General features: G+C 35.3%; 4 protein-coding genes and 1 pseudogene across 5 annotated transcripts; 2 read left to right on the forward strand and 3 right to left on the reverse strand.

The window, feature by feature from the left end:
- Positions 1–21,220: 21,220 nt before the first annotated feature.
- LOC113868416 (stromal processing peptidase, chloroplastic) lies at positions 21,221–38,354 on the reverse strand. Its single transcript, XM_027503976.1, has 25 exons — positions 38,016–38,354; positions 37,695–37,914; positions 37,265–37,500; positions 36,661–36,859; positions 35,792–35,839; positions 35,438–35,545; positions 35,136–35,324; positions 34,746–35,042; positions 34,132–34,233; positions 33,626–33,760; positions 33,143–33,367; positions 32,117–32,320; positions 27,929–28,099; positions 25,935–26,084; positions 24,962–25,099; positions 24,580–24,807; positions 24,349–24,501; positions 24,100–24,226; positions 23,878–23,995; positions 23,530–23,650; positions 23,361–23,441; positions 22,949–23,050; positions 22,615–22,765; positions 21,931–22,066; positions 21,221–21,723 (listed from the first exon to the last, which is right to left on the reverse strand). The coding sequence occupies exons 1-24, from the start codon at positions 38,177–38,179 to the stop codon at positions 21,975–21,977; spliced, it is 3,759 nt and encodes a 1,252-aa protein (XP_027359777.1). The 5' UTR covers positions 38,180–38,354; the 3' UTR covers positions 21,221–21,723; positions 21,931–21,974.
- A 907-nt stretch (positions 38,355–39,261) lies between these two features.
- LOC113869226 (histone acetyltransferase MCC1) lies at positions 39,262–42,792 on the reverse strand. Of its 2 annotated transcripts, XM_027505450.1 has the most exons (6): positions 42,659–42,792; positions 41,319–41,542; positions 41,094–41,238; positions 40,423–40,522; positions 40,117–40,345; positions 39,280–39,653 (listed from the first exon to the last, which is right to left on the reverse strand). In XM_027505450.1, exons 2-6 carry the CDS (start codon positions 41,438–41,440, stop codon positions 39,467–39,469), a joined length of 783 nt encoding a protein of 260 aa, XP_027361251.1. In that variant the 5' UTR covers positions 41,441–41,542; positions 42,659–42,792; the 3' UTR covers positions 39,280–39,466. The 2 variants fall into 2 exon arrangements, with proteins under 2 accessions (XP_027361253.1, XP_027361251.1); XM_027505452.1 differs by lacking the exon at positions 42,659–42,792 and having other exon boundaries at positions 39,262–39,653; positions 41,094–41,215; positions 41,319–41,477.
- Positions 42,793–43,858: 1,066 nt separating this feature from the next.
- Positions 43,859–47,949, reverse strand: LOC113869160. Its single transcript, XM_027505341.1, has 12 exons — positions 47,636–47,949; positions 47,449–47,547; positions 47,327–47,384; positions 47,168–47,248; positions 46,990–47,061; positions 46,651–46,898; positions 46,484–46,555; positions 45,975–46,088; positions 45,807–45,888; positions 45,644–45,690; positions 44,481–44,562; positions 43,859–44,194 (listed from the first exon to the last, which is right to left on the reverse strand). Exons 1-12 carry the CDS (start codon positions 47,851–47,853, stop codon positions 44,111–44,113), a joined length of 1,257 nt encoding a protein of 418 aa, XP_027361142.1. The 5' UTR covers positions 47,854–47,949; the 3' UTR covers positions 43,859–44,110.
- Positions 47,950–63,244: 15,295 nt separating this feature from the next.
- On the forward strand, positions 63,245–67,013 carry LOC113868462 (heat stress transcription factor A-1e). Its single transcript, XM_027504063.1, has 3 exons — positions 63,245–63,603; positions 64,936–66,224; positions 66,754–67,013. The coding sequence occupies exons 1-2, from the start codon at positions 63,388–63,390 to the stop codon at positions 66,193–66,195; spliced, it is 1,476 nt and encodes a 491-aa protein (XP_027359864.1). The 5' UTR covers positions 63,245–63,387; the 3' UTR covers positions 66,196–66,224; positions 66,754–67,013.
- Positions 67,014–68,536: 1,523 nt separating this feature from the next.
- The window catches only part of LOC113869741, an 11,511-nt pseudogene continuing 7,958 nt past the window's right edge, over positions 68,537–72,089 (forward strand).

The raw sequence follows: 72,089 nt of genomic DNA on the forward strand, positions 1-72,089 counted from the left end.
TCTCCCTTATAATTCATTCAAATCAACCTTGATTCCTCTTGTGATTGTAGATCCCAATTCCATCCTCTAGATTCATCAAACTTCACATATGCACTTATAGCAACTTTGTTTGTTTTTGGATCAAATAACTTGTATGCACCAGTGTGATGGTAGCGAATCATCACCATAGGTTCACTTTTATTATCCAACTTTGGCCTTCTCTGGTCTGGAGTATGTTTGTAGCACAAACAACCAAAACTTCTGAGATGTGCTACTATTGGCTTCATTCCTTACCAAACTTCTTCAGGTGTTACTCCATGCAACTTCTTAGATGGGATTCTATTCATGAGATAGGCAGCTGTTGTTACTGCATTTCCCCAGAACTGTTTGGGAACCTTGTAACAGTTCAACATACTTCTAGCGATGTTCATCAGTGATCTATTGAGTCTCTTAGCCGTGCCATTATTTTCGGGGGTGTAGGGTGGAGTTACCTTATGAACAACACCCTCATTCAAACAGTAGGACTCAAATTCTTGGGAAATGAATTCACCACCACCATCGGTCTTGGGAGTTTGAATACACAATCCTGACTATTTTTCTACAACACTTTTAAATCTTTTGAAAACATCAAACACTTCTAGTTTTCTCTTTAACATGTAAATCCATACTTTTCTAGTAAATTCATCAGTAAAAGATACGAAATATCTATTACCTCCAAGTGTCTCAATCTCCATTGGCCCACAGACATCTGAATGGATCATCTGTAGAGCTACTATTGCTCTACATGAAATTTGATTTGTGTAAGACTTCCTAGCTTGCTTTGACACACAACAACTCTCACACTTCTTTTCTAGTGCATTCAAGTGAGGCAAGCCTATCACCAATCCTTCATATTGCAACTTCTTCAGACTTCTGAAGTTCAAATGCCCATGTCTCTTGTGCCATAACCAGCTCACACTATCTTTAGTTGATGATAAGCAATTTACTTCCTGATTTACCAAGATTACAACCTTGAAAGTCCTATTTTTTAATAAAGGAGCTTTCATGATGAATCTATTCTTTTTGTCAAACACCTTCAGGGCATTGTCTTCCAACCTTTCTATACCTTTTTTGCAACAATTGACCAAGGCCAAGTAGGTTGCTCCTCATGGTTGACACATAGAGAACTTTAGAAATGCAAGAAGTTCCTCTATATTTATTTTGACTTAACGTAGTTCCTATTCCTTCAGCTCTGATGGTACTATCATCTGCAAATCTCACTTTACTTTTGATGATAGGATCTAGATCAGCCAACAAGCCCTTTCTTCCAGTCATATTGTTACTGCAACCAGTATCAAGATATCATGTACTTTCTTCACTGCTACCTTCTTATAATGCAGTGGTGACCATCAACATCACATGATCATTTTCTGAATCCTCTTCTTTGACCAATTTGGCCTTATCATCTCGAACTCTAGGCCTCTTAGTATTCTTACACTCTTTTGCAAAGTGACCCCAGCCTTGACAATTGTAGCACTACACATTCTTTTTCCTTCATGGCTTCTTAGCACCTTTCTCTGTTAAGCCTTTTTTTATCTATTGATTCTCCACAATTCTGATCACAATTATCTTGATCAAAATTTCCTTTGCTCCTCTTGCCCTTATTGCTTCACTTGCCTTTGTTCTTCTTGACATTTCCATCTGTAACATTCTTCTTGTTACTGTGAGCAAACAATTCTTGTACTGCCTTCTTTTCTACAGTTCTTTCATTTAGCCTCTGTTCATGTGCTTCAAGGGAGTATTGCAATTTTTCTAGAGTCAAGTCTTCTAAGTCCTTTGACTTTTCTATAGCCACAACTATATGATCAAACGGGAAATGTAAGGTTCTGAGTACCTTTTCCACCATAGCTTACTCCTTCAAAGCATCTCCACAGGTACTCATCTGGTTTATGAAGATTTTCATAACTAAGATATTCAGAAACACCCTCTTTCTCATTCATCTTCAACATCTTATACTGCCTTCTTAAATTTTGTAATCTGATTTTCTTCAACTTCTCAAATCCAGCATAAAACTTAGAAGGAATTTCCTATGCTTGCCTTGAAGATGCAATCTTCTCAAAATTAACATCTACACATTGATGGATGAGGAAAAGTGCCTTACAATCACATTTCTTGGCCTCCTTGAACAATTTCTCTTGAGCATCCAAAGCAGACTTCTGTGGGTCTTAAATCCCTGTTTGGACAAAATCAAGAACATCTTGCATTCCAAAAGTCACTCGCATTTTAATGCACCATTTGTCGTAGTTCTTCCCATCTAAAATTGGCATGTGCGCTCATTACTACAAAACCTACATATATAGACAGATTTACAAACAAAATTTTAAACTATTACAAACAATTTTTAAAATTACAAACGGATTTACAGACGAAAAAAAAATTGTCTGTAATATCCTCATAGGTAAAAAGTTACAGGCGAATTATGAAATCCATCTATAATTTATTGACAGAATAATCTGTCTATAACTTACAAATAGAAAAATCCTTCTATAAATTACAGACAAAAAAATTTGTCTGTAAATTACAGATTGAAACATCCTTCTATAAATTGTCAGATGAAAAGTCAGTAAAAAATGACAATATTTACAGATAGATTTTCCCGTCTGTAACTCCCGCTCCAAATATCCCCCCATTTCCAAATTATAGACAAAAAAATTCATCTGTAATTTCTGTCTAAAATACTTCGTGCCATATGACGGGCTATTTACAGACAGCCATTATAGACAGATAAAAATTTGTCTGTAATATAGATAGATTTTTTAGAAAATTTTAAAAATAAAAATTTAAAAATCTATCTGTAAAATCATCTGTATTATAGGCAGAATTTTATCCGTATGTAATGGCCGTTTCTAAAAAGCACTTTTCGAGTAGTGGCTAGAAAGCCCACGTTCCCATTCATTGATGCCATTGTTACAACGGAAACACGTTCCAAGATCCACGAACCTAATGCTCTGATACCACTATTCGATTTTGATCCCTTGGAACTTCAATGACGTAGCTCACAAGGAACAGGAAAGAGAAAGAGTGAATGAGAGATCAGGGAAGAGAGACGATAACTTGTGTTTAAAATGGAATGCTAGAAATCTGTACACTCAATACAGGTATTAACCCTTTTATACATGTACAAGACTTGGTTACTGATGTAACATATTTTATGTTTACATTTAATGATTTATTTTGATTAATAAACACTTTTCATATGCTTTATTTTTATAGTATTTACCATTTTCTACTTATTTGAATAAATTGGGCCTATTACAAAGTAATGCTTTAATTTCGTATTTTTGGTTATTCTAACCTCTGACTACTCTTTTGGCCATAATTTTTTCTACAGATATTATTTTTGACTGATTCTAGTTGCATTGGATTGTACATAACCAAGGCTTCAAAATGCATATATGGATCGCTGGATTTGAAGTTGTTTTCGATTTTTTATGATTTTTTGAAGTTGAGACAAATTTGCTGAATATTGTTGCAGGAATGCATTTGGATCCTTGTTATTTAAAAATTGTATTTGGGCTTTTAGATATTATTGAGACTCGCATTTTGGCCACTTAATTTACCCTAATCATAACCTATAAATAGACTAATAAGGTTATGAATTAGGGGAGGTGATTAGACACTTTGAGCTTTTGAGACTTGGCCGAAATAAGAATCCTTGTTTTTACTTTATCTCGAACTCTCTCGTTCTTTTCTCATTTTTGCGTGGGTTAAGTGTTTCGATGGAAGGCTAAACCTCTTGTTCAATTTGCGAAATCCAAACGTTGGAGTTCCAACTTGACTTATGCGCTAATTGCTCCGAGTTTGTTCTCTTTTTCACTCTAATATCAGAATTATTTATTGCGATTGACTTTTCTGTTGTTAGATTTCAAATTATGACTCAATTGATGCTCTAATTTGATAATTAATGCGAATTAGGTTAAATGATTATTTGATTTAATTCGTAACTCTATTCAATTAGGTTATTCGATTGAATTATTAATTGAATTGGTGATTATTCAAACTTGGATTTAAATCTTTAGATATTGTGATAGTCAAAGTTACATGCAATTGGTATTCTGTGGATAGATGTTTCTTAATTCATTTTTTACTCACTTTAATTCTATTTGTAATTTAATTTGATTAATTACAATTTTCAAAACTCCAAAAACCTTATTTGCATTTTTTAAAAGAAAACCTAAAATTGAATTTGACTGAGAATGTGTCTCTGTGAATCGACCTAGGTTTGACTTTATAATACAAAATCTTTAGAAAACTTAGTTGTTTTGATACTAACTCGGCAATCATCTATCATTTACTTAGATAAGTAACCAGTTAACAAACTTTTAAGGCTTTTTTTACTCCAAAACAATTACAGTTAACACATGTTTTATTGATCTAAATTATACTTAACAGAAAAAACACTAGAAAAAGTCTAGGAAAAACCATTTGAATCTTTTGGTTTCAATATACTTCTAGAAATAGTTGCAGAGTATTGTAAATATTATAATATTAAACCAACCAAACATAATGGTGATAGAGGATGCCTATAAATAGGCATGTTATCTTATTGTAAAAGTCATGAAGAAGTAATTAAGCTATTAATTATCTATCTCTTGAGTGTCTTACCAAAACTTCTTCAACTATCTTTTTAACTATTTCAACTAGCATATCTCAATTATCTTACGCATCTCATCTACACCGAAAACTATTAGTGGCTTTAGAGCTACATCTGGTTCTCTATTGGGCGTAGAAATATTACTATACTATTCCAAAATTAAAATAAATTACTTCCAAAATTTTTCTAACCTATGATTAGCACTACTCAATCATCTTCTCTTCCTGTCCCCATTTTCAACTATGAAAATTATGATTTTTGGGATGTTTTGAAAAATGAATTCACTACTCCAACAAACATATCATCCCTTCTTGCAAGTCAAAGAAAAAAATTGAAGAAAAACAAACCAAAGGATTTGAAGGCCTTGTTTACTTTATAACAAGTTGTGACTGACATAATTTTTTCAAGAATAATAGGTGCTACAACAGCCAAAGAAGCATAGAGTACGCTATAGGAGGAGTTTGAAGGAAGCAAAAAAGTACGTGCTATAAAACTCCAAACTCTATAGCAAGAGTTTGAATTACTAAAAATGATAGAGTCTGAGGGCGTAAAAGACTACTATTTCAAAATAAAAGAAATAGTTAACCAAATGAGAGTTTATGCGAAAATATTCTTAAAAAGAAGTTGAACAATTATTAATCATAATTCTCTGTAAATATGATCCAATTGTGACTACTATTTACCAAACAAAGAATTTATCTACTCTATCAGTGACCGAGTTGGTAGGTGATGTTCCATCAATTTATTGAGATTTTCAGAGTATAAAGACATCCAAAACCCTTTGAAAAGTTATTTTGAGTAGTCTTTTTCTTTGTCTTCATTAGTTGTTTATGTTATTGCATTTTCTAAATGTTTTGCTAGAATTATGAGCGCTCAGGCGCTAATCTCCACTGCCCAGGCGGAATTTACTGATTTTATTTTGCTCTCAGGTAACCTGCAGCCTAGGCGCCCAAATTGCAACGCCTAAGCGCCCATGGCGTGCTGTGCTCTCTGGTGACCTGCAGCCCAAGCGTCCAAATCGCAACGCCTAGGCGCCCACGGATGCTGTCAAGTAAATTTTCATATAAATAGAAGGAAAGAAAAGGATTAGGAGGAGGGAAGCAAGGGCGAACTCAAGAGAAAACGGAGGAAAAGAGCTGGGAGCTACGAGACAACTTGGGAACAAGAGGAAGAGGAGAGATTGAAGAGTCATCTTTCCAATTCTTGGTTCTTTATGGAATTTTCTACAATTTTCTTCTTTGTTCTTCATAGAATAAGTTGCTAAACTCCATAGCTAGGGGAAAGGATTAGGTCTGAGATGGGTGTATTGCGATTGGATTTCTAAGGTTTTGATATTGGATTTCTTGGATTAATTGTTCGTCTTTCGATTATATATGCAAAAATCATGAGTTTTTGTTCATGAATGGATTAGGGTTCTTATATGATTTGGAAAAATTGTGTATGAATTAGCTCAAAAGATGAACTACATGAATTTCAAGGTTTAGGAATATTTCTTAAATTTTGTGTGATATGTGGATTGATTTAGTGCTTCAACTATATTTGTGTTGAGATATAGTCAAGGAATTGTCATATTTTTTTCATAAGTAAAGAATCGATTCACCAAGGAATTGGGGTTCATTCACTTGAAATCCTTTCATTAATCTAAGATTTTCAATTCAAGTGTTTAGAAATTCAACACAGATTAAGAAAAACTCAGACCATCCTAACCTCTAGTGTTTTAAATCTTGAGATCACTCTTTACTTGTTGAAGGCAATATTTATTCTATTATAAATCTTTATTTTGTTTTAATTTCAATTGTAGAGCTTTCTTCGATCCAAATAGTTGATATTGTCTAACTAGAAATTTGATTAGTGAAGTATTGTTTGATAAGTCAATCCTTGTGGGACGATACCCACTTACCGTGGTATTTACTTAAAACGATTCGGTGCACTTGCCGAGTAGTTATCAGTAGGGTCCTTTGAAGCTTATGACCAAAGGTTGAAAAGGCATGATGAGGACTCAATTAAAAATACCTTTCAATTAAAGCTCAAATTACAATCTCAGAATAAAGGGAATGAAGAAAGAACAAATAATGAAGAAACTTCTAAAAATAAAGAGAATTCTAGAAATTGCTCTAGAAATTATCAAGATAAATTACCTCCATGTGGCATGACATTTGTAAGAGGACAAATCATACTGAAGAAGAATGTCGGTATCCTAGAAAACTACAATGTCGACACTGCAAGATATTTGGACTTATGGAAAAGAATTATAGCAAGAAAAACAAGTATCAAGCAAATTTTGCTAAAAAGTATGATCGAGAACCACATCTTTTCTATGCTACCCAAGATTACTACAGCATTGAAACAAGTGGAAATTGGTATTTGGATAGCAGTTGTAGCAATCACATGGCTAAATATATAAACATCTTCAATGATATCGATTAATCCATCAAAGTGAAAGTTTGAATGAAAAACAGTACTATCGCTGAGTCAAAAGGCAAAGACACTATTATGGTGAAGACAAAGAAAAGTACAAAACTTATTTCTGATGTCTTGCTAGTCCCCAATCTTAAGGAAAATCTCTTAAGTATTAGACAAATGATCGAGAAAGGTTATTCTCTCCACTTCAAAGGGACACGTGTAAGATATATGACAGTAAAAAGCAAGAAATTGGCCAAGTAAAGATGGAGAAAAGAAACATAAATTTTCCAATAAGCTTTCAATAAGGCGCTAACATTGCTATGAAAGCAAAAATTGATACTTCACAACTTTGGCATCAAAGAGTTAGCACTTCAATACTCATGCCTTTAAACTATTATATTAAAAGAATATGATGAAGGATCTCCCATATCTTAAAGAAAATAATGATGCTTGTGAAAGATGTCTCCTTAACAAGCAACATCAACTGCTGTTTTCTACTGGGAAAGCTTGGAGAGTAAAAGACTTATGAGAGCTTGTTTATATAGATGTTTGCGGACCAATGTGAACACCATCACTTCATATTAACATGTATTTTATCCTTTTCATCGATGATTTTTCTAGAATGACTTGGGTCTACTTTATCAAAACAAAATAAGAAGTCTTTGGAATATTCAAGAAGTTTAAGGCCTTTGTTAAGAAACAAAGTGGTAAAGAAATAAAAGTATTAAGAAGCGATCGTGGCAAAGAATATACCTCTCAAGAGTTTGATAAATTCTGTGAGGATGAAGGCATTTGGCGATAACTTACCGTCACATATACTCAATAACAAAATAGAGTAACTAAGAGGGCTGAAGCAGTCTATATTGTTGTCTACATACTTCATAGATGTCCAACTAAAGCTGTTCAAGATAAAAACTCCAATTGCAGCTTAGAGCGGGCAAAAACCATTAGCAAAACACCTTAAGATTTTTGAATTGATTTGTTACATACACATTCTAAAAGAGAAGAGACACAAACTAGAAGATAAAACTGTATGAGCTACTTCTTAGGGTATAGCACAAAGTCAAAAGAATAATGAGTTTACAACTTGCAAACCAAAAAACTCACTATTAGTCGAGATGTTAAAGTTGATGAAAATGATGCTTGGAATTGGAAAGATGAAAAGGGTCAGAAAAATATTTCTATACCAATGCATCAACTCAAGAAATTGAAGAAGTGTTAGGTGAGAGTTTTTCACCTCCACAACAACAAATTTCCTCACCAAAGTCTACTCCAAGAAGAATTAGATCTTTAGTGGATATATACGAGACTTGTAACTTAGCCATAACTGGACCTGATAGCTTTGAAGCAGCATAAAAACAAGAAGTATGAGTCAAGGTAATGGAAGAAGAGATAAAAATGAGATGAATTAGATCTTTGGTGGATATATACGAGACCTGTAACCTGGCCATAACTAAACCGGATAGCTTTAAAGCAGCATCAAAACAAGAAGTATGGGTCAAGGCAATGGAAGAAGAGATAAAAATGATTGAGAAAAATAACATATGGGAGCTAGTAAATTGCCCTACAGATAAAGATATCATTGGGGTAAAATAGGTCTATAAGATCAAGCTTAATCCTAATTGCACCATACAAAAGTATAAGGTAAGGTTGTTAACTAAACTCATAATAACTTGAAGTTGATTACAAGAAGATATTTTCTCTACTTGCCTGCCTGTATACTATAAGAACTCTAATTGCTCTTGCCACACAAAAAGGATGGAACAGTTATCAACTAGATGTAAAATTTGTCTTTCTCAATGGCATTCTTTAAGAAGAGATTTTTGTAGAGCAACCACAAGACTTTATCAGCAAAGGTAATGAAGGCAAAGTACTAAGACTAAAAAAGATTATATGGATTAAATCAAGCTCCATGAGCATGGTACAACAAAATTAATCAATACTTTACAAATCAATGATTCAAGAGGAGCAAAAGTGAGGTAACTTTATACACCAAGATCCAAGGTCAGTATGACATACTCAGTTTCCTTGTATGTAGATGATCTTATATATACAGGAAACAATGTGGAGATGATAGCTAAGTTCAAAGAAAATGAAGGCCTTTGAGATGATTGACCTTGGCATGATGAACTACTTACTTGGAATAGAGATAAAACAAAAGAAAGAAGGAATATTTATCTCACAAAAGAAATATGTAAAGCCTTACTCAAGAAATTTAAGATGAATGAATGTAAGACTATTAGCACTCCATTGGTGACAAATGAGAAATTGAAGAAAAATTATGGAGCACCAGAAGTTAATGTATCACAGTACAGAACTATCTCTAATAGGCATGCTATCTCATTATAAAAGCCCTGAAAAAGTAATCAAGTTATCAATTAATTTTCTATCTTCTATGCTAGATGTTGAGGAAACAGCTGGGATCTAAGACACCTTCAGTTTGTCAAGGAAATAAAAGAATAAAGTAATATCCATTTAGTAATGGAATTTAATTATGCAACTACTTTAGATCTTATGTTGTCTTGTATCATTAGTTAATTAAGGCAATAGAAATATTATCAGTATTGGTACCTAATGCAATAAGTGCTTTTTCACTTTTCAGGGTGATGTTACATAGTATTATCACTCTTTCTCAGAAGCAAACACAAATTTAATGCAAATCCTTCCATTATTATAGGTTAACACAAAATGGGTAAATTTTTATACAAATCTAATTTACATTCATATTTTATTGTTGATTTTTTTTTACATTTATCTATATTTAAAGTATTAAATTCATAACTAATAAGTAGTTGATCGAAGTGATAATTAAGCGACTTTACCTTTGGAATTCTAGGATTGATTTTTTTAACGAGAAAAATATACTCTCTATGACCTTTATTATAAGAAACAAGTATTGGTCCAAAATATAAGAAACATGCATCAATTTTGACACATATTAAATGCTAATTTCTAATTTGCATTTTTCTCACTTGTGCAACATTGCATATGATAAACCCTAATAAATGCACCACTTCACCAATAAGAGCGAGTAAAAAAAATTTTTTTAGAAAAATCATGATAAAACAATTAATACAGATTGATTAAGTGGTGTATTTATTAGAGTTTATCATGTGCAAGATTACAATTAGAAAGGGTATCTTTATAAATTTATATGAATATTAAATGCAATTAGCTTATTTCAATGTGTAACATCCTTATTTTATTCAAAACAATAAAAAAATAATTTTGTAGTCAAAAAGGGATAATTAATTTAAATTCATTTGTCAGTCGCATATAAGACGTGAAATTATAAAATATTTCATTTATTTTGCTCGAACTTATAAAAAGTTAGAGAACGAATCTATGAAAATTAAACAAATTAAAAAGGAAACATGTAACAACCTTAATAGATATATGGTTCTGAAGAGTTTACGGTGGGTTAACCTTATCAAATATACATCAAAATACATTAGAACTCTTTTTACAACATTTACAAAATACAAAACATAATAAATCCTAATGAGCAACCTATCCACTAAAAGACCAAAGAGACACTAGTCATACTCGTGTCATCCCTCTATTTCTGCAATATCGTCGGAATCTATAAAAATTAAACAAATTAAAAAGGAAACGTTTAGCAACCTTAATAAATATATGGTTCTGAAGAGTTTACAGTGGGTTATCCTTATCAAATATACATCAAAATACATTAGGACTCTTTTTACAACATTTACAAAATACAAAACATAACAAATCCTAATGAGCAGCCTATCCGCTAAAAGACCAAAGAGACACTAGTCATCCTAGTGCCATCCCACTATTTCTGCAATATCGTCAGAATCAAGATCCTCATCCGACCCAAGATATTGATCACCTGAATCCGCAATAACCTACATGCCAGTAATTCGCTCAAAAGTCCATCTGGATGGTCTGTAGAGATGGTCATGATCGTGATATGTAAACAAATAGGTCAAGGCTGTTGGGGTTCTTACGGTACCAGGAAATATATATACACAAAAGGTATGTATGATGTATTCCATTTACAAGAAAATCAAAAAGGATACTATAATATAGTTCCATCTCTATCATAATGATATTCCTAGGCACATCATCAACATGTATAGCAATTCTAAAGTAGCATAATCTTTGATAGTCGTTAAATACATAGTTAAGTCTATAATGTACAAAACTATCTACGAGCCTAATTCTTTCTTTGGGAGCTTGGTCCCATGAAATATTTACGTAAGGATGAGTCTCTATTCATATTACCAAGCATACATTCATAATTAGTCACATAGTAAAACTGAGGTAATACAATTATCAATCATATCACGAAATTATATTCATATACATGCGACAATCTTTAAATATTCAGCCTATCACTTGTCTTCTCTCATGATACTTGGAGTTCTTTTTCACACTTTCATTGCCCCTGGGATCCCTCAAGGTCTTTCTTTATATAGATAGTTGTTGGATAACCACAGCTACACAGATACAACTTGTGCAGACCCGACCCATTTTAGCAAAAACATAGTCTGGAGTATGAGTTAGAAAAATAGTGTGAGGACTGTGGTACTCTTTGTAACATCCTCTTTTCATTTTTCAGTAATTTATGCTTATTTAATGTTAAGTGGTATTATAATGTATTTATAAGAGAATATAAAGGGTATTTGGAAGGATTTTGGTGCAGTGGATCTCGCTCAGGCGAGGTAAATTTCTCCCATGCGAGATTGAGCGTGCAAAAATATATTGCTACAAAACTATCTCGCTCAGGCGAGATGATTCTCGCTCAAGAGAGATAAGATAAATGTCACTTAACTGTCACCTCGTCCAGGCGAAAGTGATCTCGCTCAGGCAAGATGAGGATATCACCCCGGCGAGATAGGTCACCCATGCGATAACTCATAGGAACAATATCATGCTCTCTGGACACCATCTCGCTCAGGCGAGATGGAGCTCACTCAAGCAAGCATACTAGAAAATAGTGGACGAGACCACTACCTGTATATCTCGCTTAGGCGAGATGCCCGTTGCTTAAGCGAGTTGTTCCTCGCTCAAGCGAGAACGTGCGAGGCTGAAGAGTATTTAACAAATTTTTCGCATGAGAAATTCATTATATTTCAAACTCATGTACTTCTCTCAAGCTTTCTTTGATCTCTCTCTTCCTTTCACTCAGATAAAAGCCTCAGAAACTCTGATTTCTCTTTATAATCACGCTTAGACATTGAAGCTAAGTGATTCTAAGTAAGTTTCTTCGGATTAAACTTGAGTTTTTTCGATCATTTTCCTGTTCTTGTTTCTTATGGATATCTCTTGGTGTTTAAGAGAACTTCCAATAGTTGACTGCTGACCTTTTCAATATATCTTTGTGAGCTCATCTTCGAGGTAAGAAGAGCTCTATTTTATCGTTATCTTACAATAAATATTTTATACTTATAGAGCACTGTTATGTGAATATGGTATGATAGTAGATGATAGAGATACCTGTTGTGTGGAGTATGAATGAAAATATGTTTGTTTCATTATTTAGACTGATTGATTGGCTGACCCAAATGGCTGATATATGCTTACTTGCATTGTATGATGAGTACTTGATATGGAATATTATGGAAATTGTTGAGTGATTTTGTGTGATTTTATCAAATATATTTGAGTAACATGATATAAGGTAACGATGTTGATATCAAATGATTTATAGTTGAAATTCTATCAATGAATGTATGCGTGGAATGGACTTAGTCTGGATGTGAGTTACTAAGCACGATCTGATAAGTGAAAAAGAGAATAATTCTGAGAATGACTCTAAGAGTCGAGTAAGATTAAATCTAGTGTAAATAGTCACAGTGATACACTGGGGGTATAGAGTCCGGAGACAATGAGAATCTGGGAGAAATGTAGGGTGGTGAGAGACATTCGCATATATGTACACACTCTTTCTGAGAGCGAATGCGTTACATGGCCTCACACTCGTTTCCTGACTAGACTCCTGACTATGCCTTTGCTAAAGGATCCGTGTGCATGGGCTAACCGACAACTATTTATCTAGTTGAGTAAGACCTCGAGAAGTGCTGGAGGCATCGGTATATGTGATCACAATGCACTGGGAGTGTGGGTTGGAATAAGAGAAAGGAAAAATGGATAATAAAATGTTATTTGTTATGTGTGATATAAATGTGTTTGTGAATATGAATTCATGAAATTGAATGTGTTGTATTGATGTATAAATTATGATTTTATGCTGAATGTTTATAAAGGGATAGAATAGACGCTCATTCTTACTAAAACTTTCATGAACCCAGGATGACGGAGCCTCAGGGAAGAGTTAGACTAGTAGATAGTTTTGTATACTTTAGGTTAAACTACGTATTTAATGAGTATTAGAGAGTAAATTATTTTAAATTTACTGTACTTGTAGAAGATGAACCTAGAGTTTTTGTTATGATAGAAATTGATTTCTCTTGTAGTATTCCTTTTGACTTCCCTAGGAGTAGGATACACCAAACTCTATGTGTATATATGTATAGAGGTACTGTTAGGAGTCCGGCAACCTTAACGTACCTATTCACCTACCACGACCACAACTCTCTCGGAAGACCGTCCAGATGGACCTTTGAACGCGTCACTGGCACAGAGGTTAGAGCTGATTCAAGCAATCTCTACCTAGAATCGAACGAGGATCTGGATTCAGAAGACTTATCTGAGATAGAGAGCTGGCACGGAGTGGATGAGTATGATGGGTCTTCAGTAGTTGGTTTTGAGGAAGACTGCTCTGGGACTTGTATATGTTTATGTGTTATAAACATTTTGGTGATGTAATTATTATTTTAAATTCCATATATTTTGACTAATGGTTTGTAAATTAATATACTCAATATATGAAATGCATGTTCAAAATTTCTTAACCTAAATTGTTCGATTATATTTTAAGTTCAACATTTTGAAATTACTGCCCTACCACTTATATTGATTTATTTTGAATTAATTGTACAAGGCACTATATCTTATAGAAAAATTTCATTAATTTACTATAATTATTTCCACTAAGGAAATAAATTGATGTTCGGTTTTACACGATTACGAACAATTTTATACATTGTACAGAATTTTGAGAATAAGGTGTTACACTCTTACTCTCATTTGTTTTGTGCAATTCAAGAAGAACATCTACTACCCTCATTTCTCCAAGATTTCTCAATCGTCTCCATCTTCGACACTCCCAGTGTACTTCTGAACTATCCATACTTGTCCTTATCGTATTCTTTTTTCATTTCATTTCTCTTTCCATATTTTCTATCTCATCTCTATATTTCTCATTATCTGTTTACTAACATATTATTCATGCTTTTATCTCTTTATTTTACTCTAGTTTCATTATTATATCATACATCAATCAATCATTGCCAAGAGTTAGTCCCCTTGGACTCAGTCCACCATAAACATGCATATACACTCAAAATAAAGATCATACACATCATTAAACACCACAAAACATGCTTCAAGCATAACAAAAACATGTTCTCATCCAACATATACTCAAAATTATACATTTTATCACAACATTTTCATGAATACAAGCATATCACTTTCTTAGTAACAAAATAGGGCTCTCCTTACCTTGAAATGAAGGTTTAGTAAAAGGTTTTTGAAGGATATTGCTCAAAAGGCTGAGTTTTTCCTAATTATCATAAGAGATTCTATTTAGAGGAGAAAAACAAGAAAACAACCAAAGAAATGGAGAACCAAGCTTCAAGAACTTACCAAAGAACAAGGAAAGTGAACTTCCAAGCTTTAATCCGGGAAAGGTTGAGATTTTTCAAGGATTTATTGAGAAAATGAATAGAGAAGTCAGAGAGAACGTAGAAGGTCATAACTTGGATTATAATCTAAGTTTTTCAACTTGGAACCCCTTAAATATCCCTCAACTTACGACATTCTTGCTAAAGCTAGTCAATTCTCGCTACAGCGAGACCTTCTTTCGCTACACAAAAAAATCAAATAAAATTACACCTATCTGTCATTCTAGCTACAGCGAGAGTTTCTCACTACAATGAGAGAGTATCAGAATGTCTGATTTTGGACGCTGATTTCTTGCTTCAGCGAAAAATCTTGCAACTCAAACATCTAAAACTCTCATTATTTCAAACAACATGCATTAACAACTCACACTAAATACAAAATTCATAAATAATAAAATAGAGTTGTTACACAATGCATATCATTGGTCTATGTATTTTAGGGTTTTATTTCTTATAGTAAGAACCGAAGGGAGTATATAATTGAGTATAAGGAAAACTCAAGCCATATACAAAAGTCCCCGTTTGGGAAAATGGCTTAATTAAGCACTTAGAGGATAGGCGCTTATCATATAAGCTTTTGTGTATAAGCTATTTCTATAATCAAAAAGAAAATATAATCAAACTATTTTCATACAGAGTCACAAGCTATTTTCATAGGCTATCCTAGAGAACTTATCAAAATAAGCTGAAAACAATATATAAACATGTCATAAGCTATTTTTATAAGATCTCCCAAACATTTTGACAAATGCTTATGTCAATAGATAAGTCCAAATAAGCTTTTCATAAGCCAGTCCAAACAGAGAAGTATCAAAGATTAATTACAAGTAGGAGTGCAAAAGCTATTTCACAACCTAAAGCACTAGAACAAGTTGCTAGAAGGTTGAATGATGATTATGTTCATCCTAATATTGAAACTCATCAACTCCAAAAAACATACCACTATAATACAATTTCAGTGACCATCCACCATATCACATCAAGCCCAAGTGGCTAAAGGATTATAAGGTGCCATGAAGAAACGACTATGAAGGAACACGTCAGGCCTTCCAATATCATTTCGAATCGGATCATCCCCGTGTCTTCATTGTCCGAACACGTATTTCAACTTACGACTTCCTAAAACCATCAAAAACTCCAATTGTTGGAAGCCCATAGCAAATGTGATGGGGATTGTGTATTTCAGCATCGAGCACCTTGTAATATAAAGCTGTTTCAACTTCGAGAACACCAACCTACGAATTGTCTCCTCATCCTGTGTGTTATCATCTGCCACTATATGTTTCAGTTCATCATAATAATTTATCTGTCATGTTTCCAGTTGTACATGGCAATGAGCAAAGTGACTGGGATCACATATTCCAACATTTTACATGATCTAATGTCGATGTGTCAACTTTCGGAACACCAATTTGTGATCTTGTCTAGTTATGTCATCATTATTGGTCTCATCATCTGCCAATATATGCTTCAGTTCATCACAATTATATATCTCTAATGTTTCCAGCTGTACCAGACATCGAGCAACCTCCAACGTGAGTAGACATGGCCGAACTGGGCAACTGCTTATATTTAGTTGCTCTAATTTGTCAAAGAGGCCACTTGGAGGCACACCACAGCATAAAGCTCCTAAACTATGCATCGTTTCAATTGTTAGCAAACGCAACTTAGGGAAGAAAGTTCCTACTCCTCCTCCTCCTCTCATGTCCAACAAACACTCTATCTCCCCAGAATCTCTTATACCAAGCTCAATCCACCCATAATTCATATCTCCTCCTCCCCTTTCTCCTCTTTCTATTTGAAAAATAGCAGGAATGATATTTTTCACACCACCTTCAATCATGCAAAACCTCTTTTTTTTTTTTTTCTTTTTCTTTTTTTACCAAATCCATAGCTGCTGCATTCCGTGTATCAAAACAACCAAGATTTAAAACATTTTGACTATTCCCATTAAGAATGTTCAAGTAATCGTCACATTCGGATCCCAATCGTATTTGATACCTAAGCAATGTTTTGAGCACATTAATCAATTTGAAGAATGCATCATAGTCTGAATAAGAAGAGTCATCAAAGTACACTATTTCCAGACGTGCGAATCTTCCAATCACTTCAAAAGGATTTTGTTTCATTTCGCATTCTGACAATTGCAACAATCTTAAGCCTGTCAATTGTGTAACTATAATATCAAGTAACTCCGTGAATGAACAGTTAAGGAATGTAAGACTTCCAAGTTTCTTCATGTATAGTATTACTGAGATGTCATCTAATTCCTATGAGTCTAGCAATAGACAACGAAGGTTTTTTAACTACTTGAATGACATGATTGACAATGATGCACTCCCTTCACCTTTCCAGCAAAGAAACAAAACTATGAACTTTTCCATTCCCTTGAAAAATTCATCTGATACTTTCAAATCTGTTGGTAGGGAAAGAAACTCAAGATTAGAACAGTCAAGTTTATGTGAGAATTCTGCGCACCACAGATATCTTATTGAGCTGCATTCTGAGGTCACATCCTTTAATTTTGCACCACACACTTGAGCATTTTATTCTCTTCGCTTGCTATCCAATGGGCTACATCACGAACTAAGTCATGCATTTTTACACGTTTTCCCCCAGCAGTATCTTACAACAAACAAGAACTTATAAGCTAATTCTTAGCAACACCTTGCCTTTTCAAAAGATTGATGTTCTCCAGCTAGACCCAATCCCATTGCAAATCTTATTAATTTTTCAACAGGGATTTCATAGTCATCAGGGAACACACAACACAAGAAGAAGAATGTCTTGGCTTCTTCAGTGTCTAAATAATCGCAACTCACACGCAAACAGTTATAAGGATTTTGCAAACCCTTTTCAATATTCACTGGAATGGAACTTCTCAATCTATCTATCTAATGCAACCTTCCAATTAGCTTCCTTGTTACCTTTCAAGGTGCATGGGGCAATCCTTTGCATTCATCTGAAATTTGTCTTCCCAGATCCTTTATCTCAGCAATTAAAAAAAATTATATATATATATATATATATATATGTGTGTGTATATATACATGGCAAAGCAAAGACTAAATGGGAACACATCATAAACAGCAACGAACTTAAACTACCAGCAAGGGTAGGTTCCACGTGGCAATCATTTAGTGAGTTTGAAGCTCACTTTTCATGGCCCATTTGGAGAAGAAACTTCCTAATTTGAAAGCATCGAATATGTCTAATATTGTTATTATCTTTAGAACCTATTTATGTTTCGTGTCATGCAAATCAATGCACGCAAGACTACATAAACAGTCCATTTGTGGGACCCCAAATTCAACGAATCCATATAAAAACATTAATTTACACAAGATGTTTTGTTCCAGATCCAGCTTCTATATATTCGTAGCTAAATGAAACATGCAGCAAACGTAGGATATATATAGATACTTCATAATGGTTTTTTTTTTTTTTTTTTGCTATTAACTTCATAATGTTTTAGTTGAAACAAATATACGAATACATATAAAAAAATTCCAGTCACTAGAACAATGAACATATATATAATTTGTAGATGTTTTATAATACATATTAAATTAGGATAACAACTTCATTATCTTATCTTATAACCCTCTAAACATATTTTAAGTATGTGCCATGTGCTATATAAAAATTTCCGTATCATCGAAACAGTGTCAATAAGAGATTACAAAATCAACGCTAGAATTATCACGTGTTTGATCAAATCTATATAAGAATACCAAATGGTAGATGCAGCAGCCTTTTATTCAATCTTGTTAGGTAGTACAAGCGAAAAATGATTACGTATGTGTATCCCACCACCTTATTTTAAATCAAATAATTAATCATGACATTCAGTACATAGTCAGATACCCCAAATTGAAAAAAAGAAACACATGTATATATTGTACCTGAACTTGGAAAACCCTACTATATTTTCTCTAGTCTAATCCATATGTATTTGTTCTAATCGAATTATGAACCCCTCCACCTTTTGTACTTTTAGGTGAGAGTGAGATTAACTTTAAGAAAGTCTTATAACATCCTCAATATTGCAACTCCTTACAGATCGACAAGGTTGAGAGGCATACTAAAAGATTAGAATGCTGTTGATTTTAATTTGCTTTTTAATATACACTATATGTCAATAGGTCTATAAGTAGCATTCTCTATCTGAATTACCAAAATCTTTCTCAATAATATCTCAAAACCCTTATTGAAGTCACATATAATTTTGGCACACCATTATCGTTTTACGAATATATTAAACTCGCACAAAAGGGGAAGGGGGTCTCCAACTAACCATGAGTGTTTCCACAGGAACAGTTCAATTCACTTTTACCAAACAAATAAAGGGTAGTCTTATTATTTGCATCCACTTTTAATTGATACCTTCGCAGAGTCCGGTAATCAATGATATCAAAACTTACTTTGAGTGGCCAAAGATATCTAATGCCAGAGTTTTCATTCAATATATAAAGGTAAGTACAGAGAATATTATGTTGAAATTTAGACTAAATGACAGGAATTTCTAGACTATTATTAGGTGATTCTAATCTATATAATTAATGGTTGACTCTATCCTATTTATGGTAATACAATAGAATAATAACAGCTATACACGTTAATGCAAAAGAATAGTAACGACTATACATAAATATAAACTATATAAGGCAACAAATGGAACCAGATACACACGTTACTCCTCACTTGGTTAACAAGTAATAAACAATGGGACGAAGCAAGTTATTAATAATCATTTACATGGCATTGCATGTAGTTTCAAAATTTATATAACAAGTATAAATATATATACATACGCGCACGACAAAATCCTAGGAATAAACAGCAAAAGTTAGGAAAACATTATTTGAGTTAAAAGGTAGGAAAAAATTATAGAGAAATTATTTGAGTAGGGATTCGAAGTTGTATATTCTCCCTTGCTTTGACTACTTGAAATTACATCTAAATGCATATAACTCAGCATACACATCAAAATCAATTTCTAATCATAATAATAATTCTCCGTCAATATGTACCGAATCATGCGGAAGGAGTTATAGATAAGCAGCCAAATAGGATTGAACATTTATACCAAAGAAAGTAGGAGTCGATTTGATTTATAGTCTTCCAGTAAAACTACTTATGTACCTGAGTGCACAGAAACTATGGAAGGTAGAAGTCAATTTATCCTACCTTTATGTATGACCTTTCCGTATAAATTATTATTGGACAGATAGAAGCTCCCATTGTTACTTTGAAGGAGGTTCTATCAAACATCTTTTTTACATCAATTTACACTTAACGTTAATCACATTAATTTCATGCCGTGCAGTGTAGTAAAAAAATTGACGATAGTAACCAGTGCTATGATTTGGCATACTCTGTTGCCTCTCCAAAATGATAAAGTTGTTACTTGAAGTGCTTTTAAATTGCTTTTTCGCCAATAACTTGCGTTAAACTTGCTGTGAATTGAGACTCATAATAGGCCCTATAAAAAAGATGAAGAGAAGAAATAAAGAAGTGTAGAAAGGATAAAGCGCATTTTACAGTATTTATGAAAGAATGTCAATTAGTGTTTGGGTAATCAAGGAATGAATTAAGATTATAGTGTTTTTACAAATATTATTATTGCTGTTGTTGTATTCAAAGGGACTAAATGCCCCAACCAAATGATTGGTGAGCTATGTAAAAAATCAAATTAAAAGGAATAACTAAGAAGAAAAATGACAAAAGTTGGAGAGAGAGGGAGGTGTAGGACCACTTTGCTCTAGCGGTTCCGAAGAGTACAGCGTCGTGTTCCTTCTAGACACATTACGGAGTGTTTAATGTTTTGTTTTGCAACCACAAGTCACATCGTGGACACAACACAATAGTCAATTTGGGGGTTAAAGGGGTAGTAGACATTGCGGTTGGAGGGGTTTTCTACGAACATTACCTCATTATCCACATTTACAAGCCACTTTAGCCTTTGCATATTTACTATATTTTATCTCATTCAAATTAACTAATGTCTGTCCTTTCTTCTAAAGATTTCGTGTAAATGGAAAATATTATGCAAGCAACAATAACGAGATCTACCCTGTTACTTAATATGGTTGATTTCTATGAACATATAATAATTAGAGTTGGTAAAATGAAAGATCTACGTAATGAGAGTATTTACCAAAGATTAGAAGGTTATTAATTGAGAAGACGATGAGAGACGACTTGAATGTTTGCATTCATAAATATTATATTTGCGTCTTAACGTGCAAAGAACCACCATAGTAGTGTTGTCATTGTTAAGAGACAAGTATCTTTTTCATTTTTCTATTGAATTTTCGGACAAGAAAATTAAATAGATATCTATCAGCTTGTAGAATTAAAATACAGCAGAGCCCAAGAAAATGCATACAATAAGCCTTAATAATCTCCGTTATGAGGTTTTTAAAAAAGTTACTGTGTATATGCCCATTCTATTAGCAACTTGCTTGCGAAACAAAAGTCTATTTCGGTTTGGGAAAACAAGAAAATGATGATAGAAATTCCCATTTCGATGGGACGATGAAAAATCCAAGTTTACAAGCGCGGAAACAATGATTTACAACATAATAAACAGATTAATTTCCTACGCTACGATATAGTCGGCGTTACCCCCCGCACCCCGCCACCCCCCCAAAAAAAAAAAAAACAAAAAAATATGGCCGACGGACAAAAAATGGCACCTATACATCATAGTGGCAGATCCTATATTTTCTTTATTCTAATCCTACAAAAGTATAGGTATTAATAGCATTTTATTAGTGGTCCGATTGAAGATAAAAGCAAGATTAACTTGGAAATCAATCACACGCAAGTCAAGAACCGCTTCGTAGGTTTATCGAACAGCTCGTATGTCGAGTTGTTTGAATGTTAAATGAATGCAGCAACTTCTTGGGAAACATGCTGCAAACCCTTTGAACCACACAAGAAAGGAAACAAACTATCAGAATAAACAAATAAATAAATTGGGCAACCCTCGTTGTCGTCCCAACCCAAAGTATACAAAAGAAAACAAACTATCAAAAATTAATCAAAAGGATTATATGGATATCAGCAAAAGTCAATTAATGAACCTCAGCTGGAAAAAAATAATAATAAACAAAGCCATAGTATACTAACCTCCAGATCTTAAAGCAACCAGGCTAAAACAAAGTCCAAACATATCACGTAGTTGGCCGTGTCATTGTGGATAAACCTCGTCCCACAGGAATAACACCCGGATAAGTATCGCCCACTTCTTCCTCTTCTAAAGGAGCTGCATAGTAAGCATAAAAGATTGTAAAAGTACTTAACTAACCATTATTACATGATTTGCACCAGTAAATGAGACAGATTTCATCTTCCAAAATGATGTGGTAGACCTGCCTAATAGCCTTTTCTATTATCTACCAACATTCAACATGTAGCCAATCCACATACGGCTCTGAACATAGTTGACTAGCTTATACATTAGACACATCACTGAAGCTATTGATTTCCATAGATAAGATCTTCTGTTTGTGTTACCTACGGAACATGTTTAATGCAGCTACATCATGCAGTTCAGAAATTCAACTTCTGCATGGAAGAAATTGTGCTGATACCTAGGGAAGGAATTGGGATCCCATTTCTTATGTTCGATATCCTCTTTCAAGATTAAAATTTTAGTACTCAAACCTAGGAATTGAAGACGCAATTGTGAAAGCTACTGCTCAAATTTGGAAAAGATGAAATCTGGATTTACGTTCCAAAGTTGTGATACATAAGAACCTCGGAGGAATTAGCAAAGTAAATTCAATATTAGCCATTGGAATATTACTAAACCTGCTATGTCTTGTGCAGCCTGAGCACCAGCAATCCCAATGCATGAATATAGAGAATTCTCATCCACTTTCAACTGTTCATATGCAAGGTATATATCCTCAATAGCAGCAGCTTCATATAGAAAAGTTAGGTCCTTGATACATGATATGTCCTGGATCCCACAATTAACATTAAATAACACAACTTAGAAGAAAGAATGACAGATTAGAAGCATAATAGAAAATTTCATCGAGTCTAAATATGGCCAGACTAAACCTTAAACCAATTTTTGTTTTGCAATAAAAATAAAAATTTGAATATTTCACATGTCATGACTCAGAAATTTCCATCTCACCTTCCTTGGAACAGAAGAAGCTTGTAAGTGAGCTAACAATCCCAGCCAGTATGCATTTGACTTAATTTCAGCTTCATGTCTCATAAGAAGGGTCCGTTTAGCCTAACACCAGAGAAGAGCACCAAGAAAATACTCAAATTTTCAAGTCGTAATTAAATAGGCAGTAATCAACAAGAAAATTCAAGCCATAAATGGAAATAGAATGAGGGCGCCAAGTGCTTTTAACCAGAAAGTTAGTTTACTCTATTTTTTTGGACAAAGAAACTATCAAGGAGAAACATAATCCAGAGCAGAAGGATCAATTATTACCAAAAGAGTTCAGCAGAAAAACTTGTGGCTAGAAGTGCTGTTACTAAATTGTAATGTAAAAACTGAAAACTTTAAAACAACACAAGCATATGCAATAACTAACCCTGTCTAATTCCCTCTCAGTAATTTTGTTGCTATGCAGACCTCTAAGAACATTCTTGCATGCATCAACAGCTTTGTGCACCTGCAAATCAATTTTCCTTGAGACTTCCTGAACAGAATGAAACTGACGGCAAAAATATGTGTGAATGTTACAAGAATGGAGCTCAAACCTTGCTTGGTGTTGAGGTCACAGAGATCACATACCATCCTAGTTTAAGCCTGTCAAACAAGTTTAACTCAAATGACACATCATATGTCAACCCCAGAGAATCTCTTACAGTTGTGAAGAGCCTGTACAGAAAACATGTAATCAGATTTCAGACTGAATTTTGAAAACAACACTCGTATATTTGGGATACTAGTAGGAGATAACCTAGATGTTTATAAGATTTCAATGCAAAAGTAATGGGGTTGGCCTATTTTCAGCATGAAGATGATCAGGCTGGCCTGAGCCTGGAAACGAGCATGGTGTCTGAAGTTCCTACACTAAGATAACTACAGGGAGTAGAAAGAGGTACCTAGAATTTATAATCTCAGAAAGCAGTCCCATTGTTATACCAAAGAAAAGAGGATGAGTACGAAGTCTCTTCTGCAAACCATCTTCTGTCTGTTGAGCATCAGATTTTGACTGATCATCTGCACAAGCCATTTCCAGCATTTAATGATTAACAGTGATTCTGATAGTTTTGAAAAGCAAAGTAGGATATGATGCCACAAGAAAAAAAAAAATTGAAGTCCACCATTGATTGTTGGTGCATTATTAATTGATTCTAGCAAGTCTTTTCCATCAACAGTAAAACCCCAACGGTTTGGTGCTGGCCCAGCAATATAAGCACATGCCCTCTCATCGGTGTCCTTTAAAAATACCTGCAAAAAAAGGCAAAAGGAGACAAGCATGTCACAAGCCTTGCACTGCAAATTCACTTGTCATATTAAAGTTCTCACAAAAACAACATATTCTTAAAGGTAATATATGCTCAGCTTCTTACTTCTTGAAACTGTAAATCAGATGGAGATGAACGAAATAAGGGTGGGTTGAAATCTTCCTCTCGTCTGTGATTTCTTGTGGCCTGAGCTGTGCCAAGGTAATCAAGAATACAAGATTCAATATCCTCCTCACTGAAGTCACCTACAATGCATACCTGAAGAACAAAAAAGACTTCAGTGTTTGAATGTCATGGTAAAAGAACTATACATTCAACATATTAATGATGGCAGACCTCCATGTTATCACCAACAAATTGATTCATTACTGCATCCTTCACAGTTTGAAGGGTCAAATTTTCCAGTGATTTTGGTGTAGGCTCAATAAAACGCTCATCTCCATCCAGCATTGCTACCATGAGTTTGTGAGCAGTTGACCGCTCCAAGCTCTTGGGGATGGATCTATAATATGACAGATACAACTGCCTTGCTCTATCAAAAGCATCATCGACCCAGACACTATGCTGCACAACAGAAGCATAATAGGGAATGTAACAAATCAGAGATATAATTGAGTACATACATACGATGCCTTAAAGGTAATACAGCGAGAATTATATAGATGCAACATAAGTGGATAAGAAAGGGTTTAATAGTTACAAATGACAAGACATTTACCTCAAGCACCATGTGAAGCAATTGAAAGGCTGCACGCATCCCATTGTCTCTTAAAGTAAAACGGAACTCCATAGATATGAATTCCTCCGTAGATTCCAAGGAGCAGTTTATCAGGTGATTTACACAGAAAAGTTCCACCTGGTATTATGTGTGAAATACAATTTTATTAAATGGAAGTTCAAATAATAGAATTTATAGGGGTAAAAAAACTGTGCAGAGTTCTCCTGACATGGAGTGCATTTGCCACCAAAATTTCACAACATAAAAAGAATTATCTAATCTGTGCATTCATTATCAGAAATAGGCACTTGGTATTGGGAGGAAAACATTCCCCATAATTATGCACTGCAATTAGAATGGCCTTCTAAAATCTGCCATAAACTATATAGCAATCTGAATACCATATCAACATTCAAAATTTCATCCAACGTATGTCCATTTGTGCTTGGACTCACAATCGTAAAAAATCTATTAAGCATGATACATTTGTGCTCTCTTCTCATTCAAAAAAAATATGCTCAGCTGCTTATACATTATTTTACATTTGTGCTTAAATTTTGGTGCATATTTGAACAAGAAGTTTCTACTTTGCATCTTAGCATAAGCATTTCCTCCAATTTTATTTAACCATGAACAAGCCTTCTAACACTTCAATTTGCATGTACTGAAATAGGTATTAAATAATCATGTTCTTGTAGTTTATCTTGTGCAACAAATGTAAACATGACAAGGTCTACAAGATGCTAACCATTGTCTCTCTTGCTACCCCAACATATTAACAACCCAAGTAGTCCAGAGAAAAAAGTTTGAAAGAAAAATAGAATTAATTAGTTAAGGAAACATTAACAAATAAACCATACACTTCAAAAAGCCAAGAACGGTAAGAATGCACGTAACTACTGTGAATCAATGGAAAATGGGAACATATATCAGACAATAAAGTTTGGAGACATCAGTCAGTATGAAAAATTACCTGTTCCCTTGAGAAGTTGCCGACACGACCTCCCTCACTAAGTGTTCTAACACCCACAATCACAGATCCTCTTGACTCAGAACTCTCAGATGCTCGTCCACCACCAACAATCAGCCGCATCACACCGCTTTGTGTTTCAGTTTTTGATATCTGCCAACAATAAAATGCATTAATAAGTTCAATCAATGTCATCAATGTAGATGGCGGCTAATGACGGAAACCAAAAAAACTGCCATAAAGTTATGGCGGCCACCATGGCGGGTTATGGCGAATATAATAAAATATATAAAAAAATACTATAGATCACAGAAAATGATAGAAAATAATTAACTCAAAATATATGTAACATAACCTACAATCCAAAATAATTCAATACAAAATATGCAATTATCAACTAACTAACTAACTCTCTGATTAACTAATTATATCTCTAACTATTTATCTAACCAACTAATGTCTACCTATCAAATTCTTCATTTATGGCCCAAATTATCATTGTCAATCCTTCTTTTAAAAAGCATTTTCTCACCATAAATTTTTGCAACAATTAAACCACCCATAGACCATAGTAAAAGTGAAATAAGATTTTTTTTTTGTTTCTTGAGAGTCAAACAGATTCATGCTCATAGTTCCTAGTGGTTGATATTATTTGGATTAAAAGTATTGAGAGAGGAAAATGAGAGAATCAAGACTTTGAATAATATTTTCTTGATTTTGTGATGTAAAGTATGGTAATCAAAATCAAAATTCTAAGTAGGATTGGAAAGGGGATGTAAAACAGTATAAATATGAAGATGAGAGAAGCTAAATAAAGCCAGATGCCCACTAAAACAGAGCAAAGATGAAGATGAGAGATGGGAAGAAGTGAAAAAGAAAAGTTAGATAATATATTTTAATGAGAAGACTATTTTACCCTTTTAAAAAAATTTAAAACAGTGTCATTTTAAGGGTTAAAAAGGAAATTCAGTTTATTTTTAAAAGATAAAAAGTCTTTTTTACCCTTAAAAAAGACTAAAAGATAAAGCCGTAAGTTTAGCAACTTAAATTGACAAGCAAAAACAGCCCCAACCACATAAACACCAAAAGAATCTAGAGAGAGAACAGCAGCGGCGTAGCATCACACAGCAGCAGGACCGAAATGGAGCTGTAGCTGCAGTCGCCGGAAATAGAGACCCAAATGCACCAAAACAAAAACCCAAGGAGCCCAAGACAAAAAGAGATCTTAGAGAAAGCAGAGAGAGATGTCGCAGAGAGAGAGAGTGAAATCTTGATGGAGGGCAGAGAGAAAAGAGATGAGCAGAAAGGAGAGTGAGATTGCAGAAAGAGAGAGTGCGATCACAAAGAGAGGGAGGGTGAGATCGTAAGGAGAAGAGAGGGAAAAAACCTGGATTTAGGGTTGGGTTCTGAACTGGGTCGGGTCGAATCTGGCCCAAAAGTGCAGAAAAACCATATTTTCAAAAAAAAAATGCCATTTCTAATGATTTTTGCCATGGCCAGCCATTACTGTCATGCTCGTAACGGCCGCCATGGCACCGCCACGCCACGCCACGCCATCTTCGTAATGGCCTCTGTCATTTCCGCCATGCCATTCCGCCATGACGCCGCCATAACCAACATTTAACAACACTGAGTTCAATAAAACAGATACATCCTCTTCTGCACTGCAAGTCCTAAGCTATTTTGGGCCAATCTCAAATTACATTGGTGAAATGATCAGAAATTGAATGGTAGTACAAACATAGTAGGGAGTTGCGAATTAATTTTATGACAAGTTTTGTCTCCTTACAACCAACCCATAGATGTAAAAAAGAGAAAAAAGAAGCATCGGCAGAGAGTACTAGAGTTAGAACTCTATGGAGACTCAGTCATAATTTTAAAACATGCAATGGCAAATGAAAGACGCATTTTAACAATTAATGCAGTACAATGGCATAGAAAAGGAAAAAAAAGGTACAAGTATCATGAGAACGTCAACATAAACTTGCATAGAATACCTTATAATTAATGGGGATTCCATTTGAAAGACGGCGCCTTGTGATCCCAGTTTCCTCATCATGAAGCTTCGTAGCATCTGTTTCAGGATTTACAGGAATAAAGGCTGGCTTGCGCAGATTTTTCAACTCTTCTAGCTTTGATGATTGTATCAGTTCTTTTGGCACCTCAAGCTACATATTAAGTACATAGACAAGACACCCAGTTCATAAATAAATTGGATCCCACTACAATAATTTCACTATAAATATAAAATGAATAAAATTTGAATCAGTGTCGGTACTATATAGATTTACATCATAGCAATTAAGAATATAGATATCATTCATACAGACATTATAACTCATGGGGAACAAACCAATTTTTTAATGTAATCAAGTGTCAAATTCCCAGTACCAATAGACAAGTTGTCAGTCACTAGGTGAAAATCAATATGTTAGTAATAGGCCCAAACCCCCAATTAGTAAAGTCTATGTAAGGAGGCCCAATAGAAGAAAAGAGGCCCAATTAGCTGAGAAAAATGTAAAGAACAGAGAATAAATAGGGATAGGGGGAAAAAGGGAAGATTTAGCAGTGGATTAATAATAGGTCAGTTGGGGAGAGACCAGGCTCTCAAAGTCCTGGATATTCTTGTATTCTTTGATTCTTTCTCTCAGATTGGGATATTTTTCTTGACAGAGAACATTCAATAAAAGCATATTCAGTATTCCTACTACTACTTTAAAAAACTGAACCAGTTCCTTACAACTGGTATCAAAGCTCTCGAACCTGGGAGAATATTCATGGTGTATACGCGAATGGACCCTACTTGGGAAGATTTCCGCACCGCTTTAATAGGGAGATTTCAGCCCTCAATGGTACAAAAGACAATGGTAGAAGAGTATCGTGAGCAATTTGAGTTGTATGTAGGACCCCTTAAAAGTACCGAGGCTGAGTATTTGAAAGGGATATCTTTGAACGGACAGAAAGATATAGTCAGGGCAGAGTTGAAGTTGCATCGATTATCCACTCTACCAGAATTGATGGATTTTGCCCAAGGAATTGATGAGAAAAATTTGTTGCTGAGCCAAGAGGTTCTCAAAAATAATAAGGTAGGTGGTTCACACAAAAGCTATCCTTCGACAAGAAGGGTGACATGGGAAACGGGAATCAAGAACCACAATCTTGGGAACAGCACAGGAATTAGTTCTGTTGAGTCTAACAGCAGTAAACCAACCATTTCTTATAAAGGGAGGGGGTTCAAGAAGCTGACAAATGCTAAGTTTCAAGAGAAAACCAAGAAGGGATTATGTTTTCGGTGTGATGAGAAATTTGGTCCTGGGCATATTTGCAGAAATAGGCAACTCCAGGTGCTAATCCTAAGCAATGATTTAAGTGAAGCGGAAGAAAGAGGTGGTGAAGAAGAGAACGGAGCAGATCTTAAAGAATTACAACTGTCAATGTGTAGTATTACTAGACTAACCTCAAAAAATTCCATCAAAATGTGGGGTGAGATTGAAGGTGCAAGGTGGCTGTATTGGTGGATTGCAGAGCGTCCCATAATTTCATATCATCCACGTTTGTTCACGATAAACAGTTACCCATTATTGAGACAGCAACATACACTGTGGAAGTGGGTGGAAGTGGGGGATGGTCGGAGAATTAAGTGTAAAGGGGTTTGTTCTCAGGTAGCACTTCAAATTCAAGGACTAAAAATTCAACAGGATTTCTTCATATTTGACCTAGGAGGGGTGGATGTGGTACTAGGCATGGAATGGCTGGCTGGCTGGCTTGGGGGAAATCAGAGCTAACTGAAGGTGCCTGTGAAAGGGGGAATTATGGTGTTGAAAGGTGAACCAAGACTATCCAAAGCTGCTGTGAGTCTGTGACTTTCAAGGAGTTGGTCAAGGCTCTGCAAAATGAGGCACAAGGGTACGTCGTGGAATGCAAACTCATCGAAGGTGAAGAATTAACTAATGAAAATGATGCAGAAAACACTATTCCTCAGGAACTTGATAAAATTTTGGAGGATTTTGAGGAAGTATTCAAAGAATCAAAAGGCCTACCACCCACAAGGAGACAAGACCGAGCCAATAGGTTGAAAGAAGGATCAGAAATACCCAATTTACGGCCATACAGGTACCCCCATTACCAGAAAACAGAAATAGAGAAACTTTTGAGTGATATGTTAGTCTCTGGTATCATCAGGCTGAGTGTAAGTTCTTATTCTAGTCCAGTCATTCTTGTAAAAAAAAGAGATGGGGGTGGAGATTTTGTGTGGATTATAGGGCCCTCAACAAGATTACAATTCTGGATAAATTTCTGATTCCCATTATTGATGAATTGTTGGATGAATTGGGGGGAGCAGCTATTTTTTCAAAACTGGACCTGAAATCAAGTTACCACCAAATTTGGATGCGGAAAAAAGATATTCCTAAAACTGCTTTCAGGACACATGAAGGGCATTATGAGTTTGTGGTAATGCCCTTTGGATTAACTAATGCTCCTTCAACCTTTCAATCTTTAATGAATGAGGTATTACGCCCTTATTTGCGGAAGTTCGTCCTTGTTTTTTTTTATGACATCTTAATATACAGTAAAGGTGAGGGGGAACATGCAAAACATCTTCAGCTAGTACTGCAACTTTTGAAGGAATATCAATTATTTGTCAATAGAAAAAAGTGTACTTTTGGCCAAAAGCAGATAAAATATTTGGGTCACATTATCTCCAAACAAGGGGTCGCAGCAGACCAAAGAAAACTACAAGTTATGATGACATGGCCTACCCCTAAAGATGTGAAGGCGCTACAAGGATTTTTGGGCCTTACGGGCTATTATCGTAGGTTTATTAAGAATTATGGGAGCATTGCCAAACCTCTAACACAGCTCCTTAAGAAGGACAGTTTTCAGTGGAGTAAGGAGGCTCAAGAAGCTTTTGATGTTTTAAAGGGCGCAATGGCTGCATTACCAGTTCTCACTGTTCCAAATTTTACAAAAACTTTTATTGTGGAGACAGATGCCTCTAGCAGAGGATTAGGGGCGGTTTTATTACAGGAGGGCAGACCAGTAGCTTTTCTCAGTCAAACGTTATCAGACAAAGCCCAATTGAAGTCAGTCTATGAGAGAGAATTGATGGCAATCATCTTAGCAGTACAGAAGTAGCACCACTATTTGATGGGCAGGCATGTCATCATTCATACAGACCAAAGAAGTTTATGATTTCTGAATGATCAACGATTATTTGGTGAGGAACAGGTTCGCTGGACCTCTAAACTGATTAGATTCGATTTTGAGATAAAGTATAACCAGGCTGTGAAAATGGGGCTGCAGATGCACTGTCTAGAAAAATGACCTATGTTGCCATCTCTGTTATGAATAGCTAGAATAGATGTATAAAGACTAGGGTTTAATTTAATATTATAACAACGGGCTTGGCCCAGTAGGGTTACATTACATAGTAGTCAATCCCGGATAACAGCGCAAAGCGGCTGACCTCAAAAACACTATAGCGGCATAGTGGATAGCAGGATGGCCGCTATCCTAAAGTTCTAAGTATTATACTTAATATAAAATTAATATCCAAAACAGAGAGAAATAAAAAATAGAGAAGGAAGATAAGGAAATAAGAAAAGAGAGAAATGGTCAATCACTAGCGGGATGCAGGTTCGTCAGATGTTTTATCAGAGAAGAAAAAGATGACTGAAAATATTTGGATCACGTCGGAAGCTTCACCTGAGTTGAAGAAGACAACCGAAGAGGAAGACGATGTCAGAAGTTTTGCTGGAGATGAAGAAAATAACCGGAGGATGACTATGTCACGTAAGAAGCCTCGCCGGAGAAGAAGGACACCGAAAGCAAGAGAATGTCGCAGAGAATGAAGATAGGGAAGAACAAACCAGAGAACTGAGAGACAAAAATGAAAACTTAGGGCTCGTGGAGAATAAATAGGGATAGGGGGAAAAAGGGAAGATTTAGAGGTGGATTAATAATAGGTCGGTTGGGAAGAGACCAGGCTCTCAAAGTCCTGGATATTCTTGTATTCTTTGATTCTCTCTCTCAGATTGGGATATTTACCTTGACAGAGAACATTCAATAAAAGCATATTCAGTATTCCTACTGCTACTTTAAAAAACTGAACCAGTTCCTTACACAATACTTCTCAAGTCAAATCAAGATTAACTAACAAGGAATTAAGCTGAAGGAAGTGATACCTCAGGCTCTGGCTCAATAGGTTCACTCAATCCAGCTTTGATAGCATCTGTAATTTCAGTCGATGATATCTTGAATTCTGTTTCACCGGCTTCCTCAATGTGAACTTTTTTTGGAACACAAGCAACAATTGCTGCAGGAAGGGGTGCAGTAGGCTTTCCAAAATCAGCTATAAATTCTAACACCTTGGCACCAACAGAATTAACCTGAACCAGAAGATATTCAAAGTAAATGACTTGTAGATACCAGCTATGTTTTATAACTTACCAATTTTTTTTCTACAATAACTCTGAAATATTAAAATTTAATTTAAAATATAATAAAATATTTATAACATTTTGTTTTTCAAAAAAGAATTGGAGAAAATGTCACACACAAAGAAACAGAATACCAGAAATATATTAATATCACAAAGGAACAACAATTGCAACAAACTTAAAATTCCACAAAAGGATAATCAATATGGTTGACAATGATGTAATGGTATCTAAATATTACTTTCTATAAATCGGATACCAATCAGCAACTAGAAAACAATCTAAGATAGATTGAAAGCGTTGATATATAAATATAGTAATTAGACCCGTTGATATGTATATATAGTAATTAAAAATGTAACATTAGGATTACCTTTATTAGGTAAGGTTCTGAAATTAATATAGATTTATGTATATTAGTATAAATTCAGACCTTTGGACCAAATGCAATGCACACAAGTTTTAAATATTAAATTTCTACAGAGAGAAACTAAAACCTCACATTTAGCATGGAAGTAATGCAGAAATCATCAAGCACAGGGAAAAATCAATCATCTCCCTTATCAGGATAAACAAAAAGGTTGTGGTAACAAATTTAAATTGTAGCAATTTGCAAAGAGGTATCTGCACAATTACCTGCCATCAGTTCATGCCTCCAACGGAGACTTTCCATTTAAGAGTTGTTATAATAAAACAAGAACACAAAAAGGGGGGGGATTTTCAATATAATTTAAAAAATTGCACAAGGACCAATGGCTACCAATGAATTACCTCATCAAGGGTAACTGTCCCAGCAACAGCAAGTAAACTTTCATGCCCTTGTCTCTGGTCCATAACTTTATGGCCAAGAGCATCACTTTCCATGATAAAATCCAAGTTATCAACAGAAGATACATTATCAATCATGGCTGCCAGGTGTTCACTGTCTTTCAGAAGGGCATCTAAATAACGAGTTAATTCACCCTGGGTAACACCAAATTCTTTAAGTCTTCGAACCTGTAACATGCAAATTTTCATTAGAGTCTCATAATAGAAAGAAAGCAATAAAGCTAGGAACATTTGCAAGAATAAAAAGAATATCATGCTTCAAATAATTGTCATAAAGTCAAGTCATTTTATATCTTTGTAAATTAAATTGGGAAGTAAAAAGAAGAATTGAAATATAACCAAAAATACCTAGCCAAAACAACCAATGGAAACAAAACTAAAAACAGCACTACTGTAAACGATCAAAGCCCAGCAAAAGAAGTTAACCTCTTGTACAGCAACTCTAATTGCATTTTGCCAATTCTTTGGTTCTGCAGTTATAGTAAGAGTGGTCACAGTACATCCTTCCCTTCCAGAATCACTATGATCCAATTCAACGGAAGTGAATGGTGGATTTGAACTCTGTAAATTTCATGTATTAGTAACCATTTAGATGCTAAGGGATAGGCCATCTAGCAAATTACAAAAATAAAGGGCTATAAAAAAGTAAATAGTAATTAATCCACTACAAGACAGCCTTTATAGGAATTTTGTAAAAAGGCTATAAGATTAACAAGTTAACAAGGATTTGAGGAACACTGGGTATAATTTGTGAAATATTTAGAACATGTTTGGTTTGAGTAAACATTTTTCATTTTGATTTCTTGTTTTCACTAAAATTAGTAAAATGTCACCATGATTTCACATAATAAATTCCAAATGATTCCTACAGTAGCCATAGAAAAATACATGATTAAGAAATGACATATCAGATACAAAGAACTTAATCTCACCTTATATCTTGTATTAATTCGAAAATGAAGAGCAGACAAAAATATTCTTTTCATCAAGACATTGCGCAAATCTCTGTATGTTTGAACTTTATTCACTGGAATCTGCAATTCAAAAAGATAAACAACAACGAGAGGGAACATAAATATTATAATAACTAAAAGCATATCAAGTAAATACCAAAGAGGAGAAATGTTTAAAAAAAAATTCAAGTATGGAAGGAAAGAAAACAAGGATCACTATGGTAAATTCAAGATAGCTGCTGACCCCAAAACTAACATAGCAGGTGATTATGGATACAAGATAAATATAATTTATACTATATGCATATAATATAAATGCTCAAAAAAGATTGAAAAAAAAAGAACCATACAACTAAAGATGTATTCATCATCAATAATTAAAAGCCATAGTCTAGACACAAACACATTAATCTAAGGATAAGTACTAATAAGTCAATAACAACAAATGTCAAGCATCACAAGGGGTAAAAAGAAAAAAGACAGAGAAAATATAATTCTTGGGGGAAGACAGGAAGTATATACAAAAGAAATGTAAAATCTAAAGTATAAGTTGGACTCAAGAATAAGATAACAAAAATTCAACCTCTTCATACCTTACAGAACATATTAATTGAAAAATTTTGAAGCAACTCATGTTGAAATATTTGTGGTAGCTTTACATCAGCACTGCTTCCAGGAAGTGACCAATTATGCTTCACAGGAGGACGAACAGCTTGTCTTTCCTTACTGAATATTTTTGATTGATCCATTGTATTAGCAGATCTTTCAATAGAATTTCCACCCAGACCAACAGAGAGCTTAGGAACAAGAAAACTAGCCATTGCACCAAATGCACTAGGAGTGGCTACAGAACCTTTCTCATTTTCCACACCAGTTTGTCCAAAAACTGCCTGCATGACAAGAGTTTATTGCATAAGACTCCTAAATATTGTAACAATGGTCATAACCAAGCCTACAACTCTACAAATGTATGTTGGACATACTTCAATTTGGTAAACAGTCTTTGTGATGTCATCAATATCCCCCACAATGTACAAGGTAGCATTTGCAGGGAAATACCAACGCTCATGAAACTTCCTTATTTTATCTGCATCCCACTTCTTTATCTGTTCTTCTAATCCAATAGGAAACCTTTTGCTCAGCTTATTTTCAGAATGCAGATGCTGTAACAACTGCAATTACAGAAATTAAAAGCAATGCAAATGTGAAACAAAAAAATTGAGTCAATATTATGCAAAAATATCAAGTTGATACTTAATTTTCCATCACATATCTTGTTCCTCACCTGGCAATCAACACGATACTCTATTGTATTCATCATTTGAAGCTCTGAGAGTATAGCACGCCGTTCTTTCTCAATTCTAGAAGAAAGAAACTTTGGGTGGAAAGCTATCTGCATGCATCAATAATGATAAGCTGTGATTCAATGTTATCGATGCCAACCAAGAAATACCATATCCATATTTACTCTATTGTGCCCTTAAATATTTATAGGGATGGATCAAGTAGGGGTCAAACCAAAGCATAAAGCCAAGATCAGATGAAACACAATGTAAAAGCTAATATATATGCATATGTACAACTACAAAGTAGAAGTGGCTTATATGGCATAAATAAAGCAAAATTAAACAAAGCATACCTCATTCAAGGCATCCAAAACAAATGGAAGTAGATCACCATCAGAATCCTGACATACAACATCCATTTATAATCAACATCAATAAAATATGAAACAATTCAACACAATTTAATGCATGCATACATATGTTGGAAACAAGGCATACATGTTCCCTTTCAGATTGTTTTAGATGATGAATTGTAGTAACAATTAAGCACTAAAGAATATGAAGCCTAGTAGCAAGACATGGACAGATTTAAGAAAACAGCAAGGTACCCATTGGGAAATCGCAGTTTAAATGTGTCATGGAAGAATTTTCTCACACATAATAAGCATAGTAAACACGACTATCAGATTTCTATTTCTACCTTTATAATCTTCACTTGTCCATTTCATCCTCTCTCTCTCAGGAAAAGTTTTGCCTTCCTAGAATTGAGCCTAATGTTGTCTCTAATGGATTTCCACTCTAAATATCATGTTGAATATCTTTAAAGAATGCCATTTACATTTTCTATTTCATTGACATGGATATACCTTCACATATAACAAATTTTAACTGTTTGGCACTCTCATGCCAATAGAACACTGGGATTTGGGAGTATTCATGACAATTTCTTTTTACAACTTAAGTAAAAAACAAAAAAACTTCAGTTAGTCAAATACCGTGCTGTTCAAACTATAAATTAATCACTTTCCTTACAACGTCAATAATCTCCACATTTGCTCAGACAGAGGTACAAACACCATTTCACCCTATTCTCATATGCTTAATTTAAATTACTAATTAGTAACATAACAGCTCAAAAATTATTCAAAATGATAAATGAAAAAATAACAAGAAACTAATATTTGAATGAATAACAAAGAACTGCACACCAAACGGCCCAAACCTTGGTGGTTGTAGGAGCATGGATGTGAAACACTGTATGATGGAAATCAGTATAGGCGTTTGAGCGGGCTCCTGTTCCCAGAAGCTTCTCACGTTTTTTACTTCCTAAGAAAGCAACATGCTCAATCATATGTGCAATTCCTTGCTCATCATCCTCTTCATCTATCGATCCTGCATGAACTTCCAAGTGTGCTTCAAACCTAAAATTGAATCAGTTGATACTAAGCAGTTAGCAACAAGCACATTCTAGAGAATCTGCAATACTGCTTACATGTGTACAGCCCCCATTTTGAAATTCTTATCATCGCCATATCACAGAAAAACAATGTTCAAAAGAGTAAATATTTACTATATAAACATTGATTGTGTCAATTTTATTAAATAATCTTCTAGAAGTCACTCAATTATTCACTGCAAAGGTGTAAATGCTATACATAGATTTCAACTAAGAACACTCTGCTCAGCTCACATCTTATATCAAATTTCACAATTAAAATCTTGACTTGTCAACATAGCTTTCGTGCAGAAACAACTACTACTTAAGAAAAAGAGGGTAAGGAACTGCCGTGAGGCACCTCCAGGGGGAATTCATAAATTGAATTCACCTTTTTGGAGGAACTTTATTAGGTAGAATCAAATAACGCAGTCCATTCTTTAGTTGACCCCGATGCAACTTAGGGTGAGATGGAAGTTCAGAACTTAGAAACCCCTCAATCCGCTCTAATTCAGAATCCAATACACTTAAATCTTGTTTTTCAGCAATACCATCTGGCCAGGCTGTGCTTGCTGCGTGTGGCTCATCCGGACCCACAGTTGCACGCGGAAGTTGAACCCGCTTGACCTGAGAAATCACATTAACACAACCAAATATGGTAGTTGAGAATAAGGGAAGAGGACGCAAGTTGTCTTAATGCAATCACATCGTAAGCACACAACATACAAGGCAGAATGAAACCGAACATATACATCGAATACTGTACAAGCATGCTCGAACATTCATCAGCTAAAAGTGAAGTGAGTGAGAAGAAAACTCACAGAAGAACACTGGAATTTATTCTTAGATAGCTGAAAAGAAGAATTATCAGGAAAAGCCGCAGGACCAAATCTTGCGAGAATTGAACGGCGTTTCTTGGCGGAGGCAAGACAGCAAGAGGTGCAGCTTTGATGCGGCACGAAAAACGAGGGTTCACAAAGGCGTTTCCAGGCACGAGGCTTGTTCAATCCGCCATGAACAGCTTTATGCCTTCTTCTTTCCCTGAAAGACAAATACAAGCGTTAATATAAAAAAATTGGAAGCAGGTTCGGGAATTTTTTCTCATGGCAAGTATCAGAAATTGAAGAGGGATTAATTAATACCTAGTGGAAGAAGATAGGAATAAACGGTTGTTACGCAATGGAGTGTGAAAACGAGAAGAGGTTGTGACGGAAGGGTGAAGAAGAAGATGATGACGATGGTGAGGGATGGCAAGGCCGCTTCCAACCACAGAGGTTGAAGTTGAAGCAGCCATGAGCATAGGCATAGTAACCGAAAAATCGAAAGAGGGTGAATGAAGCTATTCAGCTATATAGACTCCGCCACCCACATTCCCGGACAGACACACCCTCTAGATTTTTCAGATTTTTTTTCCCCTTTCTTTCTCTTCTCAATTTGTGTAGTTTACAACTGTCACGTGTAGACACACGTTGTGGGCAACGCAAATCAATTACACTTTTTTCATATATATTTATAAACACGTTAATAAAAATATTTTAAATCATTTGTTTTGCAATTTTCATTTTTTGCATTTTAACATCAACAAAATGTATTGAAATTTAACGTGTAAAATATGTATCAAAACTAAATATGCACTCACATCAGACTTTTTTCCCTTGGTTCTATCCCAAACTCAAATCTATTATTCTTTAATTTCAATTTTCATTTACATTACCACTTCTCATCACATTTATTTTTAATTTTCTTTTACAGCTCGTTTTTTAAAAACGAGCCAAACCATCCAATTTTGTTTTTGACTAATTGATAATAGTACAAGACAATTCAGTCCGCTTTATGAACACTAGTTACAAAGATACAAATATTAATTGTCTTAGTTATTATTAACCAGGACATACCAATTATAGGTGACAATTTAATTATGTTTGTGCACTTTTTTTCACGGTAACTATGTTTATTATTCATGTTTACCTTTGCATGAAATATCATTTTTTATTTCCAATTAAATATAAACGTTTAGATCACATTACCGAACAACGCAATGGCAAATTCATCCGATCAAGAATATCAAGAGACGTGGATATGCAAGAATTCCTCAAGACAAGACTTTATTCTTGCTTCATTCACCGGTTCAAGAATATGCTGCAAGTTTTGGATGTTTGGTGCTTGTCATGACCAAACAAAAACTGTATTTCTTCTTGTGAAATCATAAATTTCAAAATATTTTCTTTTTGAAGTTGAGACCCAAATCAGCATTCATTTGATCGTGTTCCACATTACAGCTGCATTCTCAATGACGCTAAAACACACCAGCATGGCCCTAGTAGCCAATTCCAACAAGAACAAACTACTACCTGTGCTGGTAATCCAGCCAATTGTGACAATGATCAACAGAATCACAAGTTTCATTGATCCCACATACTAAATATTATTAATATCACCTACTAAGACTGGATCGTGGAAATTTATTATGACATGATAGTTACAGTAAGTAAATATTACTTTTGGCTTCAATATGGCTTCAATATGACCTTTCTAGCGGAAACAATAGTGAGGTTGGATGATTCAATAAACGGAAAAGTAAAAAAATAAGAGTTTAAACACACTCATAACCAGTACACTCGACTGTCAAGTTTCTTTTGTTGGGTGTTGCTGACACAAGAGAATGACTTTCTTTACACTTTGCCCGCCTTGAGATCTTCCTGCTTCCGTTCTTACACAGTCTTGCAGCCACCGATGTAAAGCCACTCCTCATGTAGCTTACTATAGCAGCAAGAAACTCTCTGAAAAGTGAAATGGAAATTATAATTCTAGGAAGGATTTGTTTTTTAGATAAAAGGAATTACAAATAGTTATACATGTAATGTGTATGGCACAAATATACTCTAAAAAGGGCAGTCAACTGGTCAACCAAGATTAAGATAGAAGGTGACATAGTATTGAATTTTAACATTGAAAATCAGTCAATAATCACTTTGACAACATGATTGCACCAATCACATTATACCATCCAAGAAACTTACAACATAGAAATGAAATATTTTCAGCCATCAAGTCATGTATCAATGAAGAATACAAAAGGCCCTTATTGATTCAACCTTAACAAGGTTCATAAACTCATATCCCAATCAGGAGTGACAGTGCAATAAATTTTGCACTATTAACAGGATTCATTTAAAAGGTAACATCTAAGGCCTGTCTGAAGTGAACAAATAAAGGAAAAGTTGAGGGGTATTTTGTACTTACAATGGTGAGCAAGGAGATCGTCCCCCATTTACATAGTACAAGAATAGGAATGAATCATAATGTTGGCCATTGATTAAATAAAATCCCTGCAACCTTCTTATACACTTGAAAGACATTTTCTTGTATAAATTTATTGCCGGGTTATTGTAAGAAATTACATGCAAGTAGACAGCTCGGCAGGTTGGAATACTTGAAGCATATTTTATGACCTCCCGTATCAGAGAAGAAGCTGCAGATGCAGCCCAAATTAGATTGCAAATTTATATTGTTGAGAACTTCAACAAAATTAAAGTGCAAAACCCCTACCTATTCCAAGACTTCTATATGCTTCCACTACTCCCAACGTCAGTACATAGACTAAAGTTTGGTCAGATTTAGCTGAGTCACATCCAAGCATATCCACTATCTACAAGATTAATATTCATGGAAAAATTCACAAATTATCAGCACAAAAGATTAAGCTGTCAAATTTACACTTTAAGAGGGTCTACCCTATGGGACAATTTGAACAGATTTCTAGCAATATAAGTTCTAGTAGGTCATTATCTAAAGGTTAGCAACAGAAAACTAATAAAATAATCAAGCCACATGAGCATACTTTGGATATCTAGGAATACATATACTACATCAAGTTTGTCAAACAGGATATACTTTCCATCAAGTATGTTTTGGTGTGTGGCCAATGATAGACATATTATCTTTGGGTAAAGAAGATTGATTGAACACATTTTGAATTAATTTTTCAACAAGAACTAGCTACCTACACCATATCCCCTTATAACCAACAACTAGTTGTGATTTGTGAAATCAATAAACAGCAACATTTTCCACATGAAAGATACATTCACACAGAGTAGTAGAAACAACACACGTGTTCTCTTTTCAGCACAAGTTCTAGCAATGCTGACAGAACTTTTTCATAGTATGTTTCAAGTAACTAGACAAAAGGCATACAATTGTGCATAAAGGGGGTCAACCTCGCTTTCCTTTGCAAGAACAATCCGTGCTGTTACAAATCCAATGAGTTCATCACTTTGACCATCTGGCCGACTGCGGTCAACAGCTCCCCATGACACAATGTCTCGTCCATGTACCACATCTTGGAAAAAAGTAGATTCATACCTGAGCATTGTGAATGTCTCTAGGTAAACACAATTTCAAGAGCTCATATTTATAGTCAATGAAACAGCACATGATCGCACCTGATGGGAAATAGTCTGCCATGGATATGCTCTAAAATGTCAAGGTCAGAAGGTCGTATAGGTCTGTAGCATATTTTTGGTCGACTCGACACTTTTGGGTTTACCATTGAGTCCTTTACCATTAATCTCCAGCAAATATCTGATATACTTGGAAAAATCGTGCAATAATAACTGCTTCCATTTACACAGCAACAATGACAAAAGCCATTGAGTAGTTGCTATTACTGCAAATCAATCAAGAGCTTCAGGAATTCTTCATACACATTATAAATACAAAAATAAAGAAGAAAACAAGCAAACAAATATGAGTGTGTGCAAGTGTGTGCCTGCACACAAAGTTTGGATCAAATGTCAATGGAATTTTCCTTTTCTGTAGAATTTTGTACTACAATATTGGGAAAAAAAATATATTATTAGAAGAGAAAAAGCACAAAATAAAGGAGGATAAGGAATCCAACTTGGCAGGACAAAGTAAAGTACATGAAGGCAGAATTTTTTGCCAAAATCTTTAAACCTAGCCAGCAAAAATGGCTACAAAGTAGAAGTTCAGAAAGCAACTGCTCAGTAAACAAAAAGTGTCCAGTAGTTTATGAATTAAAGCAGCAAACAACAAACATGAGAAGAAAAGATTAACAAAAATACACGCAAGAAGAATCTAGCCCTATCTGAATTGTAGTGGAATCAACTCAATTTGATTCCTTTCACTCAGTCAGAGGCATAGAGTCAGTCCTATTGTTCTCAATCCTTAATTGTGAGATCCCTTTCCACTGCTCTAGAGAACCTCCAACATCCCTTTCCATCTCTCTCTCTCTCTCTCTCTCTGATGAAAGAAGATAAAACAAGCATCTCCCTCTTTATCCCTTTTAAACCTGGATTTCGACCTTCTCAACCTAAAGTAAAATAATTCCTCAAACAACTTCATTTGAAAGACAACACTCAATGTATATAATCTATCAAAAACAACTTTTCGGAAATTTACCATGTAAAGAGGTACAGTAATTTACAATTATATAATTTTCTAAAGGAAAAAAAAAAAAGATCCGAGCCATACTGAATCTCATTTGACAACTCCATTTTCCAAAGAGGAAAAAGAAAGCAGTAGAGTTAAGGTAAAGAGATTGAAAGGGCATAACCACAAGGAGCATAATAATATGAAGAAAAAAGCAAAGTAAAATCCTAAGAATAAAAGTTGTATAGTGATCCTAATCAATCACCTTAGTTGAACAGCAACACGAATATGAAGATGGATCAATTTTGATAGAAAGGAAGAAACAGAGTGCAAATAGATTGGTTCTTGAATTGGGTAAATTTAAGAAACATGGGATGGAATTTCATGATACCTTACATACCACAATCATTGCTTCCAAAGACTGAGAAGACGATTATGCTCTGCTCGCCAATCCAATGCTTCTACCATTCACTTCCACCAACGAAACGAATCTCTCTAACAACCCTCCCTTGTCCTCTCTTTCTTTTATCATACCAGTTTACTATATCCTACTACTTTATCAAATATAAATAGTAATATAATAATTTATTAAAATAAAAATAAAAAAATTCAAAATTATTATAATAATATATGATAATAATTTAATTTCAATGATAAGTAATAATAAATAATAAGTATTCATTAAAGTTATAATATTTTATATCATTAATATATTAATTTTTTATTACATGTTTTTAAGTATATTTAAAAAAAATAATTTATTAATTTTTTATTATATATCATTAAATATGTTAATAAAATTATTGTATAAAATAAACATTAAATAAAAATTCATGTATTTATTATCTTAAAAACATAAAATATATTTAATACTTTTTTATTTAATAGTTAAGTGAATTTCTAAAAATAAAAAGTATGAAAATTTAAAATTATTATTATTATATTATTATAAGAAAATTCTAAGTACTTTTAGGTTACTGTTTATCTTAAGAATATTTTTTTTATTTCAATCTTTACGATCGGGATTCTGTTCTTCCATTGCACGTTAATACAAATTTTGTTTTTGAGATCATTTCATTCCTAAGATGCGTGCTTAATATTATTATAGAATATTATTATAGTTATGGTATCTGTTAGATTGCTATTTATATTTATATATAATAATAATAGTATACATTGCGTGCAATTTGTGATAAATATCGGCAATGATGATTACTAAAATGAAATTATAATTTTTTCTTTGTTTTTTTATTAATAAATATAAAAATAGTGTAAACAATAAAATGTATTTTCATTATCTTTATAAATTAATGAAAATAATAAATTTTTTTCTTAAGTCAAAGATGTTTCTAACTTTTTATTGAATGCAATTCTTAAAACAGGCCCTTACTGGAAGAAAAAAAAAAAGACGTTATCCTAATCGCAATTACTATTCTAAAGACTTCATCTCTTCTCTAATTTTACTTAATCAAAGGTTTCATTGTAGACCTGTATAAGCCCCTCAATTTCCTTGTTTCTTGTTTTTTTTTTCAGCATATTCCTTTTGATGCCTAATGAAAATAAGAACTTCAATAAAATAGGCCTTAAATTGGCAAATTAGTTCATTTCTTAAGTTAATCAGACTTTGAATAGCAAATTTAATGTACGACAATACAACCATATAGCTTAGTATGTATGTACACTTCACTAGGATAGAGTGCTCCTCCCACTCAAATATCAATTCTCAGTCTCAATGAGAAAAGTCAATATTATATGATAATAAAAAAGTCTCAAATATTTACATTAAAGAACTATTTAATATTTATAGAGCCAAATACCCCAACAGGTTCTTTGATCTTGAAATTCAAAGGACTGCCCCAGTCATAAACCGATGCTTGAGAACAGCCTCTGCAGCTGGTCTCTTTCGAAAGTCAGCATTAAGCATTGCCTGAAACCATGAGAGCAACAGCATGAACTTCTGATATAGCTCCTGAATTTTAATAGTTCAAGCTTGAAGTAGTAATAAAACAAGCTTTTTATGAAACTAAAAATGCTAGCAAGCAAAAAAGGCACTATTTCATTTTAAATCTTCATTCTACTAAAAAAATTAAGGGCATTCTCAAATACTGAGTATTAGACACTTTTGTAAATCAGCCAAGTACTTCATAAATTGTAACACACACTCCCTCAAAGCCATTTACTAGTAGTTGCCCAAACTACAGACATTTAAATACCTGAAGTAACTCCCAACCAGCACCACCGCCTAGATCCAGGAACTCAACAGCACTTATTAATTTGTCATCTGCTATACAATACCTGCCAAAAGAAGAATAAAACAAACACCGGGCAGTTTTTTCTTCCAAGTTCAGACATGCTGGATGAAGTGCAAATTTAGTTTGGCAAAAAAACATTGTAGTCTTTAACTTAGGAATGGTGGCAAGACATCAAGATTTTTGGATACAGTAATTAACCTCAAAAACTATGTGATTGAGGAAAGACGTATTACTTAGTATAATGTGAAGTATCTTTAGTGTACCATATATAGGTAAATTGGGTGAACAGAAGGAAAGTGATATATCCAAAGGAGATTGGTTACACCAGATTTCATTCTAAGGGGGCGTTTGGGAACTTCTAAAAACTAAATATCTTTGTGCAGGTAGGCAAGTTTTTAAATATAATGTTAGGATCCAATTGTAAAGTATTAGACTTGAGTTCCATGTTGGAAGTATGGAATTCTAGTGTGGGTTAAAGCACCATTGGCATGCTGGGAAGACCAGCTAGGAGTCAATCCAAATTATTCTTGCACAACCACAAGCACTAGTTTTCAAAAAAGTCATCTTAAATTTCCTTTCTTTTTTTTTTTTTTTCTAATTCAACTTTTTCCATATTCTCTCTTCCTTTTCATTCTCCCTTTCTCTCTCTGTTTGCCAGATTTAAGGGTATTAGATGAGATTTAGTTGTAGCAACAATTCATTCATCCCATGATCAATAAGAAGGCCAAGTTTTTTGAATTTAGATAAACAGAATCATCAAATATTCACATTTATATAAATGAATTCAATATTAAAATGAGTTTAGAACCAAAATAGGCCCAAGTTGAATTGGTTTGTCACTAATATATCCGGTTCCATCCTGCACTACTTTAAACTAGTCCGGTTCCATCCTGCACTACTTTAAACTAGTTTTCAAACTTCCTAAACAGCGCCCCCCCCCCCCCCCAAAAAATAAAAAAGTCGTTTTATTCCAGCTATTTGCTCTTCTTATGAACAACCCAAGTCCATAACAAAAAGTATACCTTGATCAAAGGGAAGTTACAAAATAACTCTATAACATATATGTCTTCTCTCTGAGTCTCTGCACAAGATTAAACCACAAATTAAACTAGAAGATAACTTACTCTCGTACTGCTTCAAGATCAAGTTGGAAAGTGTTCTCCAAAAGCCTCTAAATTTCACAGTCAACAAAAACTTCAGTGAAGATATTATCTAATGAGAAGGAAAACTTTCACATAAAAGAATCATCAACTGCAAAGACAAAGACATATTGGCGGTACAGCTTACTTGCAAAGAAAGCCCATCCATTACAGCAGCTTCACAGAATGGAACAAAAGCCAAGTATGCAAAAAGAAGACCTGCTTCGTATCTGCATTGGAACTCATTAAAGAAATAGGTAACCTGAAAAAGATGCTGAAACAAACTTCTGCATTCACCCAAGTTCTGACAAGTTACATGTCATCAGCTATTCCAAAAGCTCTTTTCTCCATATGTGTGAATGCGCCAGCACCTGTCGCTCGTCTCCAAAGCCCATCTGCAAGTTGTCCTGAATCCTCTAGTTCTGTGTACCTGGAATGATGTAATTATACGTAACATTATTTACGTTGTAAACTACTTCAGCTTGAAATTAGACTGTTAGCTTTCAGCAAATAAAGCAGCAATTTTGAATTTTTGAGCAGCAGCCTCACTGAAACCCAACCTAGCTAAATAGAATATTTAGGAAATCTAGATAAAAAAATACACAACAGAAAAAATTATAGCCAGAAAAAAAATGCAGATGGCACCAATGATTCCCAATAAGCAGCAGAAATCAAAGTTCACAGAAAGATAAAAACATTTATGCTAAAAAAAGGGGAACAAAAGAACATTTTTCATGCCATATGCATATGCAATATATATGTATGATCGACATATTAATAATAGGTTAATTCAAGACAAAAGGGCCCAGTAAACCATTACGTTACCTGACATTAACAGAAAAGGCTAGATCCCGAAGTCTTGGAATCAAATAAGGAGCTTCTCTTTCTGAAATTGTGCTTCCATCATATTACAAACACATCAAAGGTAGGGTGAGAAGGCATACGACAAACGTGAAGTCTTGAACAAAACTAAATGCTTGGTAGTTTCATACTTGAGAACCACAGAAAATGGTCCTAGACTCTGGTGCAATCTGTCGTGTTCATGCAAGTAAACTAGACCTCTCATGACACCTTGAAGCAGCTTTATAATAAAATATTGTCTTCTTTTGATTGTTTGTCCTTGTTCAAAGCGATTCCAAGATGGCAGTTCTCCCAAAGCTCGATCTCTTGATACCCTCTCACTTGCTATTTTTGCATAGTCTGCCGCACTATATTTCCCATGATCACGAAATGCAAGCCACTGGATCAAACACATTGCTCCAACACAATCAACAGAACTGGAGCCAAGGCATGTAAAGTGAATGAATTTTTGTTAATTTCACAGAACAAACCTGCTCACCGGTCGTTGTCTCAAACCCACCTACAAGTAACACAACATGCTGACCAATACCTTTAGAACTGCCCTGCAAGGAAAAATGTAAACCAGCAAGATATTAATTTAATAAAAAATAAAAACACTATGAATAGATATAAAATGATTAAATAATATAAAAAATTATATAATTCCACCTGAAGAAACAAGTGTGTATTCAACTCATTTGCAGCTAGTGCATCAGCTACATCTCCACCAGCTCGTTTTCCAGGATAAACCTTCAGTATTATTGGGTAAGAGTTTCAATTCTCGATGCAACACACAGTCATTGTGCAAAGATTTAACAGATTGATTACCTTAAAAGTAACAGGAGTTCCTGTGAGTGGACCCCGAGAAACTCTCCCTTCATAAAGCCTGCAATGCATGTGTTTCTTTATATAGTTCCTATTCATTTGCAATTGAACCACACGACACTTACCTTATCTTTACATTGCCTTCTCCAACATCTTGAGTTTTCAGTCCTCCCAAGTCTTCAAGTGAATAATCAGTGGCTGGCCCCGACAGAAAGGCCGAGTAACTGCATAAAATTCCAAAAAAAAAATTAAAAATTGGGTTTTTGATATCCAAATAGAATACCCAAATGGTTGAAACGCAAAAGGATGAACCTGGTGACGTTGATGAAGCCATAGGTGCCAATGGGTCGACCCACTTGGAACCAATCCGAGTCGGCGAAGAAAGGGGCTTTAGCTTGAACAATCCGAGAGTGAAAGTAGAGAGTGGACCTCGTGGATTTGGAGAGGGGCAAAAGGGCTGTGTGAGTGTGAAGAGAATGGTAGAAAGAGAGGGAATCAGGAGATGGGGGAAGAGGTACAAGCACAACCATGCCTTTCTTTTCTGAGGTGCTTGTGAAGGGAATATCGCGCCAAGTTCATCAACGACGGATAAGAGAAAAGTTTTCGGGTTTCATATAAAATTATATGGAAAGTGAAGAAATTTTCCACATTTATATAAAGGCTCGAAGTGTCTCGGGGAATTAAAAAATAATACACTTAAAAAAATATGTTTAAATGTATTAAAAGTTAGGAAAATTATTCGTTATAAATATTTTAAAATTTTTAATTAAGGTCTTGAAGTATTAGTCAATTTTTTTTTATAATTATGAGTTCATATATTAGGTAAATTTTTTAAAAAAATTATATTTATGATTAAATTAGTAAATTAGTCTTTTAAATTTTTTATTTATTTATTTTGACTATTTAACTTCAAAGATTATTTAAGTAAAATATTTTTTATTAAAAAGATTAAATTCTATTTTTTTTTTAGTTTTGTATTTTTATTTTATTATCTTCTTTTTTTCTTCCTTTTTTAAAATTATTCTTATATTTAGTTCAGTCCCTAAATATTGTTGTAGTCTTATACTTCTATTTTATTTTATATTTTAATATTTTGAAATATGTTTGAAAGGAGATTTTTAGAAGAGTAAAGAAAAGCGGGTATTTTTTAATTTTTAATTTAAAAAATTATATATTATTTATAATAACAAATACATTATTAATTACAGTAAATTTTTGTTAATATATTAATTTATATTTTTTATTTTTAAAAAATATTAATTTTAAAAATATATTTATTTAAAATATAAATTGTCTTCTTTTCTTTTCAAAAATTCCTTCTCAAATAACATAATTTTTAGATACAAATATTGTTATTACACATTAAAAAATTATTAATATGACTTGTTAATTGAGAAGTATAAAAGTTTATTTGATAAAAAATAATATTATTTCACTATTTAAAAATCATTGTTTCACTATTTAAAAAGTTCTGTTGTAAATCTCCTCATTTTCTTTACATTACTATCTTTATTTTATTACGTATTTTACATACAAATTTATCTTTCTTTCTTACTAACCTTTCTCCTTCTCTTGTCTCTTTTATTTAATGTCCTCTGAATGTGTTTAAAAAAATCATTGATACAAAAAAATATAAGATCTAAGATAATATTTGAGATGATAAAAAACCAAAAAAACAAAGAGTAAAATAGGTGATTTGAGAGAACCATTGATATTGAAAGCAGGGTATTGTAACTTTGAATACTTTGCTTTTGATTTTAATGTCAATAACTTTAGTGGGTGATGAGTGAAAGGTTACAAATGACTTTCTTATTTGTTTGTGATTGACATATGTGCAAGTTTGTTAAAGTGATAACTAAACTTTTTATAGGGAAGTCTTTTGCATTTTGGGACTAATTTTTAGTTTAGGAATGTTTTAGGCTTTGTTGAGTTTGTTAACTATAAGTGGAGGTGATGGTGATTTTAATACTGAGGGTGTGTTTTGATCTTTTGTATTTAATATTGGTGAATTTGTTGAGTCTTAGGAAGGGAGATGGTTTGAGAGTTTTCCTAAGTTGGATTCATTCTTTTAACAAAAGACACAAATAAAGATGGTAGTGAGAAGAAAAAGAGAAAATAGAGGACAATTATTTAAATAGCGAAGCAATATAGTTTTTAGCTAAGTGAGCTTTTAAACTTGTCATTTAATGTGTATATTAATAGTGTTTAAGAGTTTAAGAACTAAAATGATAAAACGAAATATTAAAGTTAAGAATTAATGTGATATTTTTAAATTTTAAAAGATTAAATTAATCTATACTTATTACTTCAACAATCAAAATGAGAGTTTAATCTATCTTTCTTTCTTTTTTCCTACAGTTATACAATCGTCCTCATTCTACCCTTGTTACATCAACATCTTAAGTTGCAATCGTCAAGCTGTCATTTTTTTTGTTAATATTGTTACACAGATATAAAACACAGTTCTACAATTATTATACTAACAATATAAGTCACCACAACTAATGTCTCAAGTCACAACCATCACTACAACTTTCACAGTGATAATACTTGTGTTGATCAACGAAGAGTCATATGATAATTCATGTAATAAGAGTTTCTTCACAAAAGTTGATTTTGATAAATGGCAGTAGAGTGAGACTGTGAAAGTATAATTTTTTTAAAATAGTGAACAACTCAAACATAAAAGTGAGTCTATATTAATTGATAATTGACTATGATGGTGATGAGTTTCAATAAATATTAATTATAGAAGGTGATAATTTTTGAAAAGCATGATAATAAAGATTGTTCCTGCAAGGGTAACACTAATCTTCAAGTCTCTGATATGCTGTAATGACGTCTCTCTGGTATTCGCTGACGTGGGGAGGGGAGGGTACCTGTAAAAGGCACTCCGATGCTGAAGTCAGGATTCGGTTCTGAGTAATAAATGGTATTCAATAATGAAAAATTCACCTCCACTTGTATTTCCTACCTCCCTTTTTATAGGCATTGTAATGGGCTATTGGGCCTGCTGAGTCAGCCTTGACTTTGACCCTTTTCTTGATTTAAATAATATTTTAATTATTATCCTTAATTAAGTTATTTACCTTTAAATCCTGAAGAGATATTGGTCTACATTGACCGAGTAAGTATTCGGTTTCCTTTTTCTATATGTAGGTCCGAGCAATTCCCTTATCCAGTACACTAGCCCCCCAAGCCTGAAGAGGTATGAGTTGAGGGCTTAAAAATTAGATAAGTGATAAGCATATGTAAAGGAGAGGGTACTCGGTGTGGTGAAATGGTAAAAATACCGAGGGGGTATTCGGTTTATGGGATGTGATACTGATACCGAGAAGGTATTCGGTTTATTAGGTGGTTAGGAATAACGAGGGGGTATTCGGTTTACTAGAAAAGTGAATATAGGCTAATGAAATAAGTAAAAAATAAGGAATAATAAAGATTCATAAAAATAAATAATAAATAATGGAAATAGATTATTCTAGAACCTCATGTTTTTTAGGGTTTCCTTGATGTGTGTACGAAACGAAAGGGTACTCGATCTTGACCGTTTGATCTGGGATAGATCTGTCGATTAGGGAGGGATGTGACCTTTCACATGCCCGAGGACCCTTTATAAATACGCGGTGGTCCAGGTATTTTGTTCCCCACTTTTTCTCTGTACCGAGAAGTATGTACTGTCGCTCCAAATCGAAGGGTATTCTAACTTTTTCTTTCAAACTGACTACTGTGAGGTACGTTTTGTTCTTCTTTCCTTATTTTTATCATGGCCGAATCCTTAGAATGGGAGGACTCGTTGTCAGAGTCATCTATGTCGACTAGTGGCAACATTCAACGTGCTGAGAAAACCAAATGGGGGGTAGAATTCGTTCAGGACCGAGTGGGGGTCATGAAGACGTAGAGATTTGCTTTAGGAAATGCAACGATGAAGCCGAATCGTCGGAGTCTACCGATTCTGATTCTTCTGAACCCTTACCAAGCACGAGCCCCCCTAGAAAGAGACCAGTATTTCCCCCTGTACAGTTTCTGGATATGAGTGGGTACACGGTGAGGTAGCCGCCTACTTCTCTCGGTATAAAAGAAATAAGGTTCTGCAATCTTTTGTTGATCATGTTGACATTTCATTATGGGAGTCATCTGACCCCTACCCCATATCCATTTATCCCTGTCGTGGAGATGAAACTGAAGACCCTGAATTTGTTTTTCTAGAGGGTGTCGGCACCTTCTTTGTGTATGAATATATGTTTAGAGAGTTAGGAATAAAATTGCCCTTTGATAACTTCCAAATGGGAGTGTTAAGGGTTTTGAATATAGTGCCGACACAACTCCATCCTAATGGGTGGGCGACTATTCAAGCTTTTAAAGTACTTTGTAAATTTCATTATATAGAACCTAGTGTAGGCTTATTTCTTCATTTTTTCTGTACTCGTCCATCCGACTTAGCAAGGTGGATATCCTTGATAAGGAAACCAGAATTGCCATTGTTTAAGCCTTATGCTTCATCTTTTAAAGGTTTTAAAACCAATTTCTTCAAAGTAACTGTTCATCCCATAGGTAGAAATTTTTTCTTTGATAGTGAAAATAATCCTCTTTTTCCCTTCCACTAGACCCGGGTGCCTCGCCGGTATGATTGGATTCCTAAAGACATGTTGTCGGCTAGGGAGTTAGCAGTCTTGGATTAGTTAAAGTCTGTTCCCCGAGACCTTCCCGCCCGACACATGCTTTTAGTATTAAAATCTCCTCAACCTCGCCTGGACATGGATGGTATGTTTCGTCATTATGGTTTCATTTTTGAATTAAATGATATTGATTTGACTATCTGCTTTATTGTAGGTTTAATGGCCCAGCGCGGTGTTCATGTGCCGACATACCGTAACACTTTGAAGTCGAGGGCACCTGAAAACACACCTATTGAGGATCACCGACACCCTCAAATGGATCGTGTTCCTGTTGCAACCGAGCCCCAACCTCCTCCCCGAGACCTTGTCATTGTGGAGAATCAACTGAAAAAGCGTAAAGACAAGGGCAAGGAGAGAGAGAAAAGCAAGGACTCAGAGAGAGAGAAGAAGAGGAAGCACTCCCACTCGGGTAAACCGAGTGGTTCGGATGGGCTTGACGTCAATCTCGAGGTGATCTGGCGTCCAGGCCTGGCAGCTCTTCAAATACCATCTTTCCTCCCTTTTTTTTAACCAGCGCCTTCCTCAACCAAGGTGTCCATGCTGGCCGAGTAGTTGCACCGGACTTACTTTCGGATGCCAGAAAGGAAGCGATCAACAACCTTGACATCGAATCTGTGGAAATACTTCTCGGAGTTTCAAATCCGAGCAATGATGATGCTCCGAAGGCTAGCTCTGGAGCCGACACAAGAGATGAAAAAGGTGCAAAACGAGTATGCTATCTCTCAGCAAGCTCTAGCAGAAAATGAGGAGATTCGGTTAAATCTAGCCGAAACCAATAAAGCTTTGGAAGCTGAAGTCGTTCAGTACAAAGAACACTATCATATAGTGGACAACCGGCTCCAAGCTACAGAGCGAGCATTGAGGGCTAAGGAAGAGGAAATGGAAGCTTGGAGGGTAAAATCTGTAGGATTGAAGGAGGGTTTGAGGGCCAAATCGGTGGAAATGAAGGAAGCACTGGCTGCTGAAAGGCAAAAGGCTGATGCTGAAATGAAAGCCTTGGCCGACAAGTGTTTAGCCCAAGTGGCTATCGAACATGAATCGGGTTTTAACCATGCCGTTCGCCAGTGCTATGGTTTCTGCCAATTGCCTTCAGACTTCCATTTTGATCTTACCAGAGATTTTTTGGGTGGTAGGTTTTTGCCATATAATGACGTAGATGAGGATCTAGAACCTGACACTGAAGCCCCTCCAAGAGTGGATATAAATGACAATGCTGAAGCCCCTGTTATGGAGGCTGCCGGTCCCGACGCCTCTGGTCCAGATGGTGGAGATGAAGGAAACTGAGTTTTTTCATTTTTCTTTAGTATTCATGGGCCGATAGTGCCCAAATTGTGTAATCTTTTTGACAATGAAATAGAAGTTTTAAGTCCTCCTTGTTCGAAATTTTCTTTAGCTGAAGATATTTCTGTTTCATTTCTTGGCCAAATAAGGGTACATGTAATGGTATTGATGAATTCGTTCGTAGTCATAGGTAATTGATTCATCCTTGATCGAGTAGGGGTACTCAGGAGGGAATTAATTAATTCAACAATGATGATTCGTCCTTTACCGAGTAGGGTTACTCGGGAGGGAATTAATTATTTCAGATGAAGTGCTTGAAAGAAATGCTAATTCATAAAAAACCATATAGCTGAGAAGAAGTATTTTATTGATGAGATGCCTCATTAAAAACCTTCCTAGGAAAACCCCTTTTCACTTTTTTTTAAGAGGATAAAACCTAGGGGAGGAAAAAAGTACATCTATTACAAATTACAAACTTTTAATTGTAATAATGCTTCAAGTGTGTAACATTCTAAGTTCTTGGTATTAGTTTCCCGTCCAACGTTTCCAACTTGTATGCTCTATTGTCTAATCTTGCCGCTACCCTAAAGGGATCTTCCAATTAGCTGCCAACTTCCCTTCTCACCGATCCTTGCGTGCATCTCCGATTACTCGCCATACTCAATCATTTTCATAAAATTGTCGTGTATTGATTTTGGAGTTAAATTTTCTAGCCATCATTCTTCTGCTGGCCTTGGTCATAATGGCTGCTTGGTCATGCATCTCATCTATTAAGTCCAGGTTGACGATTAGAGCCTCCTCATTGGCCGATTCCTCAAATTTTTTCCTCCAAAATGAAGGTTCTCCAACTTCGACCGGCACCATGACATTAGTACCATAGGTAAGCCGAAAGGGAGTTTCTTTTGTTGTGGTTTGTGGTGTGCACCGATAAGCCCATAGCACCTCGGGCCGCTTCTCTGCCCATTCTCCTTTTGCCGAACCCAATCTTCTTTTTAATTCATGCAAAATAACTTTGTTGGCAGCCTCAGCTTGACCGTTAGTCTGAGGGTGCTCCACAGACGTAACCCTGTGCTTGATATGAAGCCCTTCCAGAAATTCATTAAATCACTGATATGTGAATTGCAATCTGTTGTCTGTTATTAATGCATGAGGGAGACCGAAACGTGTGATGATATTTTTTCAGATGAATTTCTATACATTATTGGCCGTGATGGTGGCAAGTGGTTCGGCTTCAATCCATTTAGTGAAGTAATCCACAACAACAATTAGGAATTTACACTGCCTTTTTGCTAGGGGGAAGGACTGAGGAGGTCCATACCCCAAATGGCGAAGGGCCAAGGAGAGCTAATAGGGCGAAGGGTGTCGTCGGCATGCTGGTGTAATTGTGGATCGTGTTGTTGACAGGGGATACATTTCTTTACAAACATATGGCAATCGTGGGAGAGTGTTGGCCAATAGTACCCAGCTCTAAGTATTTTTGCCGCCATGGTTCATCCACCCGAATGGGTACCACAAATTCCTTCATGAATCTCCCTCATGACATAGTTTGCCTGGTTGTCGTCAAGGCATTTAAGCATAGGTGTTGAAATCCCTCTTCTGTAAAAATCTTTGCCGAGGAGGAGGTATTTAGCTGCATGCATTCCTATTTTCTTGGCTGAGTCTAATTATTTGGCAGGCTGACATTAGTAAGGTATTGGATAATGGGGGTCATCCAATTGTGAGGCACATTTTCTATGTCCATGCACTCTTGTGTGGTGATACTGGGTTGGAGGATTTCTTGATGAATCACGCTTTGTAATTGCCCAGGTTTCCTTTGGCTAGCAAGCCTAGCAAGCCTGTCGGCTCATTCGTTCATGTTTCTTGGTATATGCTAGATACATATTTCATCAAATTCAACTTTTATTTTCTTAAATTCTTGATAATATTAGAGCATAATTGAGTCCTTAACCTGATATATATCATTAACCTGTTCGGTCACAATTTTTGAGTCACTTCAGCCAGTAATACGTTTAATTCCCATCTCCTTCGCTAATTTAAGACCGGCAAGTAAGGCTTCATACTCGGCTTGATTATTGGATGCCTTGAATTCGAAACGAATAGATTGTTCGATAGCAACGGTGTTCGGTCCTTCCATTATAACTCCTGCTCCACTGCCTAGTCTGTTTGTTGATCCGTCAACGTGCAAATTCTACATGTTTAAAGTGGCTTGTTTGTGAGCTGTGAATTCATTAACAAATTCTGCTAACACCTGAGCTTTAAGAGGGCATCTGTTTTCAAAGTGGATATCAAATTGTGAGAGCTCAATTGTCCATGCAACCAACAGACCAGCCAACTCCGATTTTCTTAAAATTTTGGCCACTGGACAATCTGTGTGCATAACCATCCGATGACTTTGGAAATAATGTTTTAACCGATGAGCTGTATGGAGTAAGGCCATTACTACTTTCTCCATCAGCTGGTAACGAGATTCAGGACCTTGAAGTGTTCGGCTAATGAAATATACAGGAGCCGGTTCAGGTATTTCTTGAAGTAAAACCGAACTGATGGCGTTATCTGATACGGCCAAATAAACAATCATATCCTGATCGGGTTTCGGTTTTGTCAACATAGGCGGCGCTGCGAGCATATGCTTGTATTGAATGAAGGCGATGATATAGCTTTATCGAACACTTATCAAATGCACAAGGTTTTCGCAATTATTTGTAGAATAATGTCAACCAAGGTCAAATTCTCAAGGACACGTTTGTATCTAATTCTTCTTTGCTGAATTGTTAAAATGAAATAAAAGATTGGGAAATTTTGAGAGTTTAAGAATAATCTGATCAAATGCATAAAATTCTGGAATAAAAGAGAAATCTAATGAGAATTAATTGATCCACAAGTGATAGGTTCATGCAAACAACATCCTTCATTGTTTCCCTAATTTGAACATCTAATCCATTAACTAATTCGATCGAATTTGCTAACAAACTAGATTATGAATTTGACTAATAGATCTATCAATCTAATTCAATTTCATGAATCAAACTACAATCACAATTTAATTCAATTCCTATCTCCAAACGTTATCAATATCTTGAAAAACGAAAGAGAAAAGGAGAAAAGAGAATTCAAACTTGGAGCCACTCTGAATCTTCCTTGCAATTCCCTATTCCTTGTGTATCAATCCGAGAAGCCCAGCCTTCCATTGAATCCAATGCTCAGCCAAGTCAAGAAGAGAGAAGAAGAGAGAAGAAAACGAAAAGTCACACCAATAGAAGAGAGAGAATTCGAGAGAGAATTTTAGGAGCCAAAACTGAATTTTTTAAAAGTGTGTTAAAACAAAAACCCAAAAAAGAAAAACAACCACCTCAAAGTGGAGCCTCTAACATATTAATAGGCACCACTTATGATCAGATTTAACACTAAAAGGAAGGGCCCACAAGTGTGATTAAACAGCCCAAATTACAAGCTAATGAAATGTTAATACAAATTAAATGAAATTACAAGAACAAAATTCGAATACAAAATTTCCTGCACAATTTTCCTAACTTCAAAAATTCATAGAAAATAGAAAACAGCTTCAATTTGGACGATCTGCACATGAATTTTATAGCCTAGAAAATGAGGAATCCAATGCAACTGGAATCAGACCGAACGGACATCTGTGGAAAAAGTTACGATCAAAACAGTGAGTGCAGGTCTGAAAACAGAATTTAGACATTAATTGAAATTTAGTTCCTATCATCCAATTAACTAGGAAATGCCATAATTTGTGAAATAAGGGAACATGAAAGGTAATTTACACACTCTAAAGGATTGAAAATGTGCACAAATAATGCATGTTATCAGGCGACCTCACATTCGTTGGACCAAACAAATTTTTGGGATTTCTTTAATAACTCAATGAAAGGTCGAGACCTTTCTACCATTATTGGCAAGAATCTAGCGAGGACTGCGATCCGTCTAGCCAGTCGCTGAACCTCCTTGACATTCTGAGGGCTAGCCATTTCGATGATGGCTTGGTATTTGTCGAGATTAGCCTGGATGCCTCTTTCAGATAACATAAATCCCAGAAATTTACCCCCAGCTACGCCAAATGTGCACTTCTCGGGGTTGAACCTCATACCGTGCTTCCTGGCTTCCCCAAATACCTCCTCCAAATGGGCGAGATATTGCTCCAATGCGAGGGATTTAATTACCATGTCATCCACATACACCTCCATGCATTTACCCACTTGTTTCTCGAAAATTTTATTCATGAGTCTCTGGTATGTCGCCCCTGCATTCTTCAAACCGAATGGCATCACTCGGTAGCAAAAATTAGCTAAGTTCGTGATGAATGCCGTTTTTTCCTCATTTGGGGGATACATTCGTATTTGATTATATCCAGAATAAGCATCTAAAAAACTTAATATCTTGTGACCGGCTGCACCATCTACCAAAGTATCAATGCTTGGTAAGGGGTATGCGTCTTTTGGGCATGCTTTGTTAAGGTCCGTGAAGTCTGTGCACATTTGCCATTTGCTATTAGTTTTTTTAACCATGACCACGTTAGCTAACCAAGTCGAATATTTGACTTCTCGTATGAAGCCAGCCTGTAGAAGTTTACTAGTTTCTTCTTCTACTGCTTTTGCTCTATCACCGCCCATCTTTCTTTTCTTCTGAGCTATCAGTTTAGCCCCCTTATAGATTGATAAATGATGACATAAAAATGCTGGGTCGATGCCAGGCATGTCCGAGGCCGATCAAGCAAATAAGTCGGCGTTATTCTACAAAATTTCTTGAAAAAGCAGCTTTTCCTGTGCAGCCAAACCGACCCCTAAATAAGTAACTTGTTTAGGCTTTGATCCAAGTTGGAAAGGTTGCTTGTTTTCACTAGACTCAACCCGATACTCCTCATCCATTCTAGGATCAAGTTCAACATCCAATTCCTCTTCGAACCGAGGGGATACAATATTGACATCTCGGTTACTCCCATGGAAAGGTTTAAGACGTAGGCTTGCAAAGTAGCATTCTCTAGCTGTCTTCTGATCAGCGTGGACTATAACGATTCGGCCTCTTTCAGATGGGAACTTCATAGCCAAGTGCGGAGTAGATACTATGGCCTTCAACTTGTTTAGGGATGGTATGCCGAGTAGGATATTATACGAGGTATTTGCATGAACTACCAGATACGTGATCTTGATGCGCTTTCCTTCATGCTCTGATCCAAATGAGGTGTAAAGGTCGATACACCCACGCGTCTCTACCTGTTCCCCTGAAAAATCGACTAAGGGTTCTCGGTATTCTTTTAGTTCTTCTTCTGGTATTCTAGTTGTTTGAAAGTATTCCAGTAGAGTATGTCAGCAGAACTTCCCTAATCAATGAGTGTTTTCCGGACTGTGCAATTGAGAATGTCCACACTGATCACCATGGGGTCGTCTTGTACAAGATCCACTCCTTGAAAGTCTTCATCAGTAAATGTAATTGGGGGGATCCGAATTCCACTTCCAAGTGAGATATTATTGACTGATCTGACTTGTCTCAAGTGTCTCTTTCTGGCCGAATGGGTATGTCCTCCCCCGGCAAACCCTCTAGCTATGGTATTAATGACCCTTTTAGGATACTTTTCACATTCATCATATCGTCTAGTTGGAGGTTCCCGGGACCTACTCCTCTGTCGTTTATGTCTATTGTCATATCTGCTTGATGACTCAGGGTTACAGTCTCTTCTTCTGTTAGATTAACCGACAGGACTTGTCTGCACAAAATCTTTTAGATGTCCTTCCTTGATTAATTCTTCAATCTTATCTTTCAGCGCAGTGCACTCTTCGGTGGTGTGATCCCTATTTTGATAATAGCGGCAAGCCTTGCTTTTGTCTGCCCAAGAAGGAGTGTTGGCACGTCTAGGCATTCTTAATATTTCTGTGGCCAGTGCCTGGTCAAGTACTCGGGACCGATTGGTATTGAGTGTAGTGTAGGAAGGATATTTAGGTCCCCTAGTCGGCCTTTCAAGCTCATTTCTTCTCTCCTTATTTTCCTGCCTAGCCTTGAAAGTTTCTCTCTTGTCTGTATTTTTTGAATTGGACCCTTGGTCCATCCGCACATAGTTTCGGTATTCAGACAATTCTTCCATCTACAAATACTTTGCAGCCCGATTTCTTAACTCGTCTAGGTCGACAGGTGGTTTTTTGCAGATGCTATTAACAAAAGGTCCTGACTTTAGGGCCGTGGTGAGGTGGTGCATAGCCACTGCTGGTTCCAAATTATGAATTGACAGGGTCACTTTGCCCCATTCCATGAATGCTCTAAGTGACTCTCCCTTTTCTTGGCGAATATTGACCAGCGCGAGGGTGATAGCTCATATTTTGTTCGCACATTTTTAGTCTTATTGCATTCTTTGCATGTCTTTTCATTCCCTTATTTCTTCCATTTAATATGTTTTTGCATTTATCTTGATAATTAGGAATTTTCGTAAATACTATACTTTTGTTCATATTTTCTATTCTGACCTTTGGTTACTAATTTGACTATAACGTTTTCTGTAGATATCCTTTTTGGATGATTCTTTTTGCATTGCATTCCTTACTTCTGGGGCTTTAATTTGGATATTTGGATCTTGCTGTTTGGATCCCGGAGCTATTTTCTACGAATTTTAGAAGTTTATACTTTTAGTTGACTATTGTATAGTTTTTATTTTGCTTTTATTTTGCAGTTCTTTTGTATTTAATTTCGGCCCAACTTTGGCCCACTCGGTTTTTGCTCTTTTAGGATTAGTATTTATAGAGGTCAGGGGCTGATTGGGGAGGACTTTTGATTCATTTTTTCATTTTTCAGTTTGCAATACCTTTCCTGCTTCCAATAGAACCTCTCAATTTTTTTACCATTCTTCTTCTTTTCTTGCATTTTTCCATTCTGAATTCATATGCCTTTGCAATTACAATTGAAAGACGTTTAAGATTCTACAAAGTCAAGATGATTTATGCTATGTTCCCCCTTCAATTTCATTGCCAAAGTCCAGATCGCATTTGTTCAAGACGTTTTTGATGCTCCGAGTTTGTTTTCCGATCTCACATTTTTACGATTGTATAGAAGCATTGTTCGATTGAATTGTGCATTGTTCTTAATCGAATAACAATCAATTGATTAATTGTTTGTTGTGCAGAAGAGATTTAAACAAATTCGGTTTTCATTCAATCTTAGTTTTGGATTTTTATGCTCTGGATTTCGATTTTAACTTTCGGTTCCAATTCTGTGCAATTTCGTTTGCTGCATTTCAATTTTCTACGATTTCATTCTCTGTAATTTCGTTTTCTGCATTTCAATTCTCTGCGATTTCATTCTCTGTAATTTCGTTTTCTGCATTTTAATTTTGCAATTCAATTTCTGCATCTAAACCCCCAAACATACAACCTTTTATGCATAATTGAGATTAGAGCAATGTGCATTTGCATCCTTGTGAGATATGACCTAAGTTGCTCCCTGAACTGCATGTTTTTGTGAGGAATTTAGTAGTTTTTGATACCACTGCGACATGGCTATCAGAGGGATGTTAAGGGATGAGGTCGGCTTGTGGCGAACTGTAAGTTGAACCATCTTGCGAGTGTTGGAAAAGAGTCGATGGATGAAAGGGGGAGTCGGGTGAACCAACTGAGTGCAGGCCCTCAAAGTGAGGTGGGAAAAATCCTACACCATAAGGAATCATTCTCGGTGTACAAACCGACTTAGGTTGTAAAGATATCCAGATGTTCCCCAGGATCAGATGTGCCATCATACTTATCTATTGATAGGCCTCTCTAATTATCAGGCAGCTTGGCCTCCAGGATGTGGTGAACGAACGGGCTTCAACTCGCGAGATCGTCTCGGTCATTTTTGGCTTCAGATTGATAAACCTGCTTTGATTTCTCTTGCAATGCCGAAGATTCCCCCTGATCCTGGATGATGGGTGTAGTTTGGGAAGGGATGTGTATCTCTTCTCTCAAGTTGGCATTTTCCCTTCTCAGAGTCGAAAGCTCCATTGCATCCTTCTCTCGCTCCTTCTTCATCTCCGCCATTTCTACTTTGAGCTGCCTTAGTACAGCTAAGATACTCTCATATGTTCCTTCTTGCATCACAACTTCAGGTGTTGGTTCATCTGGTGTGACACCCTCCAAATGTTGCCGCGAGGTTCCCCCTTGTTGAGCATGTCCTTCTTGCTGGCTTCTAGTAAGTACCATGATTAATCTGAAATATGAGGCTAATCAGGCCCCACGGTAGGCGCCAAAATGTTCCTGCAAGGGTAACACTGATCTTCAAGTCTCTGATATGCTGTAATGACGTCTCTCTAGTATTCGCTGACGTGGGGAGGGTACCTGCAAAAGGCACTCCGATGCTGAAGTCAGGATTCAGTTCTAAGTAATAAATGGTATTCAATAATGAAAAATTCACCTCCACCTGTATTTCCTACCTCCCTTTTTATAGGCATTGTAATGGGCTATTGGGTCTGCTGAGTCAGCCTTGACTTTGACTCTTTTCTTGATTTAAATAATATTTTAATTATTATCCTTAATTAAGTTATTTACCTTTAAATCCTGAAGAGATATTGGTCTACATTAACTGAGTAAGTATTTGGTTCCTTTTTCTATATGTAGGTCTGAGGAGTTCTCTTATCCAGTACAAAGATAATTACAAATTAATAGGTATAATAATATAATAGTTTAGGACATGTTTAAAAGTAAGGTGAACAATTTTCTATAACGTTGACTCATGATAGAAGGAGACATATTAATTAATTTAGAAAAGAAAAATATGATTGAATAAAAAAGTAAGCATATTCAAAGGAAAAAAACATAATCAACCGTGATAAAACAATATTTAACAGAAAAAATAAAATAAAAAATTAACTTTTATACATACATATACAAATATAATATAGTATGATAACTTTTTCAAAATATATTTAAGAATTAGAGAACTAAAACAACAAAATAGTTTAAAAAAATATTTGAGAATTAGGAGTTATTTACTAGTTTTGCCATTATTTATTGTATATTTTAACTAATCAAGAAAATAAAGTTTATATACCGATAATATATTTAAAAACACTAAAAATATAAAATAAATATTCAATTATTCAAATATTTTATTACAAAAGATATTGGTTGTATTTTTTATTATTCTCTTAGTAATTTTATTTTCTTAAGTATAAAATATTATAGAAAATAAGAAGTTATATATAATATTTTTTTATTAAAAATTTTAGAAGTCAATATAATTTAATATACTGATACTATTAAATATTTTAACTTTTTAAAAATTATTATATACAATTTATTATCCTGCATGATGTTGCATAAGTTAAAAAATTATAACGTTAAAAAAATATAACAATTTTACTATGATTAAGTATTGAATAAAAAGTGTATATATACACATATATTTAAAAATATATATATAATATTTAATATTTAAAAGAATTGTAAGAATAAAAGATAATAAAAATTTAAACTTTCTACAAAAAGCAGGGTTTAATAGTTTTGTTAAAATATTTATATTATTTTAAACATCACAAGAAAACAACAGAATTTTATAAAAATAATTTTTATAATAATGTGAAGATTAAGAAAATATTGTACATACAGTAATTATAACCGTTAATATTATATTAAATATTTAGAATACTGAATAGATAATGAAAGTTGGTTGTGTCTTAAAAAATATATATATATATATATATATAATATTTAAAATGTTTGAATAATATAAAAAAAATGCAAGATGCAGAGATAATTTTATGGACCCGGTGATAAGCACCGTTGGATGGATTCGGAAGAAAACAAAAAATATATTACGAATTGAAAATTTACTTTTAACCAGTAATTAAAAACGAATATTTAAAAAACTGCGAGTTAGAATAGTGTTGAACAAAATACCAATAATTACTTATCTTGATGGAAAAGAAATGTTAAAAAGAAAAAGTGTGTGAAATGTATATATATAGAGGAGATAGAGTGAGTGAGAGAGAGAAAGAGAGTGAAAGGAGAGTAGCGAGGGGAGGTTTGAGAGCGTGTGATACTTTGCTTTCAATTGATTGTGTGTGTGTGTGTGTGTGTGTGTTTGCAGTAAAAGGAAAGGGAATAGGAAGGGTGTTGATCAGGATCAGGTATGGAGGGAGCATCGTGGAACAGTGTTAGCGTGGCACCGTTCCTTAGCAAAACCTACGACATGGTTGACGATCCTTCTACCGATTCCATCGTCTCGTGGGGTGATAACAACAATTCCTTCGTCGTTTGGAACGTTCCCCAATTCTCCACTCACATCTTACCCAACCATTTCAAGCACAACAACTTCTCCAGCTTCGTTCGCCAGTTGAATACTTATGTGGGTAACCCCTTTTTTTCTTTTTTGTTATTATTCATTTTGTCATGGAAAGGATCGCTCTTCTTTTCTGTTGGATTTAATGTTTGTGCCTTATGGGAACCCCTTCTATTCTCGTTGTTTTGTTTCAATGCTGTGGCTTCTCATTTATTGCTATGAATCTCCAATTTGCAGGTCAGTTTACACCTTCGTTTGGTATGCTCGACTTTTTGTAAATTTGGATTAGCTTCGTTAGATCTGTGTTTTTCACAGTAAGTTAGCAAAGTGAACTCAAAATTTTCAATCATTGAGTGTGTTGTGCGTGCGTGTGTGTCTCTCTCTCTTTTTTAAATTTTGGGTTCTTGTTGTAAGTTAAAATATATCAAATTGTGTGTGAGAGAACCGAGGTTTACCTTTGATCAAAGATTCTCTTTGTTTTTATTTCTTTCTTTTATTTTTCCCCTTCTCTTACTGCACTGAATTTAGTTGTTTGGGAGATAAGTCAAGTAAATTCAGTATTAATCATGAGGAAACTACACGTGTAAATTGTGGTTTTATGTATTAGTTAATGTGATTTTCGCCTTGTATTTATGCAACATAATTGGAACTGCATTTGCTTGGTGTTTGGCAGTAAGGCTTGCTTCTTAAGTTGAATAATTTATGATACTTGGGTCTTAAAAAAAACGATTATGCAATGAATAGTTCCAGGTCCTTGTGTTTTGCTCCCTATTTCTTAAGTGAGGATAGTTTCCTTAAACAGAGCCCATATCACCTATAAATCCATTAAATAATACACATAAACAATGATATAGTCAGATTGAGAGACTGCCAAAACTAAAGATACAGTAGCTGGTGCTACCGGCATTTAGGGTTTACCCTTCATTGGCAGTGATTGTAAGTTGGTAACTGTAGGGTAGCTGGTTAAATAAAGGATCAAAGGATATAATTAGAAATACATGGTTAAAGACAATTACCTTTGGTATTATGCTGTAAGAAAATTGTTGCAGTGAAGTAATAGGATCATAGATTGCAGTGCTTGAATTTGGGATGAGCCTAACTCAATCCAAAAGTTTTCTCATGAAGTGACGATTGCCTAAGTTTTTATAAGCTCTTCTTTAGCTATATCTATAATTGATGCAATATTTCAAAGTTGGTAAATGTATGTCCCCTTGTTGGCACTCCACAATGAAGTTAGTTAATTTTCATGAAATCTATTCTACTGCTGTCTGAGAAAATTTACTTGTATCTCATACACTCAAGAGATAATTGATTAATCATGCTGGATGAGTTGTACAGGTTACACATATTTTCTAGTCTTAATCTTTATTCAATAATATCCTTTTGATTGACAAGCAGGGTTTTAGAAAGGTTGACCCAGACCGCTGGGAATTTGCAAATGAAGGATTTTTAAGGGGTAAGAAACAACTTTTAAAAAGTATCAGTAGGCGGAAATCTGCTCATGTAAATGGTACTCAACAACCATCTCAAGTGCATAACTCACCTGTGAGGGCATGTGTTGAAGTGGGGAAATTTGGGCTTGAGGAAGAGGTGGGAAGACTGAAAAGGGATAAGAATGTGCTTATGCAGGAACTTGTTAGGTTAAGACAGAAACAACAAGTGACTGATAACCAATTGCAAAATGTTGGGCAACGTGTGCAGGCAATGGAGCAGCGCCAGCAGCAGATGATGTCATTCCTTGCAAAGGCAATGCATAGTCCAGGCTTCTTAGCTCAATTTGTACAGCAGCAGAATGAAAGTAATAGACAGATCACTGGGGGCAATAAAAAGAGGAGGCTCCATGGGCAAGAAGAAGATAGTTTAGCCACCAAGGAACTCCATAATGCTTTTGATGGACACGTTGTCAAGTACCAGACTTCCATAAATGAGGCTGCAAAAGCATTATTTCGCCAGATATTGCAAATAAACAATTCTAAGACAACAGAATCATCAATCAAGAACCCTGATGTTTTCCTTCTTGACGATGTTCCTTCTGCCATTGCATTAGATAGCAGTAGTTCATCGACACAGGTTTCTGATGTGATCCTTTCTGTGGTTCCACCTATTTCTGAGCTAACATGTATGGAAGTAGGATCACAATTTCCTGCCAATTGTATGCCCAGTAGCATATCTGAGGAGCAGTCTTCCCCTGCTATGTTGGCTGACTCTATCAAAACAACTGAATTTCCAGAATTAAGTTTGCATAATTGTCAAGAAAATGTTTCGGATCTTTGTAAAAGTCAAGAGATGGAGACAGAAAGCAGTTTACTGAATCATAATCTGAATGTTATGGGGGCTGAAATTAGGAACATGGAGGATATAGATATGATGTCAGCTGTTTTGGACGGGACAGACTCTATAGAAGCTGATCATTTTTCACCTGATGCAGGTGAAATTTCCAAACTCCCAGGAATCAATGATGAATTCTGGGAACTATTTTTAAGGCCAAGCCCAGTTACTGCAGACATGGAAGAAACCAAATGTAGCTCTCTAGGATGTGATTTGATAGAAGATCTGGGTTTTCCTTCAGACAAGGAAAATAAGCAGGAAAAAATTGATAAGATACAGCACGTTGAACGTCTTACTCAACAAATGGGACTTCTTGCATCAGAGTCCTAATTGTATATATATGTTTCTTGCAACTGAAGGTAAACATTTTAGCTCACGACCTTGCACTTATATGTCATTATAAGCATTCTGGTTCTCATAGTTCCCTGAATTGAAACAAGTGTAAAATCTCCCGTCATTGTCTTAATGCTCAGCTGCACTCTTTCCTTCATTAAAGAGTGAAAAATGAGGCGGTGAATTGAGAATTTTGACAAGAATCAATGTCTACAAAAATGTGACCTAAGGATATGCATATTACGAAGATAGAAAATTATTACATCTTCTGTATGTGTTACAACTTACCACAAGAAGGCGAAAGAGTGGAAGTGGGGATTTACTTTCACTTTTCTCCTCATATATCTATAATCAATGGTGTCAAGAATGCCTATTATATCTTTCTTTCTTTGTTCTTAACCTTGCATACGTGCATTGATATATCCGCAAATCTCAATTCAACATATATGGGGTATAATATTTAGTTAAAACGGGTTGGTTAGGGGAAGAGAACTTGAAGTTGGGCAGTGTAATGTTAAAGTTTCCAATGCTCTTTTGTTCATGATTCCTACACAGGTTGAGGTCCTTTGCTGCTGGCCAGACAAAGCCATCTATCTTATGTATACAAAGAAACCTGACAGATGTCATCCAACAACTCGATCCGTGCATCTTTTTCCCGCTTGTAATGTGTGTTTTGTTGTCATTTGGGGCTTAAAAAACATGAAGTTTACGAAACTACATATATCCCTATGTAATTTGAATTTTTGACAACTTTGTGCTCCGTTTCCAACACTTTATGCTTCCCATGAACAGTATATTTATTTTCGATTCTCTCCTCCTTTCTCTGTTCATGCTGCGGTGATATTTTCGTGGGAGTGTCCCGTTTAATTGCATCATGATTTATCTTCAGCTGGTTTAGTGGTCAAATACATCTACTTACTCAAGTGAGTTTAACCCAATTATAGAAAAATAAGAAAGGTGACCATGGGTAAACCAGACTCTGTAGTTTAAGTGTGTGCAAACGACTTTAAAATGTAAACAAATAATGCAAAATACCTTCTCTCCTTGAAATTCATAAACTATTGGTAAAGGCCACTTGACATGCACAATCGTTTTTAAAATTTTGTAGTTTAAAATCCCAAACTATATAATTTTAAGTTCGGAAGAACGGAGTAAGCCGAACTAATTATGAAATTTTGTCTTATCCGCTGAAAATATTTAGACCAAATGATCTGAGTAGCAAGGAGGTCACTCTTCAAACTATTATCTTTGATCCTATTTATAGGATATATATATACTTAATTTATCAAAATTACTAAAAAGTATGTGATGAATTTATATTTTATTTTAGAAATATCATAGTATAAAAAGAAGGAATGTGTCTACTCATGGAAAGGGTGAGTATTTTGTTAATACAAATTTTACAATAAATAAGGTTATAAAAAGGATTTAGTAATTAATACATTTAAAAATGAGTATTTATTTTTTATAATAATAAAATATTGATAGTTTCTTCTTATAAATAGAGCTTGAAGTAGTAAGATATTGTGTGCTTTAGTTTGATTTCTTAAAATATTTTTTAATCAAAAGATTTAGTTTTATAAGTTTTACAAAAATAAAAAAAGTTTGTTCTAATAGTTTTTAATTTGAAATAATAATAATTCGAAAGAAAATAAAATTGATATAGAAAAATCACCCATTTTATTTATAAGTTAAATAAATAAATTATCGCTGAATAAAAAAATGCAAATACTACAAGAACAGAGGAGATAGCAGACTCCAAAATGAAAACATATGGTTTATCCAAATAGTATTCGAGTTTGTTTGTATTTCTGTATTGTTAATTCCGCTGAGTCTAGGTGCTTTGAGCATTAGGCAAAAGAAATTATCCGACACTATTCAATGGATATACTGCTTGTAACCATCTAATATACACAACATGAGAATAATATACAAATAGAGATGTTCTTAATTGGCTGAGTCTAGGGTTTAACAAGTCTAGGTTAATTTGTGAAACCGATTTTCAGAGCCTGGTATTAGGACCTTGTGAATGCTCTTAATGCAAAGAATTAGACTTTTTATTCTTATTATCTCGGTTTTCAAGGGTCAAATTTTCACAACTTAAAACTCATATCTTTATATCACTTCATTAGTCCATTCGCCCAAGCCATACACACAAATATGAAATACATGTATAGACATAAGTAGACTTTTATGAAACTAAATTTAATGAGACTATCTTAATTTCTCCTGTTTGATTGAGATGTACTATAAATAGGGTGCTTCGTAATAGACCCAAAGCATCAACAATTTCCCTCTCTAGGCTTTTTTTTTTTGCATGCTTTTGTGTGAATTAGATATGGATACACTGAGCTATGTGCTAATCCTCCTGTTGACATGCATTGTCACATAGGCTATTATTCATGCAAGAAAAAAGAAAGCAAACCATAATAAGCTTCCGCCTAGACCCTCACCTCTTCCCATCTTTGGAAACCTCCTTGAACTAGGAAAAAAGCCACACCAATCCTTAGCAAAGCTTGCTAAGATTCATGGCCCAGTAATGCGTTTAAAGCTAGGCCAAGTAACAACCATAATAATCTCTTCAGCAGACATGGCTAAAAAGGTTCTCCAAACCCATGATCTGTTATTTTCAGACCGAACTGTACCTCAAGCTGTAACTGTTCACAACCATGATCAGTATAACTTAGCCTTTCTTCCTGTTTCACCTCTTTGGAGAGACATGAGAAAAATATGTAACAATCAATTATGCTCCAACAAGTCTTTAAATGCAAGCCAATACCTTAGGCGGAGGAAAATGCATGAACTCCTCAATGATGTCCACCAAAGCACCCTAACCGGTAAAACAGTGGATATTGGGAGAGCAGCTTTCAATATTTCAATCAACTTTGTATCAAACACTTTATTTTCTTTGGATTTTGTTATCTCTTCAACTGACACTGGAGAGTACAAGGATATAGTAGTGAACATCTTGAAAGTCGTTGGAACTCCAAACCTAGCTGATTTTTTCCCCTTGTTGAAGATAGTTGACCCACAAGGCATCAAAAGGAGTTGTGCCCTTTATGTTGGCAAGTTGTTCAATGTCTTTGGCGACTTAATTGATGAGAGGTTGAAGCTGCGAGAAGGGAAATGTTTTGTCACCAAGAATGACATGTTAGACGCCTTGCTTGACATTTCTAAAGAGAACAGCGAGGACATGGACAAAGAAAAGATTAAACATTTACTACATGTATGTATTTTCCTGAACCTTATAAACTACTATAATATAAGTAACTATCATGTAGTAGATTACCCTTATATGATTCATGCCTATATATATATAAGTGTTGTGGTTTGTGATAATGATAAGATCTACTTGTTGTTGGAACTGATACAACTGCATATACATTAGAATGTGCAATGGCTGAGCTACTTCACAACCCAAAAACCTTGTCAAAAGCCAAAAAAGAACTTGAAGAAACCGTTGGAAAAGGTAAACTAGTTGGGGAATCAGACATTTCTAAACTCCCTTACTTGCAAGCAATAATAAAGGAGACCTTTCGCTTGCACCCAGCAGCTCCACTTTTACTCCCTTGAAAGGCCAAGGAAGATGTAGAGCTCAATGGCTACACCATTCCAACAGGGTGCACAAATCCTTATTAATGAGTGGGCTATTGGAAGGGATCCAAAAACTTGGAACAATGCTGACATATATGTTTTCACCAGTGTACTGGATAGGGGAACTGATGGACCCTACATATAGAAGAAAGGAAACTGAATACCTATTCGGCTAGTCTAAATCAGTATCTCTAAGATTCAAAGATAAATAATAATTAGAATTTTATTCAAAGCATAAAAAGGGCCAAAAGTAAAAGTTAACTCAGGCCCATTAGCCCATTACAGTGCCTATAAAAGAAAGGTAGAAAGAGCAGGTAGGAGGTTGACTTTTTATTATTGAATACCATTTATTACTCCGAGCCGAATCCTGACTTCAACATCGGAGTGCCTTTTGCAGGTACCCTTCCACATCAACAATCGCCAGAAGGACGTCAGATCAGAGGTTAAAGACAGCCATTCCTCAAGAAGGAATATTTTGGCCCCCACCGTGGGGCGCGATTAACTTCATTCTTCAGGATTAAGCATGGTAATGACGAGAAGCCAGCAGGAAGGAACCTCTCGGCAACAAATGGAGGGCGTCACACCAGAGGAACCAGTACCTGAAGTGGTGATGAAGGGAGGAACAGAGGAAAGCATTCTAGCTGTACTGAGGCAGCTTAAGGCAAAAATGATGGAGATGAAGAAGGAGCACGAAAGAGATGCACTGGAACTCTCGGCCCTAAGAAGGGAAAATGCCGGCTTAAGGGAAGAGATAAGGACACATGTCCCCTCCCAAACTACACCCGTCATCCAAGATCAAGGGGAATCCTTAGCACTGCAAGAGAAATCAAGGCAAGTCTATCAATCGACAACCAGAAATGACCGGGACGATCTTGTGAACCAGAGCCCATTCGTTCACCACATTTTGGAGGCTAAGCTGCCCGATAATTGAAGAGGGTTGGCAATAGACAAATACGATGGCACATCTGACCCTGGAGAACATGTGGATGTCTTTACAACACAAGTCGATCTGTACACAGAAAACGACGCCTTATAGTGTAGAATTTTTCCTACTTCACTCCGAGGACCTGCACTCAGTTGGTTCACCCGACTCCCCCCTTTATCCATAGACTCTTTTGCAACTCTCACAAGACGTTTCAACTTGCAGTTTGCCACAAGCCGGCCTCATCCCTTAACATCCTTGGCCCTAGTCAATATTCGCCGAGAAAGGAGAATCACTTAGAGCGTTCATGGAACGCTTTGGCAAAGTGACTCTTTCAATTCATAACTTGGAACCAGCAGTGGCTATGCACCACCTCACAACAACGTTAAAGCCAGGACCCTTCGTTAATAGCCTCTGCAAAAAAACCCCCGATTGACCTAGACGAGTTAAGGAGTCGGGCTGCGAAGTATATGCAGATGGAAGAATTATCCGAGTACTGGAACCAGGTACAGATGGACCAAGGATCTAACTCAAAAAATGCAGAAAAGAGGGAGGCTTTTAAAGCAAGGCAGGGAAACGGCAGAAGAAATGAACTTGAACGACCACCTCGGGGACCTAAGTATCCTTCTTACACTACGCTCAACACTAATCGGTCCAGAGTACTTGATCAAGCGTTGGCCACAGAAATATTGAGAATGCCTAGACGCGTCAACACTCCTCCTCGGACAGATAAAAGCAAGTCTTGCCGATACCATCAAAACAGGGGTCACACTACCGAGGAGTGTACAGCATTGAGAGACAAAATTGAAGAATTAATTAAGGACGGATACTTAAAAGATTTCATACAGACAAATCCCACAAGGCAACCTAACAAAGGAAGAGACCGTCACCCTGAATCACCAAGGAGATCTGACAGCAAAAAATTTGAACGACATAGGAGCAGGTCTGGGGAACCTCCAGCTAGAAGATATGAGCAAGAGAAGCATCCTTAACACCATAGTCGGAGGGTTTGCTGGTGGAGGACATACCCATTCAGCTAGAAAGAGGCATCTTAGGCATGTCTGTTCGGTTAATAATGTTTCATTGGGCAGCGGAATCTGGATCCCGCCTATTACGTTCACTGACGACGACTTTCAAGGAGTCGATCTGGTGCAAGATGATCCCATGGTAATTAGTGTAGACATTCTTAACTGCACTGTTCAAAAAACACTAATTGACCAGGGGAGCTCGGCCGACATCCTGTATTGGAATACATTTAAGCAATTAGGCATCTCGGAAGAAGAGCTCAAAGAATATCACGAACCGTTGGTCAGTTTTTCCGGGGAACGAGTAGAGACTAAGGGGTGTATTGACTTGTATACCTCGTTTGGATCAG

Source organism: Abrus precatorius, unplaced genomic scaffold (assembly GCF_003935025.1).
Source record: "Abrus precatorius isolate BTA unplaced genomic scaffold, Abrus_2018 Scaffold6, whole genome shotgun sequence".
NCBI lineage: Eukaryota > Viridiplantae > Streptophyta > Magnoliopsida > Fabales > Fabaceae > Abrus > Abrus precatorius.

Coding starts and splice junctions, on each gene's coding strand:
- LOC113868416 (XM_027503976.1), bottom strand. CDS start 38,179: ATGCCTATGCTCATGGCTGCTTCAACTTCAACCTCTGTGGTTGGAAGC. Junction 35,043..35,135: donor AGACTGTTTACCAAATTGAA/GTATGTCCAACA, acceptor CTTGTCATGCAG/GCAGTTTTTGGACAAACTGG. Junction 32,321..33,142: donor GGACAGTTACCCTTGATGAG/GTAATTCATTGG, acceptor CTTCTGGTTCAG/GTTAATTCTGTTGGTGCCAA.
- LOC113869226 (XM_027505450.1), bottom strand. CDS start 41,440: ATGGTAAAGGACTCAATGGTAAACCCAAAAGTGTCGAGTCGACCAAAA. Junction 40,346..40,422: donor ATATAGAAGTCTTGGAATAG/GTAGGGGTTTTG, acceptor CTGCATCTGCAG/CTTCTTCTCTGATACGGGAG. Junction 39,654..40,116: donor CGATCTCCTTGCTCACCATT/GTAAGTACAAAA, acceptor TTCACTTTTCAG/AGAGTTTCTTGCTGCTATAG.
- LOC113869160 (XM_027505341.1), bottom strand. CDS start 47,853: ATGGTTGTGCTTGTACCTCTTCCCCCATCTCCTGATTCCCTCTCTTTC. Junction 46,899..46,989: donor AGACAACGACCGGTGAGCAG/GTTTGTTCTGTG, acceptor TGTTTGATCCAG/TGGCTTGCATTTCGTGATCA. Junction 45,889..45,974: donor TTTGGAATAGCTGATGACAT/GTAACTTGTCAG, acceptor GTTCCAATGCAG/ATACGAAGCAGGTCTTCTTT.
- LOC113868462 (XM_027504063.1), top strand. CDS start 63,388: ATGGAGGGAGCATCGTGGAACAGTGTTAGCGTGGCACCGTTCCTTAGC. Junction 63,604..64,935: donor TTCGCCAGTTGAATACTTAT/GTGGGTAACCCC, acceptor ATTGACAAGCAG/GGTTTTAGAAAGGTTGACCC.